Raw genomic sequence first — 72,089 nt, 5'->3', positions numbered from 1 at the left:
TTTCCTACTCTCGAATTCCAGTCCCCATGACTACTAAATTTTCGTCTCCCGTAACTATCAGTATAATTTCTTTTATCTCATCATATATTTCCTCATCTGCCGAGCTAGATGGCATGTAAACTCGTACTACTGTGGTGGGTGTGGGCTTCATGCCCCTCTTGGCTGCAATTATGCATTCACTACGCTGTTCATAGTAGCTTATCTGTGTTCCTATTTTGTTATTCATTATTAAACCTACTCCTTCATTACCCCTATTTATTTTGTATTTATAATCCTGTATTCACCTGACTAGAGGTCTTGTTCCTCCTGCCACCGAACTTCACTAATTCCCATTATATCTAAATTCAACCTATTCATTCCCTTTTTAAATTTTATAACCTGCCTGCGCGATTAAGGGATCTGACATTCCTCGCTCCGATCCGTAGAACGCCAGTTTTGTTTCTCCTGATGACGAGTCCTTCTGAGGAGACCCCGCCCGGAGATCCGAAATGGGTGCTGTTTCACCTCCGAAACATTTTACCCAAGAGGACGCCATCATCCATACAGTAGAGCTGCATGCCCTCGGGAAAAATTTCGGCTGTAGTTTCCCCTTGCTTTCAGCCGTTAGCAGTACCAGCACAGCAAGGCCGTTTTGGTTGATGTTACAATGCCACATCAATCAATCAGCGAGACTGTTGCCCCTGCAGCTACTGAAAAGGCTGCTGCCGCTCTTCAGGAACCACACGTTTGTCTGGCCTCTCAGCAGATACCCCTCCGTTGTGGTTGCACCTACGGTACGGCTGTCTGTACCGCTGAGGTACGCAAACCTCCTCACTAACGGCAAGGCCCACGGTTCATGGGGAAGGCGAGGGGTCGCTTTCATTTATCGTGTAGTAAAGGCATGAGAAAATCAAAACAAATTGCAAAACGATTTAGAAAATCGACACTCTCACGACACTAGAGAAGCCGCGCTTGGTGGTGTCGTTGTGTGAGTGATGGTCCGACAAGATTCACTCTTCTTCTTAGCCCTGCTGCAAGCAGGCGGCTCCCAGCGGTTCTTGGTGCACAGCAGGTGCAAAATGTGCCCTAATTTCGTCCCTGTTTTACACTCGATAGGACACCGCCGCAATCTCAGTGCGCCATTCTGGTGTGCTACTGCACGACGCGGACATCGTAGTGCGAAAATTGGCAATTGACCCTAAATGATGAGAAGTGTGAGGGTATTCACATGAATGCTAAAATGAACCCGTTAAATTTCGCTTACACGATAAATCAGTCCAACTAAAGGCTTAGGTATTAACAATTACGAGCAATTTAAATTGGAAAGAACACACAGAAAATTTTGTGGGGAAGGAAAACCAAAGACTGCGTTTTATTGGTAGAACACTTAGAAAATGTAACAAATCTATTAAAGAGACTGGCTACGCTACGTTTTCGCGTCCTCTTTTGGCGCACTGTTACGCTGTCTGGGACCCTTACCAGATAGGATTAACGGAGTTCATCGAGAAAGTTCAAAGAAAAGTAACACGTTTTGTATTATCGCGAAATAAGGCAGTGAGTGTGACTAACATGATACAGGATTTGGAGTGGACATATTAAAACAAAGGCGTTTTTCGTTAGGGCGGAATCTTCTCACGAAATTTCAATCACACGTGTCACAGTGAAGGGTGCGCAAACAGTCGCGTCCATACTCATCGTATCCCCCTGTGGCGGCAACGCAGGTGTCTATTTTCGCAATCAAACGTTAGATTGTCCCAAGAATCTTGCACCCTTTATTGCAATTCGGCAATGGTTCTTGCAGGCGCCGGAAAACGCCAAAGTTCCCCCTTCACAATGTCCCATTGTGTTCAATAGGCGAGAGATGTGGTGATCTTGCCGGCCGAGGACCACGTTGCTCCGTAGTACCGTATGTGGACGTGAATTATCCTGCTGAAAAAGCACACCTCCTTCTCGCCGTGATAGCAGTGTGCAATGTAGGGGGCTCTGGTTACAGTACACTGCAGAATCGCCAGCTGTAACCGAACCCCACCCCCCTCCCCCCAATACCATGAAGACTGGTGCGGAACCTGGGTGTCGTGATCGAATGCACTGATCACCTCTACGCTGTACACGTGTACGGCCATCACTCACATACGGGTAGGCTCTACTCTTATTACTGAAAGCAACAGAGCGCCAATCCACTCTCCAATCGACACTCTCACGACACTAGAGAAGCCGCGCTTGGTGGTGTCGTCGTGTGAATGATAGTCCGACCAGATTCACTCTTCTTCTTAGTCCTGCTGCAAGCAGGCGGCTCCCAGCGGTTCTTGGTGCACAGCAGGTGCAAAATGTGCCCTAATTTCGTCCCTGTTTTACGCTCGATAGGACACCGCCGCAATCTCAGTGCGCCATTCTGGTGTGCTAATGCACGACGCGGACATCCTAGGTTCAAATGGCTCTGAGCACTATGCGACTTAACTTCTGAGGTCATCAGTCGCCTAGAACTTAGAACTAATTAAACCTAACTAACCTAAGGACATCACACACATCCATGCCCGAGGCAGGATTCGAACCTGCGATCGTAGCGGTCGCTCGGTTCCAGACTGTAGCGCCTAGAACCGCACGGCCACTCCGGCCGTCATCCTAGGTGCAAATGGAACTAACCTGCGACCGTAGCAGCAGCGCGGTTCCGGACTGAAGCGCCTAGAATCGCTCAGACACAGCGGCCGGCGACGTCCTAGGGCTGTTTGAAAGTTCCTCAGACCGTGGCTGACAGCAATGACAGACCACTAATGCACTGTGCCCAAAATGTGCAGCAATCAGTCGATACGTCCATCCAGATTTCCGCAGGCCCAAAGTGCGACCCCATTCAAGTGGCTGAGGTTGTTCAACATGAGGACGTACCCATCGTCAGAGCACGGTTGTACCCTTGAATTCATGTTGCAAACACTGCTTTCCTCTGAACGCTGCACACTTAGTGCCCGCAGAGTCAAACCAGAGGGTGCACAGACGGACCTCCAGAGCGTCATGTGATAGGGGATGACCGTGAAAAATGAGTCGCTTGGATCCTATAAGCGTGCACATATTACACCCTGCTGGCACTGAAGGCAGTACTTGAAGGTTTTCCTTCTCCGACAGTGTAAGATCGATCGTTTTTAGGGTACCAGAAAAATTTATACAAAACGCTTATAGCTCTGTGATTGTAAAGAAAACATACGACATGAAATAACACGAGTGAGAATGATGAAAGTACACTGAAGAACCAAAGAAACTGGTATATCTGCCTAATATCACGTAGGGCCCACGCGAGCACGCAGAAGTGCCGCAGCACGACGTGGCATGGACTCGACTAGTGTCTGAAGTAATGGTGGAGGGAATTGACACCATGAGTCCTGCAAGGCTGTCCATAAATCCACAAGAGTACTAGAGGGTGGAAATCTCTTCTGAACTGCACGTTGCAAGCCATCCCAGATTTGCTGAATAATGTTCATGGTTTGGTGGGCAGCGGAAGTGTTTAAATTCAGAAGAACGTTCCTGGAGCCACTCTGTAGCAATTCTGGACGTGTGGGGTGTTGCATTGTCCTGCTAGAATTGCCCAAGTCCGTTGTAATGCAAAATGGATATGAATGGACGCAGGTGATCAGACAGGATGCTTGCGTACGTGTCAGATTCGTATCTAGACGTATCAGGGGTCCCATATCACTCCAGCTGCACAGAGCCCCCACCAGCTTGAACAGTTCCCTGCTGACATACAGGGTCCATGGATTCATGAGGTTTTCCCCATACCCGTACACGTCCGTCTGCTCGATACAATGTGAAACGAGACTCATCCGACCAAGCAAAATGTTTTTCAGTCGTCGACAGTCCCATGTTGGTGTTGACTGGCCCAGGCGAGGCGTAAAGCTTTGTTTCGTATTGTCATGAAGGGTACAAGAGGTACACGCGTGAGCCTTCGGCTCTGAAAGCCCACATCGATAATGTTTCGTTGAATAATTCGCACGCTGACACTTGTTGATGGCCCAGCACTGAAATCTGCAGCAATTTGCGGAGGGTTACACTTCTGTCACGTTGAACGATTCTCTTCTGTCGTCGTTGGTCCCGTTGTTGCAGGATCTTCTTCCGGCCGCAGCGATGTCGGAGATCTGCTGTTTTACCGGACTCCTGATATTCACGGTACACTCATCAAATGGTCGTAAGGGAAAATCCCCGCTTCATCGCTACCTCGGAGATGCTGTGTGCCACCGCTCGTGCGCCCACTATAACGCTACGTTCAAAATCACTTAAATCTTGATAACCTGTCACTGTAACAGCAATAACGATCTAACAATTGCACCTGCCTGTTTACATCCTCTGTGTTTGAATATGGCTTCCTGTACCAGTTTCTTTGGTGCTTCAACATATATCCATATGAAGGATTAGCAAATTCAGTATTACTACAGGTTTTTTTCGGATATTTGTTGGAGAAGTACAAGTGGTATGTGTTTTAGACAGCCTGTGATAATAAAGCAAGTGTTGTTTAGTGCTTCGTCGGCGTTCTTCTAGAGGCTGCGCGAGCCCTCACGGAGCAAGCGTATTCAGAGTGGCACAGCACCAGAGCTGAAGTCCACATGACCGAACGAGGTGGCGCAGTGGTTAACACACTGGACTTGCCTTCGCAAGAACGACGGTTCAAACCCGCATCCGGCCATCCTGATTTAGGTTTTCCATGATTAGCCTAAAATCGCTTAAGGTAAATGCAGGGATTGTTCCTTCGAAAGGGCATGGCCGAGTTCATTCCCCATCCTTCCCTCATCCCCTCATCCCCTCATCCAATGGGACCGATGACCTCGCTATCTGGTCCCTTCCGCCAGCCAACCAACCAGAAAAGAAACAAGAAGTCCGCATGATTGTTGGGCTTCCTCCCCATGAGGAACTGAGAATTTTATAAAGTAACTTGTTTCCCGTCAGAGCTTTTCAGGATGTCACGGTGGTTCTGTACGTTAGGAAACAGTCAAGGATGTTACGGCATGTTGATAATTTTTATTTTGGGACCATCTGGTTACAACTGACTGAAACACAATTTTTGCGCCATATGCGTTCCGCTTTCATTCTTTGCAAACTATCTTCATTGGCCTGGAAGGTGTACATATTTTGCTTTGTATTATTCAGTTTACATTTAGGACGTTGCAGACAGAGACTACAAACAGTTCTGGCAATTTTTGCTTTTCTATGATGCAGTAATAATTTAAAGTTCTATTTACAGATTTCATATATGTTGGTCTATACATGTTTTCGTTCCTTTGTCATCGATTTTCTTCTTATAACTGCCATTTGAAATTTTGTTTTCAGACATCACAGCACTAGGAACCGAACACTCGTTTTCGATGTTTTGTTTAAGTTTTTGTTGCCAATTGTTGAATGTTATTGCCGACTATGGAATGTTACTGCCAACTACTGAATGTGTTTTTGTGATATCTGCGATCTGTGTGTGTGTGTGTGTGTGTGTGTGTGTGTGTGTGTGTGTGTGCAGTGATATTTGTTTTGGTATGCTTGGTGATAATTTTTCGTTTTGTTCTTGTTTTAAATAATATTTGATAGTTGGCGATGTTGTTAGACAGCTGGCGGCACCAACGAAAACATAACCTCAAAACGAGTGTTCAGTTTCTAGTGCACTGAAGTCTGAAAACATAATTTCAAATGTCAGTTAGAAGAAGAAGAACAACGATAACAAAAGAACGAAAAAACAATATGTAGACCAACATTCACGAAATCTGTAAGAAGAAGTTTAAATTATTACTGCATTCAAAGAAAATCAAAAAATGCTGAAATTGTTTATAAAAAGTCCTAAATGTAAACTAAACAACATAAACAAAAATATTTACGTATCCCAGGCCACTGAAGTTACAAAGAATAAAGACGAAACGCGTATGGCATAAAAATTGTGTTTCATTCAATTGTAATAAGACGGTCCAAAATAAAAATTATCAACTTACTGTAACATTATATGCAACTGAGGACGACAGGACCACAAAAATTGAAATTGTTAAGCAGTTTGCTAAGTTTGTTTTGGTAGTATGAATCTAATTAAATGCCGTGCCTATGGAGCATCGTCTCATTTGTGCCACTGGATTCGCGATTTCCTCTCAGAAAGGTCACAGTTCGTAATAATTGACAGGAAATCATTCCGCGAAACCGAAGTGATATCTGGGGTTCCCCGGGGAGATGCTGTAAGCCCACTGTTAAACTATATAAACAGTCTGAACCGGCCTTATAGACTGCAGAAGTCACTGTCGTTCTCCGTTGAGTAAAGTCACCATAAGATCAAATCGGATTGCAAAATGATTTTGGCAGGATACCTGCATGGTGCGAAAAGTGGCAACTGACCCTAAAGAATAAAAAGAGTGAGACCCTCCACACGAATATTAAAAGTAATTCCATTAAATTTAGGTTACACGATAAATCACACAAATCTACTGATTGCTGATTCAACTAAATGCCAAGGAATTACAACTAAAAACAACTTAAATCGGAACATCACATAGGAAGTGTTGTAGGTATACACCCCAAAAGCGACGTTTTATTGGCAGCACACTTAAAAGATGCAACAGGTCTACTAAAGATACTTCTGAAGTGTCGCGGCGCCACGTGGGATCCTTAACTCAAAGGTTAACAGATGATGTTGAAAATGTTCAAAGAAGGGCAGCTCGTTTTGTTTTATAATGAAATAGGGGTGCGAGTATCACGGATAAGACACGCGAGTTCGAGTGACAATATTTACAACAGTCGTTTTTCGTTGCATCGAGATCTTTTCACGAAATTTCGACCACACTTACAAGGGAACCTCCCCATCGCACCCCCCTCAGATTTAGTTATAAGTTGGCAGAGTGGATAGGCCTTGAAAAACTGAACACAGATCAATCGAGAAAACAGGAAGAAGTTGTGTGGAACTATGAAAAAAATTAGCAAAATATACGAACTGAGTAGTCCACGTGCAACATATGCAACTTCAAGGGCAGTGTGCAGTCAGAAACACCGTGGTCCTGTGGTTGGCGTGAGCAGCTGTGAAGTGAGAGGTCCTTGGTTCAAGTCTTCCCTGGACTGAAAATTTTAATTTTTTGTTTTCAGACAATTATAATCTGTCCGTCCGATGCGATCACTTTTTTGGGAGTGATAATCACATCCACAAGAAAACCTAAATCGGGCAAGGTAGAAGAATCTTTTTACCCATTCGCCAAGTGTACAAGTTAGGTGACGCACATGCCGTCACCAGTGTCGTATACAATATATCAGACGTGTTTTCCTGTGGAGGAATCGGTTGACCTATGACCTTATGATGAAATGTTTTCAGTTCCCATTGGAGAGGCACGTCCTTTCGTCTACTAATCGCACGGTTTTGCGGTGCGGTCGCAAAACACAGACACTAAACTTATTACAGTGAACAGAGACGTCAATGAACGAACGGACAGATCATAACTTTGCGAAAATAAAGAAAGTTAATTTTTCACTCCGGGGAGGACTTGAACCATGGACCTCTCACTCCACAGCTGCTCACGCTAACCACAGGACCACGGCGTTCCTGACTGCACATTAACCTTGAAGTTGCATATGTTGCACGTGGACTACTCAGTTCGTATATTTTGCTAATTTTTTTCATAGTTCCACACAACTTCTTCCTGTTTTCTCGATTGATCTGTGTTCATTATTTCAAGGCCTATCCACTGTTCCAACTTATAGCTAAATCTGAGGGGGGTGCGATGGGGAGGTTCCCTCGTTAGCTTCTCCCCCGAATTGGAAAATATTTGTTTGATTGATTTGGGGAAGGGACCAAACAGCGGGGCCATCTGCCCCATCAGATTGGGGAAGGAAGTCGGCCTTGCCCTTTCAAGCTCGAAGCGATTTAGGAAAATCACGGAAAACCTAAATCGGGATGGCCGGACGCGGATTTGAACCGTCGGCCTCTCGAACGCGTGACCAGTGTGCTAAGCACTGCTCCGTGGAAAATATTTCGTTGACTCCCACCTGCTGGTCGGTGTGGCCGAGGCGGTTCTAGGCGCGTCTGGAACCGCGCGACCGCTACGGTCGCAGGGTCGAATCCTGCCTCGGGCATGGATGTGTGTGATGTCCTTAGGTTAGTTAGATTTAAGTAGTTCTAAGTTCTAGAGGACTGATTACCTCAAATGTTAAGTCCCATAGTGCTCAGAACCATTTGAACCATTTTTTTGACTCCCACCTGCATAGGGAGAAGTGACCATCCTAACAAAGTAAGAGAAATCACAGCTTGCATATAACAAGTTATACAGGGTGTTACAAAAAGGTACGGCCAAACTTTCAGGAAACATTCCTCACACACAAAGAAAGAAAATATGATATGTGGACATGTGTCCGGAAACGCTTACTTTCCGTGTTAGAGCTCATTTTATTACTTCTCTTCAAATCACATTAATCATGGAATGGAAACACACAGCAACAGAACGTACCAGCGTGACTTCAAACACTTTGTTACAGGAAATGTTCAAAATGTCCTCCGTTAGCGAGGATACATGCATCAACCCTCCGTCGCATGGAATCCCTGATGCGCTGATGGAGCCCTGGAGAATGGCGTATTGTATCACAGCCGTCCACAATACGAGCGCGAAGAGTCTCTACATTTGGTACCGGGGTTGCGTAGACAAGAGCTTTCAAATGCCCCCATAAATGAAAGTCAAGAGGGTTGAGGTCAGTAGAGCGTGGAGGCCATAGAACTGGTCCACCTCCACCAATTCATCGGTCACCGAATCTGTTGTTGAGAAGCGTACGAACACTTCTACTGAAATGTGCAGGAGCTCCATCGTGCATGAACCACATGTTGTGTCGTACTTGTAAAAGCACATGTTCTAGAAGCACAGGTAGAGTATCCCGTATGAAATCATGATAACGTGCTCCATTGAGCAGTACATACTGACGAAACTAAAATGAGCTCTAATATGGAAGTTAAGCGTTTCCGGACACATGTCCACATAACATCTTTTCTTTCTTTGTGTGTGAGGAATGTTTCCTGAAAGTTTGGCCGTACCTTTTTGTAACACCCTGTATATCTATTTTCCCCACATGATATGCGAGAGCGGAACGGTCGAGAAATAGTCTGAAGAGATTCTGTGAACACCCTGTGAAACCTTTTAAGTTTGAACTGCAGAGTAGTCATGTAGATGTAAGTATATGGTGAGCCATGGTTTCCTTCGAAATTTTTCTGTTAGAGGTAAAAACAGCTGACAAACCGTCCTTCTGCCTCCCATATATGGGTCGTTCTACTTCACGGGAGTGAAACTGATGATAAGAGAATTTCGTTAGCGGGGAAGGTGCGTGGTGCAAATCCGTCGAAGGTCGTCGATTCCGAGGTGTGTGGCGACATTCCAGTCCAGAATATTAACTACCTATTCGGTCATAAACGCAAAGTTGAAACTTGGCAGGATCTGATACACCAGTTTCTAAGCAACTTTACGAGCGCAGCTCTGCTGCTACTGAGGTCTGCTGAATTTTGCAGGTAATGGATCAAATGAAAGCGCAAAGAAAATCTCTTCTTCCCTTTTTTGTAGTCTTTACATTCCGGAGCCATACTTAACCGACTCCTTAACAATAAAGGTTACTAAAAGAGGCCTTATGAAAATGAGCGTCATCAAAGTAGAACTATAAATTGTGCTTTGACTTTCATGTTAAGGAAAGGTCACTCGGATGGTGCTAATTTGAAGTTAGTTGGTGACTTAGCGGTCGTGTGATTGCGTAGAGCCATCGATTGATACAGTAAGCTCGTCGGACGTGGGAAACCCCACGATTATTCGGAATGCATTTAGAGTTATTTTCTCCGCGTTGTCTTGAAAAATACATCACACAACATCCTGTTACAAACGAGGGCTCGACACATTTGTCAAATGAGCGTGGGTCCCAGTTCCTTGTCGAAGCACAGCTACTTGGATGCGGTGTCACGTAGGCCTACTTGTTTCTTGTCGACCAGCAACAGATTGAACACTTTAGAAGCTGTAATGTTCATTTCTTGCTTGAAGAACAAACGTTTCTTCATTAAATGTTTCCCAGATTATCAGGTCATTTATAAGTATAAAAAATACATCTGAAAGACTCGGACGCAACTGAGACGTAACTAAAGGTGAGTATTGCAATTCGTAAGGAATGAAAGTATTAGTAATGTCACATACTGTCAGAGCATCTGCTCAATACCTGCACTGCTGTGGCGTAGGCACAGTTTACTTAACCGGACATCGAACTTGACTTGGTGCGGAATGTTTACGTTGTCTTCCATCATTCTCGTCTCGCGTCACTGTTCATGTTTCTGTAATTACTTATCACAGTTTTAGTTGTGGATGTACTATATAGAAAAGTTACACTGAACTGTCAAAAACTGCAGGTTAACAGTCTTTACGAAGCTGAAACTAAAATGTGTTTGCTATACAGCGCCTCATGACAGCTGGAAAATAAATCCAAGATCTGCCGATTTAAGTCTCGTTAAGACTTTACGAAGTACCTTAAGAAACTTGTATGAGAAGCCGTAGGTAAACTTAGAGGAGCTACTGCTACAGGAGTGGGAACTGACTACTCCAACAGAAACTTATAAACTTGTAAACTTGTAGGATCACTGACTGAAAGTTCTGATCATTAATTGCAGACGAGAATTGTATCACTAAGTATTAGAAGTTATTTTAATTCTACATCTGCGTACAGAGTTATTTTTCATTAGCTTACCACATTTACTCTTTATATTCGGACATCTGAAACAAACGACTGTAAGCGTATGTTGCTGGTTTGCGGCAATATACGTTCTGTTTTTGATTCTGTGTATCTCTTAAGAAATAAGCATTGCCGCACCGGAAACCTCCAACCTTCTGTGTACGTTTCCTCTATTGGTAAATTACACACACACACACACACACACACACACACACACACACACACAAAGAGCACCATTACCACTACCACCACCACCACCACCACCACCACATGCATTCATAAATACATCCATAGATGTGTACATACACAAAAAGACCCATTCGATCTCTCAGCCTATACAGGGTGATTCAAAAAGAATACCACAACTTTAGGAATTTAAAACTCTGCAACGACAAAAGGCAGAGCTAAGCACTATCTGTCGGCGAATTAAGGGAGCTATAAAGTTTCATTTAGTTGTACATTTGTTCGCTTGAGGTGCTGTTGACTAGGCGTCAGCGTCAGTAGATGCTAAGATGGCGACCGCTCAACAGAAAGCTTTTTGTGTTATTGAGTACGGCAGAAGTGAATCGACGACAGTTGTTCAGCGTGCATTTCGAACGAAGTATGGTGTTAAACCTCCTGATAGGTGGTGTATTAAACGTTGGTATAAACAGTTTACAGAGAATGACTGTTTGTGCAAAGGGAAAAGTTCTGGACGGCCGAGTTCGAGTGATGAAAATGTAGCACGCATCCAGCAAGCATTTGTTCGCAGCCCAGGAAAATCGACTCGCAGAGCTAGCAGAGAGCTGCAAATTCCACAATCAACTGTATGGAGAGTCCTACGAAGAAGGTTAGTTATGAAACCTTATCGTCTGAAATTGGTTCAAGCACTGTCTGCAGCTAATAAGATTAAAAGAATCGATTTCTGTGATTTTATCCTTGCTCAAATGGAAACAGATGAATCTTTCATTTCAAAGATTGTGTTTAGTGATGAAGCAACTTTCCACACTAACGGGAAAGTCAACCGTCACAATGTCTGTATATGGGGCACTGAGAATCCGCGGGAAACAACTCAGTATGAACGTGACTCGCCTAGGGTGAACGTTTTCTGTGCCATTTCAGCCAAAAAAGTTTTTGGTCCCTTTTTCTTCGTAGGTGCTACTGTAACTGGACTACAGTATCTGGAGATGTTAGAGAATTGGCTGTTCCCTCAGCTCGAACAAGAAGCACAACAATTCATATTTCAGCAGGATGGAGCGCCACCACATTGGCACTTATCTGTCCGTAACTACCTGAACGTCAACTACCCGAGGCGGGATCGGCCGCCAGGCAGCCCGTGACAGAGCACTTCATCACTGGCCTCCAAGAAGCCCTGATCTTACCCCCTGCGATTTTTTCTTATGGGGGTATGTTAAGGATATGGTGTTTCGGCCACCTCTCCCAGCCACCATTGATGATTTGAAACGAGAAATAACAGCAGCTATCCAAACTGTTACGCCTGATATGCTACAGAGAGTGTGGAACGAGTTGGAGTATCGGGTTGATATTGCTCGAGTGTCTGGAGGGGGCCATATTGAACATCTCTGAACTTGTTTTTGAGTGAAAAAAAAACCTTTTTAAATACTCTTTGTAATGATGTATAACAGAAGGTTATATTATGTTTCTTTCATTAAATACACATTTTTAAAGTTGTGGTATTCTTTTTGAATCACCCTGTATTGTTCATCAGTTACAGCAGAATCTCATGAAGTTGATACTTTATGTCACTATCGGAGTTCTTCTAACGAGCGTTAAATAAACCATTGTTTATAATTTTTCGTTCGCTAGCCCTTTAAATTGCTCCTTCTTCACGATGAGAATGAATCGTATCCTAACGAATTTCAGAGAATGAATATTGAGCTGTCAACATTTTTTTTACATTCCCTGTGCGTCATCACCAAATTGTAGATTTTATGTGTTACGACCTGATCACACCATACACGGAAAACCCCATTACGTATCAGTTAAAAGACACTGCCAACAGTCTCTAATATAATTTATTTGTTCCACGATACATTTCAAAGTGTTTTACTCCCTTTTTAGTCTTTTCCCACTTTTTAAATATTGGAGCCTTTCATTTTAGGTAATTTCTGCGAAGTATTGTATGTTTGTTGCCTAATGGCAGTCGAAAAGTTACAACATGTATTTCCTACTCTAGACGAATAACTTCTAGCATTAATTACAATAATGTAAGCATGTTGTTCACTTACAGTGCATGACATTCAGTCCGTGTCACCATACGCATACATTTATTCATTTTCGGCTATTTTTCTGTGTTGTGTGGTTAATAAACAAAATGCAGTATTGCTGCATACAGTTTATAACATTTTTGTGATGAATAGCAATTATAGCCGCGCGCGATTAGCCGAGCGGTCTAGGGCGCTGCAGTTATGGACTGTGCGACTGGTCCCGGCGGAGGTTCGAGTCCTCCCTCGGGCATGGGTGTGTGTGTTTGTCCTTAGGATACTTTAGGTTAAGTAGTGTGTAAGCTTAGGGACTGATGGCCTTAGCAGTTAAGTCCCATAAGATTTCACACACATTTGAACATTTTTTTAGCAATTATATTTATCCAAAATGACATTATTTAACAAACGCGCAACGCTTAGCAGAAATACCATAACGCCAGATCTGCTACAGCTCATTTCTGTAACAAGATTGTGCAGTTGAAGATTGGGGTGGAGAACCTTCGAAACGCTTCTTGATAAAAGTGACTGTAGAGTTCGTATGTAGCGTGTTGTATCTGTTGTTTAGTTTGTAACAGTTGCAAGCATGATGCAATAAATGGTGGCGCTCTTTAAACGGGGCTAAATGCAAGATAGTGGTTACAATAAAAAGAAAGAACTCCACAGAATACTCTTACAGTATAAGTGATGAACATACGGAGCACTTCGCATCTTTACATATATAGGCGTAATCTTAAGAAGCGGTACGAGTTGGGCGCAACTCATAACATGAGTATTAGCGAAGAGGAATAGAAGACAGATTTATTGGAAGGTTCCTGGGAAAGTAAACCCGTCTGAAAAGTCGAGGTCGCTAACGCACGTTTACCCAGTGGCGCTCGACTGGGAGACAGCCGGTTCGTTTCCTACTGAGGGAAGAAATTTTTACAGCTAGTATTTGGCTGGCAAGCGAAAGAGGGATGTTGCCGTAAAGTTCCTGATTATCAGGCGTTGCGCCAGTGTTCTAGATTAAATTGCAAGCCTCTCCGTAATGTTTCAGTTGAAGGTGATACGTCCGTCAGCTTTTGACGTTATGCTTGGCGATCCGATTGGTGTATTTAAGAGGAGTAGGCTATCTGCCTAAATTGGGTTTCATCCCTTCGTTTCTCTTAGCATCACATAACATTAACATAAAACATCACTCACACACCGATTACAGTTACCTACACTCATCGGATACGCTTAGAACACAACTGTCACATACCTCGGAGAATGGGGTTATTGCGTCCGATTAGGCGGCGGAAACTACACCTTAGGAAGTCCTAGGAAACTATGCCATATACGAGGGGCGTTTGAAAAGTCCGTGCAAAGTCCGAGAGATGGCACCACAGGCGCGTATCGAGGTCATGTTTAGTTAGTAGCATCTTTGGAAAGAACGCAAACCAAGTTTCAGCGGTGTTGGTCTATTTCTCTGTGTTTGGCATTCGTGTGAATCAAGGAAGTCGACAAAAAATGGACGAAGAAGAATTTCGTGTGGTGGTTAAACATTACATTATGAAAGGCAAAACGCTTCAGGAGACTAAAGAGAAGCTTGATAAACATTACGGTGACTCTGCACCTTAGATTAGAACAGTTTATAACTGGTTTAAAAATTTTCGGAGTGGCCATATTGGCACAAGTGACGCTGAACGTTCCGATCGCCCTGTGGTGGTTACGACTCCAGAAATCATTGATAAAATCCATGATATGGCGACGGATGACAGAAGAGGTAAGGTGCGTGAGATTGCTAGTGCTGTGGGCATCTCGAATGAACGGGTACATAATATTTTGCATAAACATTTGGACATGAGAAAGCTACCCGCAAGATGGGTTCCGCGACTGCTCACGCTTGACCGAAAACGGAATCGTGTGAAGTGATGCAATGATGGTTTGCAGCTGTTCAGAAAGAATCTGCAGGACTTTAAGCGTCGTTTCGTCACTGTGGATGAAACATGGACACATTACTATACTCCTGCCACCAAAGAACAATCTAAACTGGGTTACCAAGGGAGGATCTGCACCAAGAAAGGCGAATATCAGTCCTTCGGTTGGAAAGGTTACGGCGACTGTCTTTTGAGATTCGCCAAGGATAATCCTCATCGGCTATCAGGAAAAAGGGTAAAACTATTATAGGTGCATATTATTCATCGTCATTGGACCGTTCGAAAACCGAGCTGCAAGAAAAACGCCGGCGATTGGACCGCAAAAAACTCCTTTTCCATCACGACAGTGCACCAGCTCGCACCGCAGCAATTGTGGTCGCAAAATTTAAGGAAATAGGATTCCAACTCGTTTCACATCCCCCCCCCCCCCCCCTATTCTCCAGACTTGGCTCCCTCGGACTACTATTTGTTCCCCAATTTGAAGAAATGGCTGGCGGGACAAAGATTTTATTCAAACGAGGAGGTGGTCGCAGCAACTAATAGCTATTTTGCAGACTTGGACAATTCCTATTATTCGGAAGGGATCAACAAATTAGAACAACGTTGGACGAAGTGTATAACTCTAAAAGGAGACTATGTCGAAAAATAAAAGAGGTTTACGCCAAACACGTAAGTAGTTTTTATTTTTGCACGGACTTTTCAAACGCCCCTGGTAGCTCTATCTTTTGCGAAAGTGCAGCGCTTCTGCTACCCCTTTTCGCCCTTTTCGTGTACGTATGACATGTCAGCAGATATAGCATAAAATCATATAGGATCGTAACCGTTTGTAAGCTGTGATTCCACGTGACATGAATTCGACAAGTCTGTGGTCGGTTTTCGAAAATGTGCCTCACCAAATATCTACGCATCCATAAATTTCGAGCTGATGGTTCGTAGGCAGGAAATTGTCGCCCGGTAGAGACACGAATGCGTTCCAATTTGGTCGCCAAGACATGAACCCAAGTTCACTATCGTGCTTCTCAGACCACTGTAGCACGATCCTGGACTTGTCATACAGGATGTTATCCTGCTGGAAGATATCACCGTCAGTGGAGACATTAAGCACGAAGGGATGCAGGTGATACTCCAAGATGCTACACCAGACGGGTGTAAAAATAAATGTGCGCAAATTACTAATCAATTGCTCAACTCTGCCCCTTATTATGACTGCGCTATCTAATTTCAATAACGCGAAATGACTGATATCATCTACGTTCCAAAAACTAGAAGACACTACTTTCAAAGATGATCTACGGTGGTGTGGAACTTCAATAGAAATAAACTAACGTGATCACAACTGTTTAGCTTTTATAGCCCTAATAAGCCGAAGCAATTTGCGATATCACCGTATGTACTGCGTCCGGTGCGTCGAAGTGATGGTTCTCGTACTCGTCTGCGACGATGGAAGAACTCCAGCCACAAATAAACTCTTTCAAACACTAGGACGGCAGAAGGCGGTTCTCTGACTAATATACTCTAGCACTTTCTCCTGTCTGTGTTCTACAGACGAGAAACGCGAACTCCCAGCCATAAGGACTGAGTTCAGATAACGTCTCAACGTAACTATAGGCAGAGGAAGTGCTCTCAATTACTGAACGCTGCGTACTCAACGACGACTTCCAACCCGGAGGTGAAGTCCAGAATTGTATAGGTTCGCAACAGTTCAGTGCCTAACTGTTCCAACTATTAACTCTCCTGAGAGAAAAGACAGCAAGTCCTCTTGTATCAACAAAGCTGATATCGCGCGACCGTCACACACGGGCGCTCACAACGGAAGACCTCATCACTCGACCACTGGCCTCCCAGCAAGGCTCGGCTCCCCACCCTCGTAATACTGAAAACGAATCATATTCCCGAAACCAAGGAATATCCTTCCTCTCTACAGATTCTTCCGAACGCCGACCAACCATATTTTAGTCTTTTGCCGTCCAGGGCGGAAAGTTTGCGAGGAAAAACCGATACCCGTACAATGGTACGCTTCTGAGTAAAAATTCGTGGAAATAAGCCAACCTGCGTGGTTTCCGAGGTTCTACTTCTTCGTTCCTCTCACCTGCGTCCAAAATTTGCAAAGTTCGGAAGTATTATCCGGTTATTCTTCCGGCCCTACTACAGCAGCGGCCGCCTGTCGCCCTATTGTGCTCCAGAGCTCAGGGTGCCACGACGTCCGTCTAGCTAATTCCTGTGTTTAAGCAGGACCAACACCTGTGTGGGCCTTCCACCCAGAGCTTGAGTTCTGCCTGCCGTTTCATCTTCACTGGCGTTCCAACCTCTACTAGTATAGGCAATCATTCATTACGCCGTTTTTATAATACACTCCGTCACCTTTCATGCAATAAGCGTTAACAATTATTTACAAGGCGTACGTCACAATGTCAGTCTCCTTTAAATATTCATATATATCATGTACAATCTATCAAATGATATCTAACTGTGGTTGTAGTTCACGGCAAAGTACGAGGTGCGACTAGAAAAAAACCGGACTGATGCTGGAAAAAACATGTATTTACAATTATTTACAATTTCATGTTATCTCCTTCAATGTACTCTCCTCCTCGGTCTCTACACCGCTCCATACGAATTTTCCACTGTTCATAGCAATGCTGCAGATCATTTTCGGTAAGTCCATACATTACTTCCGTCGCTTTTTCTTTTACTGCTTCAACAGTCTCAAATCTAGTTCCTTTCAAAGCTGACTTGACTTTAGGGAAAAGAAAAAAGTCACAGGGGGCCAAATCAGGTGAGTAGGGTGGATAATCTAAGATGGGAATGTTGTGTTTTGCCAAAAACGTCTTCACTGACAACGCACTGTGAGCTGGGGCATTGTCTTGGTGAAGGATCCATGACTTTTTTCTCCACAAATCGTTCCGTTTTCTCCGTACTCGCTCACGTAGGGTAGCCAGGACGCTAATGTAGTAATGCTGATTCACTGTTTGTCCCTCTGGTACCCAATCAATGTGCACTATCCCTTTGATGTCAAAAAAAACAATCATCATTGCCTTGAATTTCGATTTTGACATTCGTGCTTTTTTTTGTCGTGGAGAACCAGGAGTTTTCCAATGCATCGATTGGCGTTTAGTTTCGGGATCGTAAGTAAAAAACCACGATTCATCGCAAGTAATAACATTTTGTAAGAAGGTGGGATCACTTTCAATGTTTTCCAGGATGTCAGAACAAATCATTCTTCGGCGTTCCTTCTGTTCAATTGTCAGACACTTTGGAACCATTTTTGAACACACTTTGTTCATGTTGAAACTTTCATGAAGAATCTGCCTAACACTTTCCTTGTCAACTCCTGTTAACTCAGACACTGCTCTGATTGTTAAACGGCGATCTTGTCGAACAAGTTTACCGATTTTTTCAATGTTTGCATCAGTTTTTGCTGACAATGGTCTGCCAGTGCGAGTGTCATCACTGGTGTCTTCGCGGCCATCTTTAAATCATTTAAACCACTCAAACACTTGTGTTCGCGATAAACAATCATCGCCGTACACTTGTTGTAACATTACAAACGTTTCACTTGCAGATTTTCCTAGTTTGAAACAAAATTTGATGTTAACACGCTGTTCTTTCTGTACACTCAACATTTTCCGACGCACAGACAAAACGTCAACTACTTAAAACAGACGCCACGGGCAGACTGAGTGCAGGAGGCAGATGAAACTCGAGCAGTAGGCGGAGCGAGAGTCACGTGACAGGCCACGCGACTTTCAGCCTTATTGCATTCGTTTTATTGTTTCACCAGTACTAGTCCGGTTTTTTTCTAGCCACACCTCGTATGTGGATGAGTGCTTGTAAGGTGTGAAATTAAAGCCACCTTACAATACCTAATAAACTCGCAGTCCACAGCTATGATGGTGCCTTCCATTACTACCTCAGCTCCCACGGAAGCCCAGTGGAATGTTTCCCACGCTATCACACTGACCCCACCGACCTGCGTCCGTGGTGCGTTGCATGTGTTCCGGACACGATCATCGATGCTGTAAAAACAAACGTTTTTCGTTCGACCACGTGACACGATTCCACTGATCCATGGTCCAGTCTCGATGATTCCGTCCCCTTGAACCCTTGGCAGACGATGTCGTTGTGTCAACATGGGAACACGCAGTGGTCGTCTGCTATAGCAGTGTACGCTGAACAGTGAGAAAAATGGTTCTGAGCACTATGGGACTTAACATCTGAGGTCATCAGTCCCCTAGAACTTAGAACTACTTAAACCTAACTAACCTAAGGACATCAGACACATCCATGTCCGAGGCAGGATTCGAACCTGCGACCGTAGCAGTCGCGCGGTTCCGAACTGAGCGCCTAGAACCGTTCGGCCACCACGGCCGGCTGAACGGTGACATCAGAAACACTTGTGCCTGCTCCAGCATTGTACTCTGCCTCAGATCTGCCACCGATCGCCGCCTATCCTGCTTTAGAGAGCAGGCAGGCCTCCGACCTACAAGTTCTGTGATTAGGCGCGGACGTCCAACACTAAGTCACCTATTCTATTCGTGGTATACCGTCCGTCGACTACTTTCCTTAAATGCTCACGACAGCCTTTTCTGAAATTCTCCTCCGCAGGCGCCGTGCCACAACAATCTGTCCTTTGTCAATATCGCTTACGTCAGTGGATATCCCTATTTGTGCCCCATACCGACGCTGGAACGATTCCCCATTCGTCTCCGCTCTGCTTATATACACTCATGCTCATAAGTTAAGGATAATTGTAGAATGTGGTGCCACACAATATGGCACTACACAAAACTGGCTCTAATAGCATAGGTACATAGGGAACACACACGACACAGATCTGTAATTCCACGGTATTGGTGATAGGTTAAGAAAACCGTCCCGAAACACATGAGCTACAAAACGCCACAGTTTCCTGCGCATGTACCCCGACATCAGAATGGGGTTTGATCACCATGCACACGTACACAGGCCGCACAACGGGTTGGCATACTCTGGATCAGGTGGTCGAGCAGCTGCTGGGGTACAGCCTCCCATTGTTGCACCAGTGCCTGTCGGAGCTCCTGAAGTGTCCTAGGGCTTTGAAGACGTGCAGCGATACGTCGACCGAGAGCATCTCAGACGTGCTCGATGGGGTTTAGGTCTGGAGAACAGGAAGGCCACTCCATTACCCTGATATCTTCTATTTCTCCTCCACGATGGCAGCTCGGTGGGGCCGTGCGTTATCGTCCGTCAGAAGGAAGGTGGGACCCACAGTACCCCTGAAAAAGCGGACATACTGGTGCAAAATGACGTCGCGATACACCTGACCTGTTACAGTTACTCTGTCAAAGACATGCAGGGCTGTACGTGCACCAATCATAATCCTACCCCACACCATCAAACCACGACCTCCATACAAGTCCCTTTCAAGGACATTAAGGGGTTGGTATCTGGTTCCTGGTTCATGCCAGATGAAAACCCGCCGAGAATCACTGTTCAGACTATACCTGGACTCGTCCGTTAACATAAGCTGGGACCACTGTTCCAATGACCATGTACTGTGTTCTTGACACCAGGCTTTAGGTGCTCTCCTGTGACCAGGAGTCAGTGGAATGCACCTTGCAGCTCTCCGGACGAATAAACCGTGTCTGTTCAGTCGTCTGTAGACTGTGTGCCTGGAGACAATTGTTACAGTGGCTGCAGTAAGGTCCCGAGCAAGGCTACCTGCAGTACTCCGTGGCCGTCTGCGGGCACTTATGGTGAGATATCGGTCTTCTTATGGTGTTGTAAACTGTGGACGTCCCATACGGTTGCGCCTGGACACGTTTCCTGTCTGCTGGAATCGTTGCCATAATCTTGAGATCACACTTTGTGCCACACGGAGAGCCTGTGCTACGACCTGCTGCGTTTGACCAGCCTCCAGTCGCTCTAGTATTCTACCCCTCATAATGTCATCAGTATGTGTTCTTTGAGCCATTTTCAACACACAGTCACCATTAGCAGGTCTGAAAACGTCTGCACACTTACTCGCTGCACCATACTCTGACATGCACCAATACACCTCTGCATATGTGGACTGCTGCCAGCTCCACCGTGCGACGACTGCAGGTCAAATGCATCGCATGGTCATACCCTGAGGTGATTTAAACCCTCAAACCGCCCACCAGAGCGCTGTTTCACTATGTATCAGCATTATCCTTAATTTATGAGCATGCGTGTACTTACCGCGTCACGTGCGTACAACACCTTAATCTTTTGGCTCGTCAGCATATGTCTTGTATAGCGATAATAAGAACAAAGCACGAGAGATTAGCGCGCGTGCAGAGGCACGCGGACGGTCTTCTATGTCTCATTTCACACGAGAACGTATCAAGACAGAATATCGATAATTTTGGTACGAAGTTTCCTCTGTCACGCATAGGACTGCTAGGTCCAAAAATCTAAAAGCCGATCTCAGGGCTAAATTTTGCATTACTTTTGTCCCAAATGTTGGAGTACCTGTCATTAATAGTAATAAAGTTCACACAAGCTGCGAAATCCGCATTTAACATTTGACGATGCCACTGTGGCTGCAGTACATTAGGACTTTGTTTTTGTGGAACAGATCTGATGATGGTCATTAAAGACCGAAACCGGTAATCTGTTAACTAAAAGTTTGTGACAATTGACGTAAATTAAAGGAAACTTACGAAATAAAGTTTGTCAGTAAAGAGATACAGTCAGTTTTTTTTGTGAAATCTACCTGAAACGTGCTTAAATTGTAAAAACAATCAGTAAATAGCCTTCTAATTTGGCCCTTATGATAACTAAGTGCTCTGCCATCTTAATTGCTGTCTTCTTTTTAAGATCATCTTATATGAAAATAACGAGAAGTTCTTAATTAAAGAAAGTAAACAATTATCTCCAGAATGAGATTTTCACTCTGCAGCGGAGTGTGCGCTGATATGAAACTTCCTGGCAGATTAAAACTGTGTGCCCGACCGAGACTCGAACTCGGGACCTTTGCCTTTCGCGGGCAAGTGCTCTACCAACTGAGCTACCGAAGCACGACTCACGCCCGGTACTCACAGCTTTACTTCTGCCAGTATCTCGTCTCCTACCTTCCAAACTTTACAGAAGCTCTCCTGCGAACTTGCAGAACTAGCACTCCTGAAAGAAAGGATATAGCGGAGACATGGCTTAGCCACAGCCTGGGGGATGTTTCCAGAATGAGATTTTCACTCTGCAGCGGAGCGTGCGCTGATATGAAACTTCCTGGCAGATTAAAACTGTGTGCCCGACCGAGACTCGAACTCGGGACCTTTGCCTTTCGCGGGCAAGTGCTCTACCAACTGAGCTACCGAAGCACGACTCACGCCCGGTACTCACAGCTTTACTTCTGCCAGTATCTCGTCTCCTACCTTCCAAACTTTACAGAAGCTCTCCTGCGAACTTGCAGAACTAGCACTCCTGAAAGAAAGGATATAGCGGAGACATGGCTTAGCCACAGCCTGGGGGATGTTTCCAGAATGAGATTTTCACTCTGCAGCGGAGTGTGCGCTGATATGAAACTTCCTGGCAAAGGTCCCGAGTTCGAGTCTCGGTCGGGCACACAGTTTTAATCTGCCAGGAAGTTTCGTAAACAATTATCTGTTCTCCCGGGACGGAAAACAAACTGATATTCAACAACTTCGTCAATTTCAGTTAGACCTATAAAGAACACAGGTAAGAGCGACGCGTGGTAGCGTGGTGGGGCGGAGTGGGTTGGCATCGGTCGATGGGAACATTCTACTCTGCCTCGCTCCCTCTGCGCGTGGCGTGGTTTCAGAATCGTGCACAGAATCCCGGCCTGTGGACTGCGGCCGCACTGGACTACAACAGTCTCGGGCCAAGCGAGCACGTGACGTGACCGCACGGGCCGAGTAGTGCAGTACACAAGCGCCGGTGTGCTACGGGCTCAGCAGAGTCGCGTGTAGAGGCGAAGCCCACGGGCCCTGCAGTGGTGTTACTTAAATATCGACAGTTGACACATCCGACGTCATCGATAGTATTTTAAAAGCTATCGATGTACCGATTAACCATCGATTAGTTTGAGCAGGTATTTCAAATGAAAAATTGCTTTCTAAGAATTTTTATTGCTTAAAATACAACAAGCTATGCAAATTTTGTTTTATAAAAAGTAAGGTATTTAAATTCTTGCCCTTTAGTCTGTTGTTTAAAATACAACATTAAAAGATAGATGTAAGGTATTTAAATTCTTCTCCTTTAGTCTGTTGCGCTTTTAAGTAATTATTTATCCCGCCTTGGAGAAAGTCCTCTCTGCAGGAGTTGAAGTCGCTGGACACCACAAAAATGTAATTGCCATTACACATAACATACCATTAGATTTTGTACAATATTCTAATACACAAGCTTGCTTGCATATTACACTTTTTCAAAATCTTGATGTAGATCACTTATGGAATCACTGACTTGTGTAACGACATCGACCTTACGCCCTTGCTAATCGGGCAAAAAAAAAAAAAAAAAAAAAAAAAAAAAAAAAAAGGCAGATCATTCGACTTCAAACTGTTAGATGTATCAGTAGACGTATTAGCACTGTTCTTGGATGCTTCTGTTTCAGGTATTGTTCTTGTAGTTGATGCGATGATGATAGCGACATACTCTTTCTGAAGTACTTGTAAAGCATTCTCTGCCTCTTGAAATGCCCTGAAACAAGTTTTTTAAACCTAGGATGTAATAATGTCACAAGCATATTAACTGTCAATGTGTTAAATGATTTCACTCTCCCATTGACTGATTTAATCAAGGAATCCATAACGCTTCGTTCCTGATTAGTTGTTAAGGTGCTTTGCAAAAAATGTTCAAATCTGTATGAAATCTTATGGGCCTTAACACAAACATCATTTCCGCCCCTTTTTATTGCTCATGTAAACCACACATTGCATGTTGCCCAACCGTACAGCGAGACCTCCAGAAGCGGTGGTTCAGATTGCTGTACACGCCGGTACCTCTAATACCCAGTAGCACGTCCTGTTGCAGTGATGAATGCGTGTATTCGTCGTGGCACACTATCTACAAGTTCATCAAGGCACTGTTGGTTCAGATTGTCCCACTCCTCATCGGCGATTCGGCTTAGATCCCTCAGAGTGGTTGGTGAGTCACGTCGTCCATAAACAGCCCTTTTCAATCTATCAAATTGGTTCAAATGGCTCTGAACACTATGGGACTTAACTTCTGAGGTCATCAGTCCTATAGAACTTAGAACTACTTGTTGTTGTTGTTGTTGTGGTCTTCAGTCCTGAGACTGGTTTGATGCAGCTCTCCATGCTACTCTATCCTGTGCAAGCTTCTTCATCTCCCAGTACCTACTGCAACCTACATCCTTCTGAATCTGCTTAATGTATTCATCTCTTGGTCTCCCCCTACGATTTTTACCCTCCACGCTGCCCTCCAATACTAAATTGGTGATCCCTTGATGCCTCAGAACATGTCCTATCAACCGATCCCTTCTTCTGGTCAGGTTGTGCCACAAACTCCTCTTCTCCCCAATCCTACTCAGTACCTCCTCATTAGTTATGTGATCTACCCATCTAATCTTCAGCATTCTTCTGTAGCACCACATTTCGAAAGCTTCTATTCTCTTCTTGTCCAAACTATTTACCGTCCATGTTTCACTTCCATACATGGCTACACTCCATACAAATACTTTCAGAAATGACATCCTGACACTTAAATCTATACTCGATGTTAACAAATTTCTCTTCTTCAGAAACGATTTCCTTGCCATTGCCAGTCTACATTTTATATCCTCTCTACTTCGACCATCACCAGTTATTTTGCTCCCCAAATAGCAAAACTCCTTTACTACTTTAAGTGTCTCATTTCCTAATCTAATACCCTCAACATCACCCGACTTAATTCGACTACATTCCATTATCCTCGTTTTGCTTTTGTTGATGTTAATCTTATATCCTCCTTTTAAGACACCATCCATTCCGTTCAACTGCTCTTCCAAGTCCTTTGCTGTCTCTGACAGAATTACAATGTCATCGGCGAACCTCAAAGTTTTTATTTCTTCTCCATGGATTTTAATACCTACTCCGAATTTTTCTTTTGTTTCCTTTACTGCTTGCTCAATATACAGATTGAATAACATCGGGGAGAGGCTACAACCCTGTCTTACTCCCTTCCCAACCACTGCTTCCCTTTCATGCCCCTCGACTCTTATAACTGCCATCTGGTTTCTGTACAAATTGTAAATAGCCTTTCACTCCCTGTATTTTACCCCTGCCACCTTCAGAATTTGAAAGAGAGTATTCCAGTCAACATTGTCAAAAGCTTTCTCTAATTCTACAAATGCTAGAAACGTAGGTTTGCCTTTCCTTAATCTTTCTTCTAAGATAAGTCGTAAGGTCAGTATTGCCTCACGTGTTCCAGTATTTCTACGGAATCCAAACTGATCTTCCCCGAGGTCGGCTTCTACTAGTTTTTCCATTCGTCTGTAAAGAATTCGTGTTAGTATTTTGCAGCTGTGGCTTATTAAACTGATTGTTCGGTAATTCTCACATCTGTCAACACCTACTTTCTTTGGGATTGGAATTATTATATTCTTCTTGAAGTCTGAGGGTATTTCGCCTGTTTCATAAATCTTGCTCACCAGATGGTAGAGTTTTGTCATGACTGGCTCTCCCAAGGCCATCAGTAGTTCCGATGGAATGTTGTCTACTCCGGGGGCCTTGTTTCGACTCAGGTCTTTCAGTGCTCTGTCAAACTCTTCACGCAGTATCTTATCTCCCATTTCATCTTCATCTACATGCTCTTCCATTTCCATAATATTGTCCTCAAGTACATCGCCCTTGTATAGACCCTCTATATACTCCTTCCACCTTTCTGCTTTCCCTTCTTTGCTTAGAACTGGGTTTCCATCTGAGCTCTTGATGTTCATACAAGTGGTTCTCTTATCTCCAAAGGTCTCTTTAATTTTCCTGTAGGCAGTATCTATCTTACCCCTAGTGAGATAAGCTTCTACATCCTTACATTTGTCCTCTAGCCATCCCTGCTTAGCCATTTTGCACTTCCTGTCGATCTCATTTTTGAGACGTTTGTATTCCTTTTTGCCTTTTTCATTTACTGCATTTTTATATTTTCTCCTTTCATCAATTAAATTCAATATTTCTTCTGTTACCCACGGGTTTCTGCTAGCTCTCGTCTTTTTACCTATTTGATCCTCTGCTGCCTTCACTATTTCATCCCTCAAAGCTACCCATTCTTGTTCTACTGTATTTCTTTCCCCCATTCCTGTCACGTGTTCCCTTATGCTCTCCCTGAAACTCTGTACAACCTCTGGTTCTTTCAGTTTATCCAGGTCCCATCTCCTTAAATTCCCACCTTTTTGCAGTTTCTTCAGTTTTAATCTACAGGTCATAACCAATAGATTGTGGTCAGAGTCCACATCTGCCCCTGGGGGCGCGAATTGTCGTCCATAAAGACAACTGCCTCGCCAATATGCTGCCTGTATGGTTGCACTGTCGATCGGAGGATAGCATTCACGTATCGTACAGCTGTTACGGCGACTTCCATGACCACCAGCGGCGTGCTTCGGCCCCACATAATTCCACCCCAAAACATCAGGGAAGCTCCACCTTGCTGCACTCGCTGGACAGTGAGTGTGTCTAAGGCGTTCAGCCTCGCCGGGTTGCCTCCAAACACGTCTCCGACGATTGTCTGGTTGAAGGCATATGCTACACTCACCGGTGAAGACAACGTGATGCCAATCCTGAGCGGTCTATTCGGCATATTTTGGGCCCATCTGTACCGCGCTGCATGGTGTCGTGGTTAGAAAGACGGACCTCGCCATGGACGTCGGAAGTAAAATTGCGCATCATGCAACCTATTGCATAAAATTTGAGTCGTAACACGACGTCCTGTGGCTGCACGAAAAGCATTATTCAACACCGTAGCGTTGCTGTCAGGGTTCCTCCGAGCCATAATCCGTGGGTAGCGGTCATCCACTGCAGTAGTAGCTCTTGGGCGGCCTGAGCGAGGCATGTCATCGACAGTTCCTGTCTGTATCTCTTCAGTGTCCGAACAACATCACTTTGGTTCACTCCGAGACGCGTGGTCACTTCCCTTGTTGTGAGAGCCCTTCCTGGCACAAAGTAACAATGCGGACGCGATCGAACCGCAGTATTGACCGTCTAGGCATGGTTGAACTACAGACAATACGAGCCGTGTAAATCCTTCTTGGTGGATTGACTGGAACTGATCGGCTGTCGGACCCCTTCCGTTTAATAGGCGCTTCTCATGCATAGTTGTTTACATCTTTGGGCGGGTTTAGTGATATCTCTGAGCAGTCAAAGGGACTGTGCCTGTGAAGCAATATCCACAGTCAACGTCTATCTTCAAGGAGTTCTGGGAATCGGGGTGATGCAAAACTTGTTTTGACGTGTGTATTTACTGTTTCATTTATTGGTCTCGCAGCCTTCGCTGATATAGTGTAGAGTACAGTACAACAAAAAAATTAGCGTATTGCGTCACAAGTGAGTGAGTACAAGCTGCTGAATTACGTCGTTACCAGTAAATGACTTATGTTTTCTTTACTAAGTGACGCTTGTAATCAAAAGGAAAGAAATACAAAGAAAGAACAGCTTTTGCTTGGTTACAGTGAGGAGAATAATTTGCAACTTATATTTTTACAACAGGTGACACTTGCAGAAGGTGTTTGAATAAAGAGTAGTTTAGCGGAGCAATGTGCAGCACTATATATATTGCTGATTTAGAAAGAAAGAACAGGTTTCAGTTGTTTATTACAGACAAACTATAGAAGATAGGAACACGTTGCGCGCGTCACTGGATGGATAAAGTTCTAAAGTTTTGATGTAGCTGCGCTGTTGTTTGTTTATAGAAAGATGGCGACTACACCACAACAGAAATCATTTTGTGTGTTGGAATTTGTGCGAAGGCATTCCATTGTTCAGGTGCAACGTGCATTTCGCAGTCGACTCAACAACAAGACGCCCCTGCACAAGCATATTTATGACTATCACACAAAATTCTTGGAAGTTGGTTCCATATGCGCTAGTCGGCTACGCACGTCCGATGAAAATGTCGATTGTATCAGAGATGCGTTCCATGTAGCCCTCGTAAGCCCACAAGACGGGGAGGTCAGGAACTTCAACTGCCGCCAACAACGGGTGTGGCGTGTTCTGAAGCTATACCTGCATATGAAACGTTACAAGTTGTAGTTAATGCAGCAATTGCTTCCCGGCGACCATAACAGAAGGTACTAATTTTGCATAGCAGTTCCCCACGATATGACAGGGGACACTTTTTCCGAACGGCTCATCTTTTCGGACGAATCGGCGTTCCATCTGTGTGGTAAAGGAAACCGCCGTTATGTAGGAATTTGGGAGTCGAAAAGTCCTGGCGTTGTCGTCGAACATGAAAGACTCTCACTGAAACTGAATTTGTTTTGCGCCGTTTCTGCTTACAAAGTATATGGATCTTCCTTTTTATGTGGAGGAAACTGTAACAGGAATGTCATGCTGCAAAATTGATTGTTTTCTCAATTTCACGATGATTCCAATGATTTCATTTTTATGCACGACGGTGCCCCCCCCCCCCCCCCCCCCCCCCCCTCTCATTTTCACCTTGAGGTGTGGCGGTATCTTAACAACGTCGTCCCACAACTTTGGATTGAGAGATAGAAAACAAGATGTTGTTCAAATGGTTCAAATGGCTCTGAGCACTATGGGACTCAACTGCTGAGGTCATTAGTCCCCTAGAACTTAGAACTAGTTAAACCTAACTAACCTAAGGACATCACAAACATCCATGCCCCAGGCAGGATTCGAACCTGCGACCGTAGCGGTCTTGCGGTTCCAGACTGCAGCGCATTTAACCGCACGGCCACTTCGGCCGGCTAGATGTTGTTCGTTTCTCATGACCTCCCGGGTCACCAGATGTTACTCCTTGTGATTCTTTCCGTGGGGACGCATAAAATACGCTGTGTTTGTCCCACCTGTGGCAGCTACAAGATCTGAGAAACTGAATTGTTGAAGCTGTCCATTCAATAACCAGGAACCTGTTGATTCGTAAGAGCCATGAAATGGACTACCGTTTCGATGTTTCTCGAACAGCGCATGGTTTTCATGCTGACTGTACCGTATGGTGTCTGTGCGAACACAAAACTCTGACCCTTCCTGTATCCAATGACATGCCCAAAGTGTTTCTGCGGATGTCCACACCGAGCGGGGTAGCGCAGTGGTTAGCACACTGGACTCGCTTTCGGGAGGATGACGGTTCAGACCCACGTCCGGTCATCCTGTCTTAGATTTTCCGTGACTTTCCCAAGTCACTTATTGCAAATGCCGGGTGGGCCGCCCTGCATTACTCTTACTTGATTGTGCCTTGTGGCCATTGGCGACTGTTGTGTAAGAGCACAGGAGCACGTGAACACCCTAACTTTTAACACCTTGAAGGTTTATTGTTTAAACGTAATATGGATGTGGTAATCCGAAATACGCGGCACTAAATCTACTACGCTGTCCAACATTGCTCCTGTAGACTCGGTGAAACTTGGCATCAGAGTCGTGAGCAACCTTCACTTATGCACGCTTTAAGGAGCTTCTGCCCATACGCAGCTGGCGTGACGTAATTGCTTTACGGTCCAAATACATACGGATTTGATAAACAATGTGCACGGTGCACGATGTGCACTGCTAGCTCTTGCCTCTCAACTACAACTTTATGTCAATGCCACCAAGTGGTAGCACACTGCGGCAGACTTTTATCCACGTTCGCTTGGCATAAAGCCCGCTTTGAGGTAGCACATTCCTCAGATATGCCAATTCACCCACTATATTGTATGGTAACCGGGGACCTAGAAACGACGGAGAGGCTAGGTCCGCGCCGCAGCCGCAGTGGACAGGCCGCACTTGGCTACATTTGGCCAGACACGACTGTAAAAAGCTGGACATGTTCGGCTAAGTCAGAACACCTCACAACCCTAACCAGGTACCTGGAGACTATAATTATACACTGATCATCTAGAACAATATGAGCAATTACCTAATAGCCGGGACGACCACCTTTTCCACGGACAATAGCGGCGGTGGCGCGGAAGCAATGGTGCTTTGGTAGGTCGCTGGAGGGTGATGGCGCCACATCTGCTGACATAAGTCACCTGATTCCCGTAAATTCCAGGGAGGGGGGCGATGAGCTCTGACGTCACGTTCAATCGCATCTGGGATCTCATCGGATTCAGATGTTGCGAGATGGGAGGGAGGCGGAGGAGCATATCAATTGGAACTCGCCACTGTGGTCCTTCGACCACTCCATCACACTCCTGACCTTGTGATATGGCGCATTATCTTGTTGAAAAATGCTAGTGCCGTCGGGAAACATGATCGTCATGAACGGGTGTACGTGTTTTGCAACCAGTGTACGATACTCCTTGGTCATCAATATGCCCTGCACGAGTTCCATTGGGCCCATAAATGTGCACGTGAATGCTCCCCAGAGTATAATGGAGCCGCCACCTGCTTGTCTCCGTCCCGCAGTATAGGTATCAAGTAGCTGTCCCCTTGGAAAACTACGGATTCGTGGCCTCTCATCGGTATGATGAAGAAAGTATCGGGATTCATCGGGGTCCAACTCACTGCCAATGTGCTAACGTCCAGTGCATATTTCAGTGGTAGTTGCCGGTGTCGTGGTGTTAACATTGGCACGTGGGTGGGTCGTCGGCTGCTGAGGCCCATTGTTAGGAGTGTTTGGTGCAGTATGTGTTCGGACACACATGTACTCTGCCCAGCATTAAAGTCTGATGTTAGTTCCGCCACAGTTCGCCACTTGTCCTGTTTTACCAGTCTGCTCAGGCTTCGACGTCCGATACCTGTAATGACGCGTGACCGCCCAAACCCACGACGTCTGGACGTGGTTTTGCCTTCGTTTCGCCAACTGTTGAAGGCACTCACCGCAGCACTACTCGAAAACCCGACAAGTCGTGCTGTTTCCGAAATGCTCGTGCCAAGCTTCCGGCCCATCACAATCTGCCCTCAGTTAAATTCAGATAGATTCTGCGTCTTCCCCATTCTGCACACGGACTGCACGCTCAGTGATACTACATGCACCGTGCGTGTGTCCAACTAGCAGTCATTGCTCGCCAGGTGACGCTAGAGGGGTTTATATCGATAGTATGTCGCTTGTCATAACGTTCTGCCAGCTGAGTGTATATCTAGTGGTTAACCTGAAATTCAGCGCGGATGTCATTAAAGGAAATACCGTTGAAGACAGAGAAAGTTAGAAGCAGAAGTGAGTTGTCTACCGATGCCTGCATGTGTGTGTGTGTGTGGGCGGGCTTGTGCGAGGTCAGCACCGCGGTCTGTCCCCGGGGGCTCGGCCGCGCTGAGTGGTGCCCATTAGACTGGCTGCCCACACTCCATTACGGGCCAGGCAATCTGTGGAGGACTGTTTACAAATGCGCCGGCCGGCCCCGCTGCCTGCCGACGTCACTGCCCCCTCTGGCTGCGCCGCCGCCATAATCACCGCGTCATCTCGCTCATCTCTGCGCTTCCGGAGCAATTTTCCGCTCTCGCTGCCGGCCTCCATTACTGTACTGCGAACTCCCACGCTTCCGCCGATTCCACGCCATTGTTCTTGCGCATTTCACTTCCTCCATTCCAACGGATTCTCCTTCGTTTTATTATTTCCGCAAGCATATTTCTGATGTTATCCGAGCTACGCTGCAGAGTAGTTACTCGTTCGATTTAGAAATTTTGTTTTTCCAATATACAGAGTGGCTTATGCTCTGAATGTGGTAACACTGTGCGTGGCAGAGGAAACTTCGCACCATTAGCGATTTTCCGTCTCGATCCACTCCATTATTGACTGTCTCTGTGCCTATGCAAGCGCCCTAATCTTTCGTATTTTGTCCTTTACTAGCTGTCGCGGCCACGCTTTGCTGTGCCTCGTCTGCTTAAATGGAAAATAAAGAAACAGAAAGCACCTGTTTCTGTCATGTATGAGAATTGGATATACGTCCTAATCTCCTACTCTCCTCTGTCTCTGCACTTCTCCACCTCCTTCTTTCTTTGTCCATCACCTCCTCCTTCCCCGTCTCTCTATCACCTCCACACCCTCTCTCCGTCCACCTTCTCTTTCCCCTTCTCCATCTCCTCCTGCCCTCCCTCTCTATTCCCCTCTCTCAGTCTACCACCTCCTCCCCCGTTTCTCCGTCCATTCTCTCCTCCCCGTCTCTCTCCATCCCCTCCTGCCTACTCTCTCTGTCCATTCCTGCTTCCCTTTTTCTATATATCCATTTCTTCCCACATCTCTGTCCATCTCCTCTCCCCCCCCCCCTCTCCCTGACCTTCAACATTGTTTATTATTACTGCACATTCAGATTCTGTAGTAGCAACCTAAACATAAAGAAGTAAGCCATAAATACAAATTTACAGTTTGCTGACAACATTACACTATTGGTTAGTTTGTATATATTTATATATTAAAAAGTATATAGTATATACGTGTCTAAATGTTTATTACAGTAACCTGTAACATTTTGAAGTAAATCGGATATGTACATTTTGAGATTTTTGGTAACAATGTTTTCTCGTTATATGTTACTTACATATACTTATATATATCATACGTAATAAAAATATACATATATTAATGAATTAGATACCTAAAAACCGCCTGTATTAGAGTTCAACGTTGCTTCAAAATTTCAAAGCAATCGATCAAAACTTTCGGACATTACCTATGTATATATGACGGTAGTATCTGTTCCCGAAAGAATAGTTGCCGTTGATGACCATGCAGCTTTGCTAGAAATGAAATGATAATTAAATGGACACCCTAGCTCCAAACAGGCGTTGATGTACTTCTTGGGGACATGTTGAAAATGTGTGCCCCGACAGGGACTCGAGCCCGGGATCTCTTGCTTACATGGCAGACGCTCTATCCATCTGAGCCACCAAGGGCACAGAGGATAGTGCGCCTGCAAGGACTTATCCCTTGCACGCTCCCCTTGAGACCCACATTCCCAACATGTCCACACCACTACATTCGCCCGCATCTCGTGGTCGTGCGGTAGCGTTCTCGCTTCCCACGCCCGGGTTCCCGGGTTCGATTCCCGGCGGGGTCAGGGATTATCTCTGCCTCGTGCTGGCTGGGTGTTGTGTGCTGTCCTTAGGTTAGTTAGGTATAAGTAGTTCTCAGTTCTAGGGGACTGATGACCATAGATGTTAAGTCCCATAGTGCTCAGAGCCATTTGAACCATTTGAACCACTACATTCGTAGTGCGCCTAATAGATGTTTGCCCATCATAGTCATTACTCGTGGCAGATTAATCTACCAAGTCCCGTGCGCGTTCGGGCATAGCGTGTGCGTTCGCACAAGGCCAGTGGCCGGGAAGCCATATTTTAACTATATATGACGGTAGTATCTGTTGTAGCGGTCGCGCGGTTCCAGACTGTAGCGCCTAGAACCGCTCGACCACACCGGCCGGCTATGCGATCTAGACTTTTTAATGTTTTTAGCAAGTAAAAGAGAACGCTCCTTCGATATTCCCAAAATGAGGAAATTGAAACATATAGATTATCACTACAGGACACACACACACACACACACACACACACACACACACACACACACACACACACTGCCGGGACAAAACACCATAACCATCGCCCACCGCGTGACAGACTGCCTCCCGGTGGCACTGCGAACACGTGACTCGGAGCAGAGCTGGCTGGCGCCGTCCGCGAAACGTGACCGTTTCCGGATCGGACAGCGACGGCGCCAGTGGTCCGTGTCGATCGGTGCAGAAGAAACGCAGCCCTGGATGGGAAGCAGACGGCGGCCGGAAGCGCGCTCGGTTTCGCCGATGTAGCGCCTCTCTCCGACATCGCAGCAGCTGCTCTGATCAGGGCAAAACCAACAGCAGCGGCGGGCGACAGTCGAAGTGACCCGCCGGGGCATCGAAGTGAAGGAACGACCGGAGCGGCTTCTGCGCTGAGGCTCTAGAACGCCTGTAGGAGCAAAGTACTCAACATAGTTTCGGGTTGTGCTGCTATGTATCGGGTGATCAAAAAGTCAGTATAAATTCGAAAATTTAATAAACCACGGAATAATGTAGATAGAGAGGTAAAAATTGACACACATGCTTGGAATGACATGGGGAAAAGAAAGTTCACAAAATATCCGACAGATGGCTCTGGACAGCAAAACTTCAGTGACTGCGCATGATAATCGTGTATAAAAGGAGCTTGGCCTCCCAGGTCCCCAGACCTCAGTCCGTGCGATTATTGGCTTTGGGGTTACCTGGAGTCGCAAGTGTATCGTGATCGACCGACATCTCTAGGGATGCTGAAAGACAACATCCGACGCCAGTGCCTCACCATAACTCCGGACATGCTTTACAGTGCTGTTCACAACATTATTCCTCGACTACAGCTATTGTTGAGGAATGATGGTGGACGTATTGAGCATTTCCTATGAAGAACATCATCTTTGCTTTGTCTTTCTTTTTTATGCTGATTTTTGCTATTCTGATCAGATGAAGCGCCATCTGTCGGACATTTTTTGAACTTTTGTATTTTATTTGTTCTAATAAAACCCCATGCCATTCCAAGCATGTGTTTCAATTTGTACCTCTCTATCTCCATTATTCCGTGATTTAATCAGTTTTCAAATTTATACTGACTTTTTGATCATCCGGTACTTTCCCAGGGACATTAGGGGTCTAACGTTCGGCGAACGACGACGTCATTAGAGACGGAATGTAAAGTCGCATTGGGGAAGGTCAGAGAAGGAACTCACCTCTGCTCTATTCACAGGAACGAACCCGCATCACGGAGCCGGCCGGGGTGGCCAAGCGGTTAAAGGCGCTACAGTCTGGAACCGCGCGGCCGCTACGGTCGCAGGTTCGAATCCTGCCTCGGGCATGGATGTGTGTGATGTCCTTAGGTTAGTTAGGTTTAAATAGTTGTAAGTTCTAGGGGACTGATGACTTTAGAAGTTAAGTCCCATAGTGCTCAGAGCCATTTGAACCATTTGAACCGCATCACGGATATAATGAAACCACAGAAAACCTAAACCTGGACGGCCAAGCGCCGAACCTCCCAAATGGAGTTCAGTGTCTTCTTATCACTGTCTCACGGCGCTCCTTCATTGCACCGATTTTCGGCACGATTGTGTTCCGGCCGCGAGTGTTAAGGTCGATATTGGCCTCGCCATAGATACTGGGGCGCCGAGTTGGCGGCGAGTCGCTCTCTGGCGACGAGGAGAGGAGGGTTGGAGAGTACCGAGCGAGGACAGAATGGCAGAGTGTGATAACGTAGATTTTCCCGGCGTATCAAATACTGATGATTTTCACGGGTTTGCAGCCGGGTTCCATCGTCCTGACGACAACACGATATTTCGGCGGACCATCTGGCCGCCATCTTCAGGTGAGATTGAGTGCACATTCACGCCGGAACTGAAGAACCTCAGATTCGGCGCACGCGCAACGGCCAGTACCCGCGGTATAAAGGAGCCGCCGAATCTGGGGTCTCTTCAGTTCCTGAAGATGGCGGCCAGATGGTCCGCTGAAATATCGTGTTGTCGTCAGAACGATGGAACCCGGCTGCAAACCCGTGAAAATCATCAGAATGGCAGAGTGTTGGGATCCGAATGCTCCGAATTGTGCATTAATAATTTTGGCACTCTGTGGTAATGAACTGATGGTGAAACCGAGACGCTTGGGGAAACGCTGCTGTGGAACGATAAGCTGTGGGCTCTACAATTGTATGGACACAATTTGCGGCGAGCTGTGGCCGATGTCGTTTGTGGGTGTTTTGCAACGGCAGACAAACAAGACAGCGTGGGCCCAACCTGAACGCGCTGTGCTGGAGCATGCTCGCCCACAATCAGGATGTCATGATATTGGAGAAGAACGCAGTGGAATACGGAACGTGTATTAACCTTCATTGACTTCTGCGGTGTTAGTTTACTTAACTGTGTGGAGGTTGAGCGGTAACTGTCACTTTTCAACGGAATTTACGATTGTGTAGAAGTGCGGCCAATGCCGGATGGGCGTTGTCATAAAGTTATTATATTTCTTATTTGTGAACGTAATTTTCTGTTACCAGTATTACTCATGGGACAGATTTGAAATTGTCAGTTCTGCGCTGTAGTTAAGCGGGTTATAAATACTGGAATTTGACAAATACGCTAACTGTGAGTTTTGGATATGTTTTTGTATCTGCGTGTTAAATAAAAATAAATTTTGAAGTTTGTGAGGTACCCTTCTACCATTACGATTCTGTACGTTTTTATTTGGAAGTCATGTTGTTGGCTACTGTTATTGGTTGAGAATTTATTACCCGATTAATTAAAGGAACAGTTATTTAACCATCGTTTCTATGAATTGTTTTAAGACTTTGTTTTTCAGTGAACTGTTATTCAAAAATGGCTCTAAGCACTATGGGTCTTAAGACTTGAGGTCATCAGTCCCCTAGAACTTAGAACTACTTAAACCTAACTAACCTAAGGACATCACACACATCCATGCCCGAGGCAGGATTCGAACCCGCGACAGGAGCAGCAGCTCGGTTCCGGACTAAAGCGCCTATAACCGATCGGTCACAATGGCCGGCGAACTGTTATTAATAAATTACGTAAATCAGTAATGTTGTGTAAGCAGTTATCGAAGGCACCCATCCCCATTAGGCAATCAACCATGGCCATTTGGGAACGGGCACTGATGTAACATTAGGGGACTAGAGGCTATTTTTGAAGTCGTGGCAGCGCTAATCCTGTTGTTTGTTGTTCTTGTTGGAGTGTCTAGTCGACCCTAAATTAAACACTAATTCCGCACCGTGTACAGCCGACCACTCTTACATGTGTCGTCTTTGGTCTGCAACTAACGTCGAACGTCATTGCGTGCTCCCTGGAGCAGTAGACATGTAAGAGGGGCAATCATAAGTTTCACCTCGAAAAAATTATGTAATAAATATTTGTTTATTTTCAGGCATATGCGTCGGAGCGACGTACTTCCTCGATGCGCTGTTTGAAGTCATTAAGGATAAATTCTACAAACCAACCAAACATGACTGCAAACACTGCATCGAGGAAGCTTCTCACTCCGTCAGATCAGCAACTTTACGTCTCGTCCGCAGGTAATTTCGAAGGCGCATTGACTGTGCACGAAAACGGGCACTCATTTGAACACCGCACTGAAATGAACATTCTGCCACCAGAAAACCGATCTGTACACAGTCAATTATGTGCGGCATCCACCTCTGCAACTTTGAGCGTGTCTATTTCCCTAACTAAACTTGGTATAAATTTAAATCGATTTGTACACAGTTGGTTTAAATACATCAGCTCACGATAGAAATAAAATTATATTCGTCTTGAAAAACTGTAACTCGTTGCTGTAACTTCCTGCAAAATAACTAAATAAATGATGTTCGTAACGGTAGGAAGAATATCTAAGTAAATATTTCTATCACTTATTATTTTGTAAGTTACAGAGAAAAATACCTTATCTGAATCACCGTGTATAGCAGAACGTCTGTTCCAATGGCGATCTGTCATGAGGTAGTTCCACATCTGCATACTATATAATCTCCATGACACCTCAACCAGTCTTCGGGCTCAACTCGGAGGAGAGCATAAAGTGACACTATTCATAATACCTGTAAACGGTTCTCTAATACGTGTAACGGCGTAGCTCATCTGAAGTGGACGCAGATGTAATATTATTACATGTTCAAATAAGACTAACATTCCAATCACCTTTAAGCACAACGGCGATGATAAATCAGCACTCGGTGATCATATATATTGGAGCTGCTGTCGGAAATGGTGTAAGATGCAGATACCGTGGGAAAATTGCAATGGATAAATCTAACGCGAGATGACAGTACGCTGGATGAATTCTGAGAATTATTTCAAAAGAAGATCGCTTACGAAAACTCCTACGCACTTGTGAGGAGTTTTCGTGTCTCGTGTGATGCTTAGCTAAGAGGAGTAGCTGAAGAAGTAGAAAGTGACCAAGGGAGGGTGCAACTTCGTCTCGTCGCGGTTTTCTTACCACAAGAGCGTAGCAAAAGTGCTGCAGCGCCGGGCACTGCAAGAATGGCTGCTCTTGAGTTGCGAGACGAATGAAAGAACCCACTACTACTTTAGTTTCGAACAGTCAGTAAAGGCTTCAACGTCACCTGTAAGGTCGTTAAGTAATCAGGCTGGCACCGATCTGGAGAATGACACAGTGAAGGAATTTTTTGAATTTGATTTATTGCTCATTTAGAGACCTGTTGATTTACGTTTTATAACAGGTCGATCATTTTACAGCTTTTCATGTACACTGAAGAGCCAAAGAAACTGATACACCTGCATAATATCGTGTAGGGCCCACGCGAGCACGCAGAAGTGCCGCAACACGGCGTAATATTGACTCGACTAATGTCTGACGTAATGCTGGAGGGAATTTACACCATGAATCCTGCAAAACTGTCCATAAATCCGTAAGAGTACGAGGTGGTGGATATCTCTTCTGAAGAGCACGATGAAAGGCATAACAGATATGCTCAATAATGTTCATGACCGGGGAGTTTCGTGGTCAGCGGAAGTGTTTAAACTCAGAAGAGTGTTCCTGGAGCCACTCTGTAGCAATTCCGGACGTGTGGGGTGTTGCATTGTCCAGCTGGAATTGCCCAAGTCCGTCGGAATGCACATTGGACATGAATGGATGTAGGTGATCATACAGGATGCTTACGTACGTGCCACCTGTCACAGTCGTATCTAGACGTATCAGGGGTCCCATATCACTCCAACTGCATACACGCCGCACCATTACAGAGCTTCCGCCAGCTTGAACAATCCCCTGCTGAAATGCAGGACCCACGGATTCATGAGGTTGTCTCTATACCCGTACACGTCCATCCGCTCTATACATTCTGAAACGAGACTTGTCCGACCAGGTAACATGTTTCCAGTCATCAACAGTCCAATGTCGCAGTTGACGAGCCCAGGTAAGGCGTAAAGCTTCATGTCGTGCATTCATCAAAGGTACACGAATGGGCCTTCGGCTCCGAAAGCCCATATCGATCATGTTTCGTTGAAAGGTTCGCACGCTGACACTTGTTGACGACCTAGCATTGAAGTCTGCAGCAATTTGCGAAAGTGTTACACTTCTGTCACATTGAACGATTCTGTTCAGTCGTCGTTGGTCCCGTTCTTGCAGGATCTTTTACCGACTGCAGCGATGTCGGAGATTTGATGTTTTGCGGGATTCCTGATATGAAAATGGTGAAATGGTCGCACGGGAAAAACCCTGTTTCATAGCTACCTCGGAGATGCTGTGTCCCATAGCTCGTGCGCCGACTATAACACCACGTTCACACTTTCTCAAATCTTGATTACGTGTCATTATAGCAGCAGTATTCTAAGAACTGCGCCAGATATTTTTTGTCTTATATAGGCATTTCCGACTGTAGCGCCGTATTCTGCATGTTTACATATCTCTGTATTTCAACATGCTTGCCTATGCCAGTTTCTTTGGCACTTAAGTGTAGATTACAAAACATATTCCATATTACAAAAAGCTATTATTGTATTCAGCAATAAAAATAGAAGTAATAATAAATTGAAAGTACATTAGAAACTGACAGGTAAAAATATTCAAATTTTAAGAAGATACGACGGTAGATGATAGGAAAGACTTGGATAGAAGGATAGAGACACATGTTTTCCTATCTGAGCCAGCGTGCTCTGAAAACCTCGGAACTACTTCGAGTCTTGCAATCCCGGTCCCCTACATTTAATTTACGATTAATATTTCTCAACGCTATTTACAGAAACACTATAACTGTTGTGTACATTGTGGAAAGCGCATTGGTGTGTCAGTGTAAAGTATGTTATTTCTTGGGGTTATTCGTTAACCTTCATTTGCTACATTGAAGATCGAAATACTGAATTCCATCTTCTGGAATTAGTTCACTGAGGGAGATCGTGCAAGATTCATCCGTTGAATCGTCACACGAATGCCGACGTCATAGTTGGTAAGATACGTGATCGTGGAACAGAAACTCAAACAAAATCGCGGAAGAGGGGGAGGTCTTTTCTACATGGTGAACAACCTGCCCGATGCGTAGGAAACTGCATCAGTCTGTCATAGGTCGCAGGAGCAACGATTGAAAGAAAGGTTAGATCGTTCCCATTTTTGAGATGGACCTCCTGACAGATGTGTGTAACTATCGGCCTACACTGCTAATATCAGTCTATTGCAGAATTTTGGAACACGTTGTACACTCGCTTTTTATGAAAATTTTGGAGACTGCAGATCATATCTCGAGGAATTACAAGGAATATGCGAAGTTTACTCAGTAAGTAAAGCACAGCATTTTTTTTCTCAGCCGAAAACAATGCTACGAATGCGAAACGTTACGTATGTATTAACTGAAGTCTACTGAGAGAGCGCGCCAAGTTTCTGTTACTTCCGACTGAGAGCGTAGCTGCAGAATAGTTCCAAAATGTCGTCGGTAGATCATGTACGTCACAAGCAACGTGCCGTCATTGAATTTCTCACTGCAGAGAAAGAAACGCTTGTGCAAAGTCTATGAAGCATCTGCTGTCGACAGAAGTACAGTTAGTCGCTGGGCGCGGAGGGTGAGGTCATCAGAAGGCGGTTCGGTGGAGATCCACAATTTGCAGCGGAGAGGGAGACCATCCACGACTGTCACACCGAACATGTTGCATCGAGCTGATTTCATTCGCAATTAAAGGATGCCATTCGTGGATGACTTTTTGAGGACAATGAGGAGGTGATTCACACAGTGAAGCACTGGCTCCGGCACCAGGACAAGAATTGGTACCGCGCTGGAGGAAGGCCATAGAACGGGATGGAGATTACGTCGAGAAATAGGGTGTGTGGATAAAACACCATTCTGCAGTGTGTGTAATTCTCATTATGTTCAATAAAGAACGGTTGAAGAAAAAAATGCGATGCAGAACTTCCTGGCAACCCTCGTAGTTTGAGCAAACAGCATTCTTGTGACAGTTCGTTCAGTAGGTCGACTAGATCCACAAAGGGGAAGATGGCGGCGCCGCTGCTGGTCCGGTGTACCTTGACTTCCGGAAGGCTTTCCAGTGAAAAAAATATTAGTGCACTGTATATTCGAACAGTTTTTTCCTTGGATTGTCTTTGAGAAAATAAAACTAGACACATTTTTCTTAAGGGTAATATATTATCAGGTTGGAAGTAACATCGGGCATGCCTCAAGGAAGTGTTATAGAGCCACTGCTGTTGACTATACAGGGTGGTTCACTGATCGTGACCGGGCCAAATATCTCACGAAATAAGCGTCGAACGAAAAAACTACAAAGAACAAAACTTGTTTAGCTTGAAGGGGGAAACCAGATGGCGCTATGGTTGGTCCGCTAGATGGCGCTGCCATAGGTCGAACGGATATCAACTGCCTTTCTTTAAATAGGAACCCCCATTTTTATTACATATTCGTGTAGTACGTAAAGAAATATGAATGTTTTAGTGGGACCACTTTTTTCGCATTGTGATAGATGGCGCTGTAATAGTCACAAACATATGGCTCACAATTTTAGACGAACAGTTGGTAACAGGTAGGTTTTTTAAATTAAAATACAGAACGTAAGTACGTTTGAACATTTTATTTCGGTTGTTCCAATGTGATACATGTACCTTTGTGAACTTATCGTTTCTGAGAACGCATGCTGTTACAGCGTGATTACCTATAAATACCACATTAATGCAATAAATGCTCAAAATGATGTCCGTCAACCTCAATGCATTTGGCAATACGTGTAACGACATTCCTCTCAACAGCGAGTAGTTCGCCTTCCCTAATGTTCGCACATGCATTGACAATGCGCTGACGCATGTTGTCAGGCGTTTTCGGTGGATCACGATAGCAAATATCCTTCAACATTCCCCACAGAAATAAATCCGGGGACGCCAGATCCGATGAACGTGCGGGCCGTGGTATGGTACTTCGACGACCAATCCACCTGTCATGAAATATGCTATTCAATACCGCTTCAACCGCACGCGAGCTATGTGCCGGACATCTATCATGTTGGAAGTACATCGCCATTCTGTCATGCAGTGAAACATCTTTTAGTAGCATCGGTAGAACATTACGTAGCAAATCAGCATACATTGCAGCATTTAGATTGCCATCGATAAAATGGGGGCCAATTATCCTTCCTACCATAATGCCGCACCATACATTAACCCGCCAAGGTCGCTGATGTTCCACTTGTCGCAGCCATCGTGGTTTTTCCGTTGCCCAATGGTGCCTATTATGCCTCTTTACGTTACCGCTGTTGGTGAATGACGCTTCGTCGCTAAATAGAACGCGTGCAAAAAATCTGTCATCGTCCCGTAATTTCTCTTGTGCCCAGTGGCAGAACTGTACACGACGTTCGAAGTCGTCGCCATGCCATTCCTAGTGCATAGAAATATGGTACGGGTGCAATCGATGTTGATGTAACATTCTCAACACCGAAGTTTTTGAGATTCCCGATTCTGGCGCAATTTGCCTGCTGCTGATGTGCGGATTAACCGCGACAGCAGCTAAAACACCTACTTGGGCATCATCATTTGTTGCAGGCCGAGGTTGACGTTTCACATGTGGCTGAACACTTTCTGTTTCCTTAAATAACGTAACTATCCGGCGAACGGTCCGGACACTTGGATGATGTCGTCCAGGATACCGAGCAGCATACATAGCACACGCCCGTTGGGCATTTTGATCTCAATAGCCATACATCAACACGATATTGACCTTTTCCGCAATTGGTAAACGGTCCATTTTAACACGGGTAATGTATTAAGCAAATACCGTCCGCACTGGCGGAATGTTAAGTACTTATACGTTTGTGACTATTACAGCGCCATCTATCACAAAGCGAAGAAAGTGGCCTAACTAAAACATTCATGTTTCCTTACATACTACACGAATATGTAATAAAAAATGGGGATTCCTATTTTAAAAAACGCAGTTGATATCCGTTTGACCTATGGCAGCGCCATCTAGCGGACCAACCATAGCGCCATCTGGTTCCCCCCTTCAAGCTAGACGAGTTTCGTTCTTTGTACTTTTTTCGTTTGATGCTTATTTCGTGAGATATTTGGCCCGGTCACTATCAATGGACCACCATGTATTCAAAAACGATCCCCTTTATAATGTCGGTATCGTTGTGGCTCTTGACCAATGAGGCTATTGAATAGGGAATTCATAATGTCATTATACTTTAAAAAATGGAAGATGACGTGGAGAGTGCAGTATCCAGGACTTGAAACACTTCCACAAGAAACACATGAGCATGTAGTTCATGCACCATATGTAAAAACACAACAATGAATTCAAGAAGCCGGCCGGTGTGGCCAAGGGGTTCTAGGCGCTTCAGTCTGGAACCGCGCAACCACTACGGTCGCAGGTTCGAATCCTGCCTCGGGAATGGATGTGTATGATGTCCTTAGGTTAGTTAGGTTTAAGTAGTTCTAAGTTCTAGGGGACTGATGACCTCAGATGTTAAGTCCCATAGTACTCAGAGCCATTTGAACCATTTGAATTCAACTCAATTGATCTTCGTTGACCGTCACAAATAAGTAACAAACTTTGCAGCTAGTTCCTGTCAGAAAAATAAGTTCACAACTAAACGCAACTACTTGGAATACAAACCTTGGTCGAGAAAACAACACAAGGAATACAAGTTTTGGTTGAAAAAACAACACTATTAAAGCTTCTACAATCAGAATTCGTTCTCCACTTTTTGACTACCAAATGTTTTAAGTCCTTGCTCCCCTTGGGCGGAGCACATTGGAACAGACACGATCTGTACTAGTGTTGCCAAATGAGTCAGACAGTATACCCACAGACCCGCAAGCACGTGGCCGAGATCCCTTGGCGGCGAAGGCGGCGTGTGGTCGAGGCGGCGCTAGACCAGCACGGCTGAGATGCACTTCCTCCAGACTGGCTGCACGTGACACTGACGGATGCAGCAAAACTTTCCTGGCTGGAGCGACCTCTCTTGCTGATTTACACGCCCTCTGGAGCGACCTCTCTTGCTGATTTACACGCCCTCTGTACTTTGGTCCGTTGTACGCGAAGGCCGTCTGCAGGTCGCGCTGCAAACGGCGGAGCCGAAACGTCGTGTAGTCGCAGAGGCGGAGCTAGCAACCAACCCGGCAGCGGTGTGTTGCAGTGTGGCGTCGGCGCCTGACGGCTTTTGCCACGCGCTCACGAGGATCAACGAACGCTTTATGCGGCAACTGGCACTGAGTTCCAACATGAGTGTAACTTATTGCTCATAAATTGGTCGAAAGACTCACTATTGTTCGCCTGATTCTTTATTATTTGTCAATCTATAACGCTTATCAGGTATGCCAAAGGGAGAGATAGAAGGGATCCAAAGAAGATCAACGCGCTTCGTAAAGGGTTCGTTTAGCGGGTGCGATAATGGCACGGAGATGCTCATCAACTCCTGTAGCGTAGGTGTTATACATAACAGAGAGAATAACTATTGAAATTTCGAGAGCATACACTTTAGTATGGATTCCGGAGAAATGTAGGACTATGCGAGTGAATGCTGGCGCTATGTTAGAAAACAGGTCAAAGATAATCAGACCTACAATTGTAGCATTTGTAGAGTTAGAAATAGCCTTTATACAGTTAGGAAACTCACATGAACTACGGACCGAGCTGGAGTGGCTTGCGTGCCTCAACGATATACCGGGTGGTTATAATTAAAGTTTCCCTATTTACAACGTTATAACACGGAAACTAATTACGGGATGAGTACCAGACTTGGTAGCATTAATGTCTAGAGTATGGTTTCCATGATTTCCACGCGTCACGGCGCCACCTTTCAGTTACAACTATGTCCACCAGGCGCCGTGATCAGTCATCGAGATTCATAGTCTCACACACCTGACCAGTCGCAGTGACCTTGTTACGTGTCGCCGGCCGCGGTGGTCTAGCGGTTCTAAGCGCTCAGTCCGGAACCACGCGACTGCTACGGTCGCAGGTTCGAATCCTGCCTCGGGCATGGATGTGTGTGATGTCCTTAGGTTAGTTAGGTTTAAGTAGTTCTAAGTTCTAGGGGACTGATGACCACAGATGTTAAGTCCCATAGTGCTCAGAGCCATTTGTTACGTGTCATATGAGCTTGGACAATAGGAGCAGAGCTTTACTGGTGAAGCTCTATTATCAGAGCAACAGTAATGCTGCAGCTGCACTTCGAGAATACCGCCGGGTGAAAGGATTACGGAAGGGTCCTCTTTTTCTACCTGCTGCGCGAAACATGATGAAGAAGTTGTGATCAACTGGAGAAGTGGGCGTCGCTCCGGGAGGAGGCCGATGACGGGTTGCACCACCGCTGGTTGATGAAATCGCTGTTGCTATGGCAGACAACGTTGCGCGCAATTCCCGAACGTCAGGCAGTGAGCGCGCTTTGTCACGACATTTGAACATCCCGTCGTCCAATGTACGGAAGGTGCTTCGAACTATTCTCAATTGGTATCCATATAAGATCCATATCGTACAGCAGGTTGCACGACAGGACGCACAACGACCTGGTGTCTTTGCTGTCCACGTTCTGGAAAGGATTGACGAGGGCTGACCCTGGACAACCCCATGGACAAATGGTTCAAATGGCTATGAGCACTATGGGACTTAACATCTGAGGTCATCAGTTCCCTAGAACTTAGAACTAGTTAAACCTAACTAACCTAAGGACATCACACACATCCATGCCCGAGGCAGGATTCGAACCTACGACCGTAGCAATCGTACGGTTCCACACTGAAGCGCCTAGAACCGCTCGGCCACAGCGGCCGGCCCCCATGGACAGAGGAAACTCATTTTCCTCTGACGGATGGGGTTTTCGAACAGGTTGGCGCTCAAGGACCAAACACGTGCAGCGTGACCGGCCAGCGTTACTACGATATGCCTCGCCAGCATGTCATGCCCGCACTGCAGGGTCTTCTTGCAAGATGGGGGCCGCCCCAACGCACATCGATAGTGAAGTTCGCCTGCTTCTCCGAAACACATTTGGAAAAGAGCGAATTATCAGCCGATCGTTTCCAAATTCTTGCCCGGCACGATCACCTGATCTCGCTCGCCGATCGTTTCCAAATGCTGGGCCAGCACGATCACCTGACCTCACTCCCTGTGATTTCTGCTTGTGGGGCTACCTGAAGGACAGGGTTTACCGGGGGCACATTCACATATGTGCTGACCTGAAGCACAGCATATCAAAAGAGGTAGCCAGTATAACTACGGACATGCTTCGTTCTGCTGTGCAGAATGCAATTCTGCGCTTTCAGCCTCTTCTGAACACTGATGAACGCCATATTGAGCCCCTTTTGTAGTAATAATGGTACCGGTATGCAATGGTATGATGTACCGTAGCAGCACTTTCAAAGTGTTTCATTTAAGTTGTTTCTGCATTATTTCTCTTCCCCATGTCCTGACTAACGTTTGGTACTCGTACGGTAACCAGTTTCCGTGTTATAACGCGTTAAATAGGGAAAGTTTAATTATAACTACACGGTAAATGGCCGTAGCGTAGGTGGAACCACAACTGAGGGGTATCTGTTGAGAGACCAGACAAAATTGAGGTTCATGATGAGATGCAATAGCCTTTTTAGTAGTTGCGGGGCAACGTGTTGATGACTGACTGATCAGACGTTTATCATCAGCCAACATGGCCTTGCCGTATTGGTACACCGAACGACTGAAAGCGAAGGGAAGCTAAAGCTGTTACTTTTCCTGAGGGCATACAGCCCTACTCACTGGTCAAATGATACCATTTTCTTGGGTAAAATATTCCGGATCTAAAATAATCTCCCATTCGGATCTCATGAATGTATCATGTCCAGGAAAAACAAAACTGGCCTTCTATGGTCGGAACGTGTAATGTTGGATCCCTTAATCCGATAGCAAGGTTAGAAAATTTAGAAAGAGAAATGTATATGTTGCAGTTAGATATAGTGGTAATTCGTGAAGTTCGGTACCAGTACGATCAAGGCTTCTGATCAGGTGAGTACAAGATTGCAAATACAATATCAAGTAGCGGTAATTCAGAGTAATGTGGATAAGCTTCTACGAACAGCATAGTGAACGCATTATCATAGCTAAAATAGAAACGAAGCCAGCACCTACTAAAGCAGTACAAGTTTATATGCCAGCTAGCTTCGCAAATGATGAAAATATTGAAAGAATTAGTGATGTTATAAAATAAATTATTCTTATAGTTAAGAGAAAGAAAAATTTATTTGTAATAGTGGACTGAAATTCGATAGTAGGAAGAGAAGAAAAGATAGTAGGACAATATGGACTGGGAAAATGAAAGAGAAAGCCGCCTGACTAACTTTTGCACAGAAAATAATTGTCAACACTTGGTTTAATAATCATGAAAGTGCATTACACTGAGGTGAAATAAGTCTTGGGATAGCGATCTGCACGTATACAGATGGCGTTATTATCGCGTACACAAGGTGTAAACGGGCACTGCATTGGCGGAGTTGTCGTATGTACTCAAGTGATTCATGTGAAAAGGTTGCCGAGGTGCTATGGCCGCACGACGGGGATAAATAGAACGAGGAATGGGATACTTCATTTCGGAAATTGTCAGCGACTTCAATACTCCGCGATGCACAGTGCCAAGTGTTTGCCGAGAATACCAGGTTTCAGGCATTACCTCTCACCATGGACAAAGCAGTGGTCGACGGCCTTCACTTAACGACCAAGAGCAGCGGTGTTTGGGTAGAGGTGCCGGTGCTAACAGACAAGCAACACAGCATTTAAAAAAAAAAACTCAGAAATCAATGTAGAACGTACGACGAGCGTGTCCGTTAGAACATTGCGCCGACATGCGGGATTAATGGGCTATGGTAGCAAACGACAGACGCGAGTGCCTTTGCTGACAGTTCGACATACCTCTCCTTGTATCACGACAATATCGGTTGTTCCCTAGACGACTGAAAACTATTGTCTGGTTAGACGAGTCCCGATTGGTAAGACCTGACGGTAGGGTTGGAGTGTTGCTCAGACTGCACGAAGCCATGGACCCAAGTTACCAAAAAGGTGCTATACAAGCTGAAGATGCCTCCATAATCGTTTGGACTGTGTTTACATGGAATGTACTGGGTCCTCCGGACTAACTGAACCGATCACTCACTGAAAATGGTTACGTTCGCGTACTTGTAGACCATTTGGAGCCATTTATGGAGTTGATATTCCCAAACAATGATGAAATTTTTAGGGGTGGCAATGAACAACGTCCCCTTGCCACATTTGTTCGCGACTGGTTTGAAGAAAATTCTGGACAGTTCGCTCGAATCATTTGGCCACAAAAGGTCACCCGACTTAATCCCATCGAACATTTATGGGACATAATCGAGAGGTTAATTCGCCCACAAAATCCTGCACTGAAATACTTCCGCAATAAAATGTAAATGTCGTGTGAGTAGGCCCTCCCGTCGGGTAGATCGTTCGATTTGACGCCATTCGGCAACTTTCGCGTCGATGGGGAGGAAATGATGGTCAGGACAACACAACACCCAGTCCCCAAGCGGAGAAATTCTCCGACCCAGCCAAGAATCGAACCCGGGCCCTTGGGATTGACATTCTGTCGCGCTGACCACTCAGTTACCGGGGGCGGACACTTCCGCAATTGCGGACGGCTATAGAGGCAGCGTTGCGCAGTATTTCTGTAGGGGACTTCCAAGGACTTATTGAGTCCTTTTCACGTTGAGTTGCTGTACTACGTCGGAGGTTCGACACGATATTATGAGGTACTCCATGACTTTTGTCACGTCAGTGTATATACATGGAAGATACCTCTAGTGTTTCAGATTGATTCTTTTTGTTTTTCATGTGTCTTTGTCCCGCGTTGTTGCAGGCGCGGCACGATTATTAACGGATTTGGCACGGTTAATTTACGGGGTGTCGGATCCCCTTTTTGCCGCCACCCCACTGCATCTGTAAAAGTTGATCGGTTGTTTGGTGTGTGTTCGGATCCTTTGTATTTTCGAGAACAGAGTTGCCGGTGTGGCGCACCCGGCGTGTCCCTCGGGTGCCGCGGCGCCAGGGCAGTGGCCTTCCGCGTTTGCGGCTACGACTACGGGAGCGCCGCCGTCCGCCGGCTGCCAATTAAATCAGAGCCGGCGAGTGGCTGCTGCCTGCTGCGCGCCCGGCCGCGCCGGAAGCCGCTGATTGAGTTGACCCGGGGTCAACCCGCCGGCCGGCCGCGGCGCGGTGCGGTGCGGACTGGGGCAGCCACCTGAGTGCCGCCACGTACGGTCTGGGCCGGCTCGTGGCAGGCGCCACACTCCTGTCCACGTGTCCGTACAGATATCTGGAGATATTTCTGGACAAACGTCGTAATGAGGAAACAGGCAGAAAAGGTACAAACGAGATGCATAACACACTCCTGGCTATTAAAAATGCTACACCAATAAGAAATGCAGATGACAATCGGGTATTCAGTGGACAAACATATTATACTAGAACTGACATGTGATTACATTTTCACGCAGTTTGGATGCATAGATCCTGAGAAATCAGTACCCAGAACAACCACCTCTGGCCGTAATAACGGCCTTGATACGCCTGGGCATTGAGTCAGAGCTTGGATGGCGTGTACAGGTACAGCTGACCATGCAGCTTCAACACGATACCACAGTTCACCAAGAGTACTGACTGGCGTATTGTGGCGAGCCAGTTGCTCGCCCACCATTGACCGGACGTTTTCAATTGGTGAGAGATCTGGAGAATGTGCTGGCAAGGACAGGAGTCGAACATTTTCTGTGTGCAGATAGGCCCGTTCAGGACTGAAACATGCGGTCGTGCATTATTCTGCTGAAATGTAGGGTGTCGCAGGGATAGAATGAAGGGTAGAGCCACAGGTCGTAACACATCTGAAATGTAACGCCCACTGTTCAAAGTGCCGTCAATGCGAACAAGAGGTGACCGAGACGTGTAACCAATGGCACCCCATACCATCACGCCTGGTGATACGCCAGTATGGCAATGACGAATACACGCTTCCAATGTGCGTTCACCGCGATGTCGCCAAACACGTATGCGACCATCATGATGCTGTAAACAAAACCTGGATTCATCCGAAAAAATGAAGTTTTGCAATTCGTGCACCCAGATTCGTCGTTGAGTACACCATCGCAGGCGCTCCTGTCTGTGACGCAACGTCAAGGGTAACCGCAGCCATGGTCTCCGACCTGATAGTCCATGCTCCTGCAAATGTCGTCGAACTGTTCGTGCAGATGGTCGTTGTCTTGCAAACGTCGCCATCTGTTGACTCAGGGATCGAGACGTGGCTGCACGATCCGTTACAGCCATGCGGATAAGATGACTGTCATCTCGACTACTAGTGATACGAGTCCGTTGGGATCCAGCACGGCGTTCCGTATTACCCTCCTGAACCCACTGATTCCATATTCTGCTAACAATCATTGGATCTCGACCAACGCGAGCACCAATGTTGCGATACGATAAACCGCAGTCGCGATAGGCTACAAACCGACCTTTATAAAAGTTGAAAACATGATGGTACGCATTTCTCCTCCTTACACGAGGCATCACAACAACGTTTCACCAGGCAATGCCGGTCAACTGCTGTTTGTGTACGAGAAATCGGTTGGAAAACTCTTCTCATGTCAGCACGTTGTATGTGTCGCCACTGGCGCCAACCTTGTGTGAATGCTCTGAAAAGCTGATAATTTGCATATCACAGCATCTTCTTCCTGTCGGTAAAATTTCGCGTCCGTAGCACGCCATGTTCGTGGTGTAGCAATTTTAATGGCCAGTAGTGTATTATAACTATTTCAAATAGGCAGTTTCGACTTCCTTTGAAAACAGAGCATACCATCAGTCTAAATTAGCATCAGGCGTGGGAAATGGTGCGAGCGTCCGGACTCACATACACATCAAAAAAAGTTTTGCATCACCTTGGTTCCGAGAGTTCCGGAAACTGTACAGAAAACTGGAATAGAGATCAACATAAACATCATTTCCGCCCATTTTATTGCCCATGAAAACCACACATTGCATGTTGTACCACCATACAGCGGGACCTTCACAGGTGGTGGTCCAGAATGCTGTACACACCGGTACCTCTAATACCCAGTAGCACGTCCTCTTGCATTGATGCATGCCTGTATTCGTCGTGGCATTCTATCCACAAGTTTAGCAAAGCACTGTTGGTCCAGATTGTCCCACTCCTCAACGGCGATTCGGCGTAGAACCCTCAGAGCGGTTGGCGGGTCACGTCGTCCATAAAAAGCCTTTTAAATCTATCCCAGACATGTTGGGCCGGGTTCGTGTCTGGAGAACATGCTGGCTACTCTAGTCGAGCGATGTCGTTATCCTGAACGAAGAGATTCGCAAGATGAGCAGGATGGGGGATCGAATCCATGAAGATGAATGCCTCGTCAGTATGCTGCCGATATGGTTGCACTATCGGTCGGAAGATGGCATTCACGTATCGTACAACCGTTACGGCGCATTCCATGACCACCTGCGGCGTACGTCGGCCCCACATAATACCACCCCAAAACAGCAGGGAACCTCCACCTTGCTGCACTTGCTGGACACTGTGTCTAAGGCGTTCAGCCCGACCGGGTTGCCTCCAAACACGTCTCCGACGATTACAACTTTGAACATGGCTGGCGTTTGCAGCAACCGTATACACAAATTTGAAACATATGTAAAATCTGCCAACCGGTTGCATAGATTTTCTATATACCTTGACCAGGTTTCTTCACCTCTAAGGGTGACTTCATCAGAAGGTAAGATAATTACATGAAGAACATATCGTCAAAGATATACAGTGATTTAAGAGCTGAGTTGCTCAAGTCATACATTAAAATATAAGACATAATGTTCTTCAAAAAGTCAAACATTAAAACATAAGTAACACCGGTGTGGTGTGAGGAGACTGACTGTGTGCCACACAGACAGTTTTACATATTTTTCAAATCTCCGACGATTGTCTAGTTGAAGGCATATGCGACACTCATCGGTGAAGAGAACTTGATTCCAATGTTGAGTGGTCCATTCGACTGTTGTTGGGCCCATCTGAATCTCGCTGCATGGTGTCGTGGTTGCAAAGATGGACCTCGCCATGGACGTCGGAAGTGAAGTTGCGCATCATGCAGCCTATTGCACACGATTTGAAGCGTAACACGACGTCCTGTGGCTGCACGAAAAGCATTATTCAACATGGTGGCGTTACTGTTAAGGTTCCTCCGAACCATAATCCGTAGGTAGCGGACATCCACTGCAGTAATATCCCTTAGGCGGCCTGACCGAGACTTGTAATCGACAGTTCCTGTCTCTCCGTATCTCGTTCATGTCCGAACAACATGGTTTTGGTTCACTCTGAGACCCCTGGACACTTCCCTTGTTGAGAGCCCTTCGCCGGCCGCTGTGGCCGAGCGATTATACGTGCTTCAGTCTGGAACCACGCGGCTGCTACGGTCGCAGGTTCGAATCCTGCCTCGGGCATGGATGTGTGTGACGTCCTAAGGTTAGTTTAAGTAGTTCTAAATCTAGGGGATTGATGAGCTCAGTTGTTAAGTCCCATAGTGCTCAGAGCCATTAGAACACTTTTTTGAGAGCCCTTCCTGGCACAAAGCAACTATGCAGACGCGATCGAACCTGGTATTGACCGTGTAGGCATGGTTGAACGAGCAGTGTGCCTTCTCCTGGTGCATTGACTGGAACTGATCGGCTGTCGGACCCCCTCCGTCTAATAGACGCTGCTCATGCATGGTTGTTTACATTTTGGGCGGGTTTGGACACATCTGTGAACAGTCAAAGGGACTGTGTCTGTAATACAATATCCACAGTCAACTATGAGGAGTTGTGGGAACCGGGGTGATGCAAAACGTTTTTTGATGTGTGTAGATTGCAGCTACTCAAGGCAGCCTCGTTAGTGAAAAATATTCTACGAGGAATACTATCAATTTTAACAGGCGCATACTGCGCTACCCCGAATGATGCTTTGTCAGTAATTATAGGAATATGCCCAGTGGACGTTGAAATTAGAAGGGGAGCGATGTACTTGTTAAAGAAAGCCAATCAAATGGAAGTACGAGGGATGCTTGGAATTGAGGACAGTATGAAAAAGTGAATAAAACGTCGCATATTACGAATGCGGCAAAATGAATGGGACACTTCAGGCAGAGACAGGAGAACATACGAAAACCTACTTAGTATCAGGGAAATACAACTCGTCGAATAGATTTATATATTATCTGACTGGCCATGGCTCGTATGCCAGGTATCTATACAAAATCAAAAGACGATGACTGAGAGCTGCGCCTCCGGCAGTGTGGGCACTCCAGAACACAAACTGTGGGACTGTGCAGTCTACAAGATTTGGTAGGAAATGGCCCGTCAGACATTAAGGATGTTGGATACCGAAACATCAGTAAGGAGTGAGTCGACCGGGGGCATCTTGGACAATACTGCAGCAGCAGTATCCAAGGCTTCACGAGGCATTCAACCACAAGTCAGCACGCTGCCATCCCGGCGACACGACTTACTCTGCAGATGGAGAGGAATCAACTGATATCGACGACAACCGAATGAAATAGTTTCTCAAGAATTTACGTTGCATTCGTGCAAGTGATAATAGAAGTATGAACTTTAAGAAGTAACAGTGACTGGTGGAATTGCTTTGTAGTGGAAACACTGCTGACGTGCTGCTCCACGCTCAAGTAATGCAGCAGACAATGGATGTTGACCGGGGTACAATGAGGGCGGATCAAGTAGCGCAAACAATCATTTAGAGGTCAAACGCACCACAATAAATGAAAAAATAAAAACAGAGCAATTTCGGTATTGCTGACAGTAGTATTTAGTTCGGTAACTGGCTAAATATTTTAATGTACACTCCTGGAAATTGAAATAAGAACACCGTGAATTCATTGTCCCAGGAAGGGGAAACTTTATTGACACATTCCTGGAGTCAGATACATCACATGATCACACTGACAGAACCACAGGCACATAGACACAGGCAACAGAGCATGCACAATGTCGGCACTAGTACAGTGTATATCCACCTTTCGCAGCAATGCAGGCTGCTATTCTCCCATGGAGACGATCGTAGAGATGCTGGATGTAGTCCTGTGGAACGGCTTGCCATACCATTTCCACCTGGCGCCTCAGTTGGACCAGCGTTCGTGCTGGACGTGCAGACCGCGTGAGACGACGCTTCATCCAGTCCCAAACATGCTCAATGGGGGACAGATCCGGATATCTTGCTGGCCAGGGTAGTTGACTTACACCTTCTAGAGCACGTTGGGTGGCACGGGATACATGCGGACGTGCATTGTCCTGTTGGAACAGCACGTTCCCTTGCCGGTCTAGGAATGGTAGAACGATGGGTTCGGTGACGGTTTGGATGTACCGTGCACTATTCAGTGTCCCCTCGACGATCACCAGTGGTGTACGGCCAGTTTAGGAGATCGCTCCCCACACCATGATGCCGGGTGTTGGCCCTGTGTGCCTCGGTCGTATGCAGTCCTGATTGTGGCGCTCACCTGCACGGCGCCAAACACGCATACGACCATCATTGGCACCAAGGCAGAAGCGACTCTCATCGCTGAAGACGACACGTCTCCATTCGTCCCTCCATTCACGCCTGTCGCGACACCACTGGAGGCGGGCTGCACGATGTTGGGGCGTGAGCGGAAGACGGCCTAACGGTGTGCGGGACCGTAGCCCAGCTTCATGGAGACGGTTGCGAATGGTCCTCGCCGATACCCCAGGAGCAACAGTGTCCCTAATTTGCTGGGAAGTGGCGGTGCGGTCCCCTACGGCACTGCGTAGGATCCTACGGTCTTGGCGTGCATCCGTGCGTCGCTGCGGTCCGGTCCCAGGTCGACGGGCACGTGCACCTTCCGCCGACCACTGGCGACAACATCGATGTACTGTGGAGACCTCACGCCCCACGTGTTGAGCAATTCGGCGGTACGTCCACCCGGCCTCCCGCATGCCCACTATACGCCCTCGCTCAAAGTCCGTCAACTGCACATACGGTTCACGTCCACGCTGTCGCGGCATGCTACCAGTGTTAAAGACTGCGATGGAGCTCCGTATGCTACGGCAAACTGGCTGACACTGACGGCGGCGGTGCACAAATGCTGCGCAGCTAGCGCCATTCGACGGCCAACACCGCGGTTCCTGGTGTGTCCGCTATGCCGTGCGTGTGATCATTGCTTGTACAGCCCTCTCGCAGTGTCCGGAGCAAGTATGGTGGGTCTGACACACCGGTGTCAATGTGTTCTTTTTTCCATTTCCAGGAGTGTAGTTTTGTAGTAGTAGGAGTAGTTGTAACATTTGAAAAATTAATTATCAGAAATAAATAAACAACATAAAAGTTGATTGTTATCCAAGAAAATGTGATTTCTATGGCCTATTTTAGTTTTTCAGATAATAGGCTGTAATTGTGGAGAATGAATAAAAATAAAATGTCGTACAGATGGTAATGATATGTACATACAAGGGTGGACGAAATTATAGAAACACCGCCCGAAAAGCAAGCTTGAACATAAATGCAGATGCTACCCGAGCTTGCAGGTTGCACTGTTGTACTTGACCACGAACGACACACGTGAAATGCCTTAAATATTATGAAAGTGTCAGTCGTGATCAGAATAGTGTTCTGTGTAGTCGTGAGTGCATTATGGCCGAGCTAAGCTGTTTCGAACTTCGGAAACTTGTTGGCCCACGGATGGAGGCTGTTTCTGTAACAAAGGCAGCCGGAGTGTTCGGTGTTTAGAGACACCGGATCTAAGAATTATACCGCATACAGAGAAAGCGGAAAAACTTCATCCGTAAGTCACAATGTGGAGGGAAGTGTGTGTTGAGTAATCGTGACGAATGGCCGTTGAGGATTATTGTGATGAAAAATGAGGGGACGACAACTGCAAAAGTGATTGCGGAACTGAATGTTGCATTCACAAATCGTGTGAGCACCAAAACGACTCGAAGGGACTCCATATACTGGGGATATCAGTGGGAGCTGAAATTTAAAAACCACTGAATAGTGATGGAAATTTCCGTGACAGGACAACGTGGTGAAAAGCTACAGAACCTGGACTATCGAGCAACGGAAGCGAGTCATTTAGTCGGATGGGTTTTGTTTCACACTGTTTCCAAACTGTCGCTGAGTTTACGTCCCAATAGTGAAACATGGCGGTGGTTTGGTGATGAACTGGGCAACCAAATAGTGGTATTCCATGGCCCCTATGTTTACTATGCGAAGTTGCATTAGTGTCGAGGATTATTAAACAATTTTTCCTGATCGGGTCTATACTATGGTACAATTTTTGTTCTTCAGTGATGATATTGTGTTCCAAAACGACAGGGCCCCCTCTTCACACAGCTGGCATCGTCCATGGCTGGTTTTTTGAGCAGGATGGTGAGCTGTTGCATCTCCGCTGGCTACCACAGTGAGCAGATTTCAACACTATTGAGTCCTTGTGGTCTACTTTGGAGAGAAGCGTGCGTGATCTCTACCGACCTCCGTCATCGCTACGTGAACTTGCCACTATTTTGTAAGAGTCATGGTAGAAGACTCTCTTGAAAACCATACGGGACCTCCATTTACCCATCTCAAGACAACTGGAAATTGTTTTGAATGCCAACAGGATTGCTGCAGCATATTAGGCATGTCAATGTGTTGTGTTTTTGGTGTATCCATATTTTTGTCCACCTCCTGTATACAGCACTGATGAGCCAAAACACTATGACCTCCTCCTTAATAGCGACTTGGTCCATGTTTCTGACCCAATACGGCTGCGATTCTGCGTGTCATGGGTTCGGCAAGTCCTTGGTAGTTTTTTGGAGGTACGTCGCGCTCGATATCTACACACAGTTCCCTTAAATTACAGGCAAGCGGTTTGTGGGCGTGTTAAGGTTAGACGAATTTGCTGGCCAAAACGTCAACTTGATTTCACTGTCATACTCCTCAAACCATGATTCTGGCCTTGTGACATGTGCAGTTACCCTGCTGGAAGATGTCATCGCTATTGTTGAAGACATTAAGTGTCACGGAATGTAATTGGTTCAAATGGCTCTGAGCACTATGGGACTTAACAGCTATGGTCATCAGTCCCCTAGAACTTAGAACTACTTAAACCTAACTAACCTAAGGACAGCACACAACACCCAGCCATCACGAGGCAGAGAAAATCCCTGATCCCGCCGGGAATCGAACCCGGGAACCCGGGCGTGGGAAGCGAGAACGCTACCGCACGACCACGAGATGCGGGCGGGAATGTAATTAATGCGCAATATGTTCGCGTTGCCCACAGCTGTCATCGTCGCTTTTATTACAGCCACAAGACCCATTATAGCCCAGATGTCGGTCTCCCCATAGCATTAATACTGCACTCACCCAATAGCGTCCTCGGCGCGGGCCATCTGTCGAGCAGGTTTGCCTGGATGGTGGAGTATCTAGTTACGACCATCGATCTGATGTAACATGAAACGTAAGTTATCCGACCAGGTGACACGCTTCTACTGATTCATGGATTAATATCGATGATCCCGTGCCCAGTGCAGTCGTAAGTGACGATGTCGCAGGGTCGACATGAGAAAACAAAAGGATCGTCCGCTGCGGAGCCCCATTATCAACATAGTGTGCTGAATAGTGTGTTCGAAACACTACTACGTGCAGCAGCATTCTAAACTGTCGTTATATCTGCCATATATCGCGTTTCTCCTGCTTTACACAGTGCACCAGCTTCCGATCTCCACGTTCTGTGATGAGGCGTAAACGTCTCCTACCTGTGGTTTCACGTCTTCCAACTACTTACCATAGATCCTCACATCAGTAGTACGTGAACAGCCGATCATCTTCGTCATTTTCGAGACGCTCGTTCCCAGTCGCCAGGCCGTTTTTGAAAGCTGCTTATCTCTTCGTCAGTGGGTTTTGCGATTTGCGGCCCGTTCGTCGTTAGAATGATTACCCATTCGCCTTTGCTTCGCTTGTGTTCCCTCCTTACGGGAGTACGTGCTTGCAACAGCTCAAATATCGACATTCGTACATCGATATTATTACATCCTGTTATCTTTTAACAGGATGTAATAATCGCAAATCCAAATATGTCAGGCGCTGGCAAGAGTGAATACTACCGTGCATTCTGTTTAGTAAGTCATCGCTGTAGTACTTACACGTGTTGATCACAGAAGAATGGACAAACTAGAAGAAGTCGACCTCGGGTAAGATCACTTTGGATCCCAGAGGCAATATTGTCCACGTACCGATCGAAACGGAAACATATTGGAGTTGCGAGAGTGAACTCTACAAGGTTACCAAGACTTGATACAACGATCAAGTTCAAATGGATGCAGAGCACAGTTAGCGTGGGGAGCAGCATGAAATCTCTCTTCACACTGAAAACTACGAAGTCCGGCTTCCCTTAGTCTCTTGCACGTAGTCTGTAAAGAAACTGTTTTTAAGTGTAGATGCGTAAGTAGAATTGAAAAATTATAAGTTCATTAAAGTTAAATTTAAGTCATAATCAAGATTGCCTTTTTTCCCCCTCATTAAGCAGAACTCTTTTTTTGTTTCGGTGTCTCATTCCCTAACGTAATTCCCTCAGAATCAACTGATTTAATTGGACCACACTCCATAACTCCTGTTTAGCTTGAGTTGATGTTCATCTTATACGCTCTTTTCAAGACACGATTAGTTCGCACAACTGATCTAAGGCGTATGGCTTTTCTGACATACTTACTTTGCCATCGTTTGTTCCACTAATCCGTAGCGAGGTGGCACAGTGGATAGCAAGGTAGACTCGCATTTGGAAGGACGATGGTTCAGATCCCCGTACGTTTTCCGTAATTAGCCCAAATCGCTCCAAGAAATGATGGGACGGTTCCTGTAAAAACGGCACTGTCGATTTCCATCCCCATTCTCTCGTAATCCGATCTTGTGCTCCGTCATTAACGGCCGCATTCTTTACGGGACATTAATTTTCCTTCCTCCCTTTTTTTATTCTACTAATATTTGTTTACCTTTATTACTAACCTACTTTCGGCCTGTTACTACTGACCAGCGCCCAAACAGACACTGCCGTGTCGGGAACTAAACCTGGGAAATAGAAAATTTTAGTAGCTGTCCCGATACTTGGTCATTACGTTAGACAGAAAAGTTCTATGTGAGGGTCCATCACTCATGTTATGTGTCAAATATCTTAAGAATAGTTGATGGTTTTTACTTACCATACATCTGCACGGATACTCTGCAAATCACATTCAAGCGCCAGGTAGAGGATTCATCGTACCACCTTCACAATTCTCTATTATTCCAAACTCGTATAGCGCGCGGAAAGAATGAACACCTATATCTTTCCGTACGAGCTCTGATTTCCCTTATTTTATCGTGTTTATCGTTCCTCCATATGTAGGACGGTGTCAACAAAATATTTCCGCATTCGGAGGAGAAAGTTGGTGATTGGAATTTCGTGAGAAGATTCCGTCGCAACGAAAAACGCCTTTCTTTCAATGATTTCCAGCCAAAATCCTGTATCATTTCTGTGACACTCTTTCCCATATTTCGAGACAGTACAACACGTGCTGCCTTTCTTTGAACTTTTTTGATGTTCTCTGTCAGTCCTATCTGGTAAGGACCCCACGTCGAGCAGCAGTATTCTAAAAGAGGACAGACAAGTGTAGTGTAGGCAGTTTTTCTGTGGATGACGTCATACCTATCGTTATTTATGGTCAACTTCCACTTTTCGCACCATTCATATATCTTTTCTAAATCGTTTTGCAGTTTGTTTTGATCTTCTGATGACTTTATTAGTCGATAAACGACAGCGTCATCTGCCGGCCGAAGTGGCCGTGCGGTTAAAGGCGCTGCAGTCTGGAACCGCGAGACCGCTACGGTCGCAGGTTCGAATCCTGCCTCGGGCATGGATGTTTGTGATGTCCTTAGGTTAGTTAGGTTTAACTAGTTCTAAGTTCTAGGGGACTAATGACCTCAGCAGTTGAGTCCCATAGTGCTCAGAGCCATTCGAACCATTTTTTGACAGCGTCATCTGCAAACAACCGAAAACGGCTGCTCAGATTGTCTCCAAAATCGTTTATATAGATAAGAAACAGCAAAGGGCCTATAATACTACCTTGGCGAACGCCAGAAATCACTTCTGTTTTACTCGATGACTTTCCGTCATTTACTACGAACTGTGATCTCTCTGACAGGAACTCACAAATCCAGTCACATAACTGAGACGATATTCCATAAGCACGCAATTTCACTAAGAGCCGCTTGTGCGGTACAGTGTCAAAAGCCTTCCAGAAATCCAGAAATACGGAATCGATCTGAAGTCCCTTGTCAATAGCACTCAGCACTTCATGTGAATAAAGAGCTAGTCGTGTTTCACAGGAACGATGTTTTCTAAACCCATCTTGACTGTGTGTCAATAGACCGTTTTCTTTATAGGGAAAGAAGTAGATAGTGGGCAAATTATGCTGTGCGGAGATTAGTGGTGTTCAAAAGATAAGGTACGAAGCAACACCGTCGGTATAACTGAAGTCTTTATTCGAATGTAATGACCAGAGGCCTAAGTATAACCATCTCACTGTTTCATGAGCCTAAGGTTTCCCTTTTCCCAGAATTTCTGTGGCTGTGACAGGAACCAGTCCCCCACTGTGTCCTTTAGTCCGCCATCCAAGTTGAAGCGCTTTCCTTTGAGATGTTTCTTCAGCGGACCAAACGCGTAGAAGTCGCAAGTACTATATATCTGGGCTATAGGGCGGATGCTCAAGCTCCTACATCTTGAACTTTGCCATTACACCTTGTGTCTTCAAGACGTGCGGACGGATTTTATCGTGGAGCTGAATCACTCCCTCCGTGAGCAGCACGGGCCGTTTGCTCTTGATGAACTTGTGTGGGCTATGGAGAGTGTCGCAGCAAACGTCACTGTTAATGGCTTTTCCGTGCTCGACCAATTCGATGAGTAGCGGGCCATGGATGTCGAAAACTAACGGTGAGCAGCACCTTGCCCGCTGAGTGCTTTGAATTTATAGGGGGAGATGACGTCGCTTGCTTCAGCTGCGTAGATGTCTCACTACGTTGTTTCAAAGCGGCATATGCAAATTTCAAGCGGTTTGATTGTTACGTCGCTTCGTAGCTTCTCATTTGAACACTCCTCGTAAAAAGGGTTCAAATGGCTCTAAGCACTGTGGGACTTAACAACTGAGGTCATCAGTCCTCTAGACTTAGAACTACACTATTGGCCATTAAAATTGCTACACCAAGAAGAAATGCAGATGATAAACGGGTATTCATTGGACAAATATATTATACTAGAACTGACATGTGATTACAATTTCACCTAATTTGGGTGCATAGATCCTGAGAAATCAGTACCCAGAACAACCACCTCTGGCCGTAATAACGGCCTTGATACGCCTGGGCATTGTGTCAGGGCTCGGATGTCATGTACAGGTACAGTTGCCCATGCAGCTTCAACACGATACCACAGTTCATCAAGAGTAGTTCAAAATGGTTCAAATGGCTCTGAGCACTATGGGACTCAACTGCTGAGGTCATTAGTCCCCGAGAACTTAGAACTAGTTAAACCTAACTAACCTATGGACAGCACAAACACCCATGCCCGAGGCAGGATTCGAACCTGCGACCGTAGCGGTCTTGCGGTTCCAGACTGCAGCGCCTTTAACCGCACGGCCACTTCGGCCGGCATCAAGAGTAGTGATTGGCGTATTGTGACGAGCCAGTTGCTCGGCCACCATTGACCAGACATTTTCAATTGGTGAGAGATCTGGAGAATGTGCTGGCCAGGGCAGCAGTCGAACATTTTTTGTATCCAGAAAGACCCGTAAAGGACCTGCAACATGCGGTTGTGCATTATCCTGCTGAAATGTAGGGTTTCGCAGGGATCGAATGAAGGGTAGAGACACGGGTCGTAACACATCTGAAATGTAACGCCCACTGTTCAAAGTGCCATCAATGCGAACAAGAGGTGACCGAGAAATGTAACCAATCTCACCCCATACCATCACGCCGGGTGATACGTCAGTATGGCGATGACAAATACACGCTTCCAATGTGCGTTCACCGCGATGTCGCCAAACACGGATGCGACCATCATGATGCTGTAAACAGAACCTGGATTCATCCGAAAAAATGACGTTTTGCTATTCGTGTACCCAGGTTCGTCGTTGAGTACACCATCGCAGGCGCTCCTGTCTGTGATGCAGCGTCAAGGGCAACCGCAGCCATGGTCTCCGAGCTGATAGTCCATGCTCCTGCCAACGTCGTCGAACTGTTCATGCAGAAGTGGCTCCACGATCCAAAAATCTTCAGATATGTGTGAAATCTTATGGGACTTAACTGCTAAGGTCATCAGTCCCTAAGCTTTCACAATACTTAACCTAAATTATCCTAACGACAAACACACACACACCCATGCCTTAGGGAGGACTCGAACCTCCGCCGGGACCAGCCGCACAGTCAATGACTCCAGCGCCCTAGACCGCCCGGCTAATCCCGCGCGGCAGGCTCCACGATCCGTTACAGCCATGCGGATAAGATGCCTGTCATCTGGACTGCTAGTGATACGAGGCCGTTGGGATCCATCACGGCGTTCCGTATTACCCTCCTGAACCCACCGATTCCATATTCTGCTAACAGTCATTGCATCTCGACCAAAGGTAGCATCAGTGTCGCGATACGATAAGCCGCAATCGCTATAGGCTACAATCCGACCTTTATCAAAGTCGGAAACGTGATGGTACCCATTTCACCTCCTTACAGGAGGCATCACAAGAAAGTTTCACAAGGCAGCGCCGGTCAACTGGTGTTTGTGTATGAGAAAGGGGTTGGAAACTTTCCTCATGTCAGCACGTTGTAGGTGTCGCCATCGGCGCCAACCTTGTGTGAATGCTCTGAAAAGCTAATCATTTGCATATCACAGCATCTTCTTCCTGTTGGTTAAATTACGCGTCTGTAGCACGTCATCTTCGTGGTGTAGTAATTTTAATGACCAGTAGTGTACTTAAACCTAACTAACCTAAGGACATCACACACATCCATGCTCGAGGCAGGATTCGAACCGGCGACCGTAGCAGCAGCGCGGTACCGGACTGAAGCCTCTAGAACCTCTCGGTCCCAGCGGCCGGCATTCCTCGTAACTAGTGGCCCCTTTGTGAGTGACGTTGTTCGTTAGAAATATCAGATAATTCTAATTTGTAGAGGAACTGACACATTAACACTCTGCCGTCCGGCCACACTACAGTGCTATCGCGCGCGAAATAGTGGACAAAGGCCGGCGACACCGCAGTGGTGTCGTGTACATAGTATAGGTCAGTGGCCGGCGACAGCACTTCAGTATCTTTTGCATTCTGTTGGTGTTTTGTTTAGGTAACAGTAAGTTTTTTTTTTATAAGTACTTTGCCCTTTCATCATGGCAGACGAAAGAGACGATACGATTATTTTAGATGAATGCGCGGAGCAAAACTTGGAGGTTGCCACTTCATCGCGTACGTCTCATCAAGATCCGGTTGACAGATTTTCCGGTCACATAAAGCAACACCAACTAATAGGTCCACGTATTTCCGAAACGAATAAACGAAAATGAAAAAAATGCCATGTATGTTCCAAAAACGAAAAAAAAGAACAACAAACTTAATGTGCAAGTCTTGTGGAGTTGCGTTACATCTTGGAAACTGTTTTGCTGCATATCATATGAAAGAGATATATTAAGTACCAGAGACAATGCAAATAAACAAAGACGTGAAACAAACGAATTTTGTATTTATTTACGTATGTAGATCTTCGAAATTTCACGAAAGTAGGGGAACAGAGTCGAGAACTTATGAGAACTAACGATGAGATTAGTAAAACGTAACAATTTATAATCTCCCGATATTGTCAAGAACGGCCGGCGACAAGCCAAGTAATCTGAATTATCGCTGCCGGCGCCAAGCGAATAAATTTGTACGGGACTTGCGGGCGGCAAAGTGTTAATAGAGAATTATTACTGATGCGTTTGCTATAGGGAGACACTGGTAGCTATATATTATGCGGAACGATAGTAACTTATTGTCAGCGTAAGGATACGATCCTATTAAATTACAGTTTATCGAATGATTAGCACCAAAACAGTACAAAGTAAATACACGGTGTTCTAAACAATATAGGTTGTATAAATGTGACACCATTCATTCTGGAAACTGTTGTATCCTTACACTGTCGTTAAGTTACTACACTAACCTCGTACATTATATGAATAGTGCGGATTCTAAAGTGGTAGCTATATGACCGGGATGGGGGGTGGGGGCGGTTTCGTTTTGGACTATAATTGCCTAAGATACCGGTAGAGATCGGACCTGTGCTACGACAGTGACAACATCATAGCAGATGCGCAGTAACCATTTCCGAATCCCTTGCGCACTCCGCATTGCTTCGCTTTGTAGTGCGCGTTGCTCTTGTTTTTCCTTATTTTGAAATAGGTAAAAATATTAATGCTGGTCCGTAACAGGTGCGAGTTCGAGTCCCACCAGACCAGATGGGATGGGCGGCCCCTAGGACCATGTGTAAGTTCTGCTTTCGCAGAAGCCAAAAGACGGGGGTAGTTTGCCAGCATTACGAGGAAGAGGCGGGGCTTGTTCCCCTACACCTCTGCTCTCCCCGCTGCGGTGTAAATTCTCGTTAGAAACTGTTCCGACTTAACGATAAGCGCCGGCACGAAACATGAAGAGCGCAAGAGCAGAGAAGACTGTAAGACGAGGTCAGCCGATAGTACGCTAACTAAGACCGCACCACGGCAGGTGCGGTCTCTAGCCGAAGAGAATATAAGCGACGCTCCTGCCAGCCTCCACCGGACAGTAGAAGACGGACACTAGAAGACCCGGACTAGATGAGAGCACTACGATAGCCGTTATTAGTGATCCATATGAACTGTGTGACATACTTGCATGGACATTGTATATAGTGAAGGACATTTGTTGCATAACGCCCGTCGCTTGCGACACCATTGTAAAATAAGTTAAGTATTGTCAATCTACTTTATTGTAATAAAATCGGTTAATGTAATTTACTTGAATTGTTGTGTAGCTATCCGAGAAAGCAGCAGTCTTTACGCACTCTAAAAGAGACGAGTGGGCAAGGACCTCAGAGAAACTTACTGGCAGATTAAAACTGTGTGCCAGTCCGAGACTCGAACTCGGGACCTTTGCCTTTCGCGGGCAAGTGCTCTACCATCTGATCTGAAAAATGGCTCAAATGGCTCTGAGCACTATGGGACATAAAATCTGAGGTCATCATTCCCCTAGAACTTAGAACTACTTAAACCTAACTAACCTCACGACATCACACACGTACATGCCCGAGGCAGGATTCGAACCTGCGACCGTAGCAGTCGCGTGGTTCCGGACTGAAGCGCCTAGAACCGTTCGGCCACAGCGGCCGGCTCTACCATCTGAACTACTCAAGCACGACCCACCAGCCGTCCTCACAGCTTTACTTCCGCCAGTACCTCGTCTCTCACCTTCCAAATTTCACAGAACTTGCAGAATTAGCACTCCTGGAAGAAAGTATATTGTGGAGACATGGCTTTCCCACAGCCTGTGGGATGTTTCCAGAATGGGATTTCCACTCTGCAGCGGAGCGTGCGCTGATATGAAACTTCCTGGCAGATTGTGTGCTAGACCGAGAGCGAACTCTGATCCTTTGCCGCACTTTCCCGCGTAAGGCAAAGGTCCCAAGTTCGAGACTCGGTCCGGTACACATTTTTAATCTCCCAGGAAGTTTCATATCAGTGCACACTCCGCTGCAGACTGAAAATTTCATTCTGTAAATTCTCATTTGTTTACTTTCTGCAGTCGACTGCCATGTTGAAGTGTCCGCACTTCATCTATGTGTGACTCCCTAGTGCGAAAAAACCTCAGTATTAGTAAGTTAATGTCGATAATTACGTAATATTATAAGGGCAGTCAAATCGAAATGAGACAGATGGAAAAAAAATAAGTAAATTGTCAGTACAATTTTTCCTACGGTGAGACAAGGTGGTCAGTGCCTTCATGGAAAAATGTCTGCGGCTGCCTCCGGGACCAGTGCTGTAATCCAGGCGTGCACTCCTCATCCGAAGCAAATCGGCGGCCGCGAACGTCTTTCTCCAGGGCTTCAAAAGTATGGAAATCACTTGGGGAGAGATCGGGACTGTATGAAGAATGTGTAAGGGCTTCCCAGCGAAACTTCTGCGTCTTGGTCGCAACAAGCTTGGCACCATGCGGGCGGGCATTATCCTGCAACCGAATGATGCCGTCCGTCAACATTCCTGGGCGTTTGCACTTGATGGCGCGCTGCTTCAATTTCTGCAAAGTGTCCACGTACCGCTGTGCGTTAATTGTGGCGCCGTGTTTCAGAAAGTCAATTAGGAGCGGGCCCTTTCAGTCAAAGAAAAAGGTTATGATTCTCCCGAAGCTGGCGAGCCTGTTGTTCCGGTTATGTTGGAGTAGATTCACTGGGAAGCCCTTACACATCGTCCATACAGTCCCGGTCCCTTCCGACGAGATTTCCTTATTTTTGGTCCACTAAAGGGAGACATTCTTGGTCGTCGATCTGTATCGGACGAAGCACGCCTGGGTACAATCATGGCCCCGTAGGCAACTGCAAACATTTTTCCATGAAGGCATTCACAGTCTTGTCTCGCAGTGGCGTAAATGCAGTATCAGTTACGGCAATTACTTTTGAAATAATGAACAGTTTACATTTTTCCGTGTGTCTCGTGTTCGTTTGACTAACCTTGTAGAAATTAGAATCCCCACAGTGTTTTATTGAAGTGTGTCTGTAGTACAGTGGTCACCATTTACATTGCACTCTATCCACTGTCACTTTATGTCACTATACAATTGTGCCACTGCATTAAGTAAAAGCCACTATTGTAACATATTTGAAAAATAACGTCAGCGATTAGAACTCGATTTATCATTTTCCGACGTCCGTCCACGGTAGCTGAGTGGACACCGGCATGGTAGCTCAGCTCTGTAATAAAAAAAAAATGAGTAAAGGAATTAACCATCAACTTGAACGGATGCCTTGTGACGTCTGCCCAGACCAAACGCAACGAACAATACCGAACAAAAAAAAAAGAAAAGAAAAAAAGTGGTCATAGCGACAGAATGTCAATCCTAACGGCCCGGTTCGATTCCCGGCTGGGTCGGAGATTTTCTGAGCTCATTATTTCATCCCCATCGAAGCGCAAGTCGCCGAAGTGGCGTCAAATCGAAAGACTTGCACCCGGCGAACGGTCTACCTGACGGGAGGCCCTAGTCACACGACATTTATTTTTATTTTCCGACTATAGTCATGACTAAAGATTCTGTACATCTGTTAATGTCATTAGTTGCCATTTTTTTAATTTATTGCAGATCAGTGTCTTCCTGGACGCTAGTCACTTGTGTGATGGTGAACTAATAAGTATAAAATCGGTTAGTAATAACCAAATAGTAGTGGAACAAATCGCACCTTGTTTGCTTTTTACTCTTAAACATGAAATAAATCTACCAATAAGCGACGTAGGAATCAATATTAATATGATGTTGTCTTCGATTATCTGTGAGTCCCTGGCAAAAACGAAGCAGTTACTCTGTCCCTTACCTGAGGGAATCTGCTGACATGGAGTTGAAGAATTTATCAAGTCGCGATGGAGAAGCTGAACAAAACTCCTCAAAAACTGTTCGGTACATAAAAACAGAAAAACTGGAGTGGTGAAGAGCTATTCGAGTGTTTCCTTTTCTGTATAAACGATTTAGGAGAGAATCCGAGCAGCCGTCTTAGGTTGTTTGCAGTTGATGCTGTCATTTATCGTCTAGTAAAGTCATCAGAAGATCAAAACAAATTGCAAAACGGTTTAGAAAAGATATCTGTATGGGGCGAAAATTGGCAATTGACCCTAAATACTGAAAAGTATGAGGACATCCACATGAGTGCTAAAAGGAATCAGTTAAACTTCGGTTGCTCCATATATCAGTCAAATCTAAAGGCCGTAAATCCAACAAAATACCTTGGCATTACAATTACGAACAGATTAAATTTGAAAGGACACATAGAAAATATTGCGGGAAAGACGAGCCAAAGACTGCGGTTTATTGGCGGAAGACTTAGAAGATGCAACAAATCTACTAAAGAGACTGGCTAAATTACTCTTGTCCGCCCTCTTTTGCGGTACTGCCGCGCGATGCAGGATCCATACCAGATAGGATTAACGGAGTACATCGAGAAAGTTCAAAGAAGGGCAGCACGTTTTGTATTATCGAGAAATAGGGAAGAGAGTGTCATGGACATGATACAGGATTTGGGGTGGACATCATTAAAACAAAGGCGTTTCTCGTTACGACGCAGCCTCCTCACGAAATTTCAATCACCAACTTTCTCCTCCCGATGCGAAAATATTTTGTTGACGCTGACCTACATAGGGAGAAACGATCATCATAATAAAACAAGGGAAATCAGAGCTCGCACAGGAAGATACAGGTATTCGTTGTTTCAGCGCGCTGTTCGAGAGTGGAACAATAGAGAATTAATGGCAAGGTTGTTCGATGAACCCTCTGCCAGACAAAAAAGTATGATTTGCAGGGTATTTATGTAGGTGTTGATGAATTACGAAGCAACAAACTTACTGAATAGCTGCGGTCGTCAGGTACGATGCACAGGTATGGATTATCGCATTGCAGGCGTCAGTCCGTCCTCTTCTACTGCAGCTACGAAGTGCCTTGAGTTATTGGCAGTAAATGTCAGCAGTTACGGTTACGTTCTTACGAAGCAATTCTTAGTATGCAACGCGTTCTTTATTCACCCAGCCGCTCCACATCTTTCTCTCTGAATGGACAGAAACTTCAAAAGAGCGTAGCATTTTATTTGGGCTCGATCATTACGCCATTTTTGTAGTGATGTAAAGCAACCGCTGTGCTTCCCCAGCGACAGACAGTCTTGCATACAAATGGTCATTGCTGTTCAATAATTACGACCATTCATAGATGTTTAAATACTGACCTGCTGACTTTGTGGTCGTAACTTCCAGCTTGCGTGTTTGATAGATGACTCAGGTAAATGAAATGTTGCGCTGAGACTGACTTATATCAGGTAATGGCGTGTTTATTTTCTTTTGGTTTGCATTAATGAGAGTGTTGTTTCTGAACACACCATTTCAAACAACGAATGAGTTATGGAAACCTCTTCAAGAATACTCTTGACAACCTCGCCGGTTCGCCGAGGAAGAGAGTCGACAAGTTTCTTCAGGTGCCCCACATCGAGCTGACTCCAATAATTAAATATTATATCCCGAAAAACTACAAAATTGTGAAGATGTGGATTGCTACGTGTTAACCGCTGTTCCAAATGCCCCCAGACATTTTCAATAGAATATTTGATTTAGTGGACCAATCGGTGTAAGATAGGATGTCTGAATGCTCGTCAAACTGTGAACACAGCTGTTTGCTTATGGTCTATTTGTTAGTTTGTGCGACGGTCAAACGGTGGCGCAGTAGTGGGATCCTCATGTGCGAATCTATATCAGTTCCCCACATGCTGTTTTTTTTTTCAGCCTTTATTTGAATGCAGAATTTAGTATTTCAGCTTTCTGTCTGTTGATTCCAGTTTCAGCAACAGACAGATTTACGAGGGACTGGATGGAGGATTTCAGTGCGTTGATTGACATTACGCAAGACCAGACCTTAGTAGAGTTTTCTTATAGATCTTTCGTCCAGATCTTGGTGCGTAAACCATTAGCCGTCTTAGAAATGTCCAACTTGCTATTCCGCTTTCTCCATCTGTTTCCCTTCATGCTCATTTATGGCGAGGGTGTAGCAGTCTTCGTTTTCGCATTGTTACTCGATTGATACCATTTAACAATGTAGGTCATTGCCTTCTTTACTTTACTTGCGACATACTTATCTAAGAATGTAAGTTACGTTGTGTTTGAGCGTGACCTACGTCCATTCTGCGTTTATCGGATTTGAAATAAATGCTCTTATTGTTTTATGTAGATTGTTGTACGGAGTCTACTACATCGTCTTCTTCTTCTTCTTCTTCCTTTTCTTCTTCTGCGTTTCACAGATTAGGCATATCGACCTGTTCTGGCCGTCTTATGTCCTTTTTTCCTTTGGGTTTTTCTACAGCCATCTTTGGAAACCTTGTCCTTGCATTCGTTACATATGGTCCCTTTAGTTTTGTATATGTTCTTCTACTTTGTCAGTTACCCCAAAAATATTCAATCCATTTCTAATGTTCTCATTACGATTCCTGTTCAACTTAGTACAAGCTTTGACTGCTTGTAATAATTTCATTTCAGCACCTCAACATGGATAAAATCTTTCCTTTTCGTAACAGAGCAAGGACTGTCATACGGTAGAACAGAATTTCACTGTTGTGCCTCTTCGTGTATTTTTTAATGCTCTAGTTATAGTGCCACATATACTCTGATATCTCCGTAATTTAATATGTACATCCTTATCTTCGTTAAATATAATATGTGCTAGAGATATTTTCTGTGACAAATCTAAAGTGTTCAGCGAGAAAAATTTACGTGTGCAACGATGAGAATGTAGTGGGAATGTATTCACATCTGTTGGACGAAAACTATGAAAACAAACACTCCAAACCGACATTTCACGTAAGTCACATCCAATGCAAATCTGTAACGCAACCATCTATGTGGCGTGCTTATGATTAGATATTATTTATATTTTAGGACAATTAATCTGTAAAAAAAAAACCACCACATGTTCTAATGAAAGCATCGTCTGAAGATGAATAGTAATGATTCGAAACCAGTAACGGTACCTTTTGAATAAAGAAACTGAAAATAAATTTGTGGCTGGTTGCTGTCTCAACACCATCAACATTTGTAATCTAATCTAATCTGATGAAACCAGGATTTGTCACATGTGATGACTCTACATTACATGAACTCGCAATTTCGAATGAGGACAACCATCAACTGTAGAATCGAATGACGACAATGAAAATTTGTGCCGGACTGCGACTCGAACGCGAATTTCCCGCTTATCGCGAGCGGTCGTCTTACCATTTGGCTATCCGCGCACGACTCACGGCAGAACTAAAACTTCCATATGTCGTCTACTACGCGTCTGCGACTACGACCTGGTGTCATACATCCATTATGTATATTTCCGTACAAGTCAGACGTTGTACTTGGAATTCGCTTTCCCGATATCGGCAGATAAATACGATATAGCATGCATGTCCAAAGGAACACTGCATCGTAATCAGAATAACGAAAGCACTGCAATATTGTCTGATGACTTTCCAGAAAAACTTGTTTCTCGCTGAAGCCTTCCCTTCTATTGTTGACACGCCATCACACGGTAAGGCCGTTCTTCACTGATCACACGGTTCACCCACTTTGCTGCAACTTTTCTATACCCTAGAACATTTCATACAATGTCTTCAGCTGATCTGTAGGGTATATTCATAACCTATGCAGTCTTTGTTAGCGACAAAGAGCGTCTTCCCGCAACATGGCGCCGGCCGCGGTGGCCGTGCGGTTCTAGGCGCTTCAGTCCGGAACCGTGGGACTGCTGCGGTCGCAGGTTCGAATCCTGCCTCGGGCATGGATGTGTGTGATGTCCTTAGGTTAGTTAGGTTTAAGTAGTTCTAAGTTCTAGGGGACTGATGACCTAAGATGTTATGTCTCATAGTGCTCAGAGCCATTTGAACCATCAGAGCCATTTGAACCGCAACATGGCATCAAATGCGTTGACATTGGTTTTAGTCTTCGAAGTTGAGGACCTTCCGGGGCGTGGAGCATCTGCAAGGTCATTTTACTTCGGAAATCGTTTATGCCATTGAAAAACTTGTGTTTTCCCCATGGCTTGCTCTTTGTAGGCTTGCTGCAGGATTTTCAACCTTTGTGATGGAGTCTTTATAAAAGACATCATATTTACGCCAGTGAGTATAACACTTTCTTTATTTCATGATTGGATTACCAGGTGCAGATTTTTGTGACTTTAAGCCATGTCAACTTAAAATGAGCTTGTTGTTGTTGTTGTGGTCTTCAGTCCTGAGACTGGTTTGATGCAGCTCTCCATGCTACTAAAATGAGCTTAAAGCCAAAAAAATCTGCACTTGATAATGGCCGAAATTGCAATCGTGAAATGAATGTGTTACAGTCACTGGCGTAAATATGATGTCTTTTATGCTGCAATTTGAGATCTATGCTGGGTACAGTAAACACGCCAGTACACTTTCCCTGCTTCCCTCCAACTGCTTACCGCCAGGCGACTGACGCGTACGGTATTACGTTACTCAGAATCAT

This window comes from Schistocerca nitens, chromosome 4, assembly GCF_023898315.1.
Source record: "Schistocerca nitens isolate TAMUIC-IGC-003100 chromosome 4, iqSchNite1.1, whole genome shotgun sequence".
Taxonomy (NCBI): Eukaryota; Metazoa; Arthropoda; class Insecta; order Orthoptera; family Acrididae; genus Schistocerca; species Schistocerca nitens.
This window is presented reverse-complemented; position numbering follows the sequence as displayed.